Source organism: Zingiber officinale, chromosome 6B, assembly GCF_018446385.1.
Source record: "Zingiber officinale cultivar Zhangliang chromosome 6B, Zo_v1.1, whole genome shotgun sequence".
Lineage (NCBI taxonomy): Eukaryota > Viridiplantae > Streptophyta > Magnoliopsida > Zingiberales > Zingiberaceae > Zingiber > Zingiber officinale.
In genome coordinates, this window is record NC_055996.1 from 11,731,625 (window position 1) to 11,802,165 (window position 70,541).

General features: G+C 42.5%; 5 protein-coding genes across 9 annotated transcripts in view; 1 reads left to right on the forward strand and 4 right to left on the reverse strand.

Annotated features, from left to right (window-relative positions):
* Positions 1-25,784: 25,784 nt before the first annotated feature.
* Positions 25,785-29,127, reverse strand: LOC121991990. Of its 2 annotated transcripts, none has more exons than XM_042546083.1 (7): positions 28,759-29,126; positions 28,589-28,665; positions 28,319-28,453; positions 26,853-26,907; positions 26,594-26,681; positions 26,280-26,378; positions 25,785-26,204 (listed from the first exon to the last, which is right to left on the reverse strand). In XM_042546083.1, exons 1-7 carry the CDS (start codon positions 29,064-29,066, stop codon positions 26,076-26,078), a joined length of 891 nt encoding a protein of 296 aa, XP_042402017.1. In that variant the 5' UTR covers positions 29,067-29,126; the 3' UTR covers positions 25,785-26,075. The 2 variants fall into 2 exon arrangements, with proteins under 2 accessions (XP_042402017.1, XP_042402018.1); XM_042546084.1 differs by having other exon boundaries at positions 26,062-26,204; positions 26,589-26,681; positions 28,759-29,127.
* Positions 29,128-29,243: 116 nt separating this feature from the next.
* Positions 29,244-32,070, reverse strand: LOC121991989 (glucan endo-1,3-beta-glucosidase 8-like). The gene is made up of 2 exons (XM_042546082.1): positions 31,028-32,070; positions 29,244-30,468 (listed from the first exon to the last, which is right to left on the reverse strand). The coding sequence occupies exons 1-2, from the start codon at positions 31,354-31,356 to the stop codon at positions 29,340-29,342; spliced, it is 1,458 nt and encodes a 485-aa protein (XP_042402016.1). The 5' UTR covers positions 31,357-32,070; the 3' UTR covers positions 29,244-29,339.
* A 10,441-nt stretch (positions 32,071-42,511) lies between these two features.
* LOC121989937 (cationic amino acid transporter 3, mitochondrial-like) lies at positions 42,512-48,874 on the reverse strand. Of its 3 annotated transcripts, none has more exons than XM_042544238.1 (15): positions 48,778-48,874; positions 48,426-48,695; positions 47,314-47,515; positions 47,004-47,088; positions 46,424-46,564; positions 46,216-46,334; positions 46,047-46,143; positions 44,597-44,769; positions 44,429-44,495; positions 43,908-44,066; positions 43,515-43,785; positions 43,294-43,402; positions 43,070-43,182; positions 42,913-42,988; positions 42,512-42,785 (listed from the first exon to the last, which is right to left on the reverse strand). In XM_042544238.1, the coding sequence occupies exons 2-15, from the start codon at positions 48,583-48,585 to the stop codon at positions 42,629-42,631; spliced, it is 1,929 nt and encodes a 642-aa protein (XP_042400172.1). In that variant the 5' UTR covers positions 48,586-48,695; positions 48,778-48,874; the 3' UTR covers positions 42,512-42,628. The 3 variants fall into 3 exon arrangements, with proteins under 3 accessions (XP_042400172.1, XP_042400170.1, XP_042400171.1); XM_042544236.1 differs by having other exon boundaries at positions 48,426-48,620; positions 48,722-48,870; XM_042544237.1 differs by having other exon boundaries at positions 48,426-48,853.
* Positions 48,875-51,215: 2,341 nt separating this feature from the next.
* Positions 51,216-54,187, forward strand: LOC121991991 (coenzyme Q-binding protein COQ10 homolog, mitochondrial-like). The gene is made up of 4 exons (XM_042546085.1): positions 51,216-51,780; positions 52,011-52,206; positions 53,043-53,174; positions 53,767-54,187. Exons 1-4 carry the CDS (start codon positions 51,452-51,454, stop codon positions 53,887-53,889), a joined length of 780 nt encoding a protein of 259 aa, XP_042402019.1. The 5' UTR covers positions 51,216-51,451; the 3' UTR covers positions 53,890-54,187.
* A 13,937-nt stretch (positions 54,188-68,124) lies between these two features.
* Positions 68,125-70,541, reverse strand: part of LOC121991992 (probable inactive leucine-rich repeat receptor-like protein kinase At3g03770) — a 4,380-nt gene continuing 1,963 nt past the window's right edge. For both annotated transcript variants that reach the window (XM_042546088.1, XM_042546087.1), the window contains 6 exons: positions 70,204-70,337; positions 69,349-69,589; positions 69,064-69,266; positions 68,933-68,979; positions 68,678-68,789; positions 68,125-68,577 (listed from right to left, as the gene is read on the reverse strand). In XM_042546088.1, the coding sequence (XP_042402022.1) occupies positions 68,302-68,577; positions 68,678-68,789; positions 68,933-68,979; positions 69,064-69,266; positions 69,349-69,589; positions 70,204-70,337 (1,013 nt within the window). In that variant the 3' untranslated portion in view covers positions 68,125-68,301. The remainder of the gene's footprint in view (positions 68,578-68,677; positions 68,790-68,932; positions 68,980-69,063; positions 69,267-69,348; positions 69,590-70,203; positions 70,338-70,541) is intronic.

A 70,541-nucleotide genomic window follows, 5' to 3' on the forward strand; every position in this document is an offset into this window, starting at 1 on the left:
CGATTAACTAGAAGGAAAGGGAGGGGGCGCGAACGACGGTAGTTCGTGATCCGATCGGAAGACATAGGTATGAGCAATTTAACGGAAAAGAAAAAAAGAATAAGCTAACGAAAGGACGGTATATCTTCATTAAAATTCAGGCCATTAAGAGTCGGTCGGAAGGATTACAAAAAACACTACTCAAGAAAATCATAAACGGTCTTCGAGATGGAGGAAAGAAGTGCCACGTAGTCTTCGGCCGGGATGGTTGTGGAGTCGGGAAGCTGACCCTTGGACTTCAGATAGTCCGTCTGGTAGAAATGGCCAGCTCAAAGGCAGTATACATCCGCTCGCAGACCTTCTCAGAAAATTCGTTCGAGCGGATATGCTGCTGCTTCAAGGCGGCTGATCTGGCGGTAAGGACGGGGGACCCCTTTGAGGGGAGTCAATGACACGTAGAGGTCAAAAGTCAAGGGCAATATGAGGTTAGGCCGATCGGGTAAGGATCGGGTCAACCGGCCGAACGGGTCAGAACAGAATCAAAGACAACCCGGCGGGGAGTCGGGTTTCCGATTCTCCTGGTGAACAAGGTGGCCGGGCCGAGCGGGTGGCCCTCTCGGCCGAGGCCAAAAGCAGCAATGCTGTGAAGGAACAGTCTCAGCCGAGCACACGACCGGGAATATCCCGAGCGGACCAGTACCTGCGTCCGGTCGGACGTGACGGGACCGCCGAGCGGCTGGGCGCTCGGCGTGGGGAGAGAAAAGACAAAAGGACAAAGGAACATCTTCTGACAACAAGCATGTTCGAAAACCAAGCCATGCACAGAGTCCTAGGACGGAAGGTTCTACTGTCCCATCAGAGAGGTGCTGGGACTGTAGCAGTATGGTGTCAGGCAAGCTCCTCTGGCAAGCCCATACTGAGGTATGGTAAGAGGACACGTATATGCCTCGGTATGTGTGCATAAGCCTCCTCACAGCTCTATATAAGGGTCCTCATACTTCGCCGGATGTACGCGATCTCTGATATTAGAAACCATTTCACAGTTTCCTCTTGCCTGACTTGAGCGTCAGAGGGTCGTCGCCGGGAACCCCTTCCCAGCCTGACTTCTTTGCAGGTTCACCGGAGCTCCATACGGCCGGTCAACGATCCACGTCATCGATTTGGAGAGCGTCACGTGCCCAGCGTCCATCGATTTAGCGTTCGGACAGGATCAAATTGGTGTCGTTTGTGAGAACGCACCTGCATCTGAGCGGAAGAGATGGACGAAGCTGGACGACCGCACACCGTGATGCTCTCCCAGGAGGAGCTCGACGCTCTAATCGAGGCAAGAGCAACTAAGCTCGTGGGGCAACAGAAACAGAAGGCGCAAGCCGAGCGAATGGAGCAACAAGCGACGTCAGCGTCAGGTAGCCGAGCGGAAGCACCGCCTGCCACGGTTCCATTTCATCGGGCCCTATTCCGTACGCCGCCTGAAGTTACAACAGTTAACCGTGATCGAGGATCTTCATCCGACGAGGCGCCCAGGCGAGACTACAGAAAAGGCAAGGCCCCCCGAACGGACGCCTCCCCCGAGCGGATCAACCGGCAGTTTTCAGAGGCCATCCTACGGGACCCTCTGCCAAAGCATTATGCGCCACCGGCGATCGGAGAATACAACGGAACCACCGACCCGGACGACCATCTGGGTAAGTTCGACAACACAGCTACCCTACATCAATACACAGATGGAGTAAAGTGCCGGGTGTTCCTTACCACCCTCTCGGGATCGGCGCAACGTTGGTTTCGGAGGCTGCCGGACGGATCCATTACTAGCTTCAAGGAGTTCCGCACGGCCTTTCTCCACCATTTCGCAAGCAGTCGGCGTTACCAGAAGACTAGTGTCAGCCTATTCGCCATCAAACAAGAGCCCAGGGAGTCGCTCCGAGCTTACATCCAGCGATTCAACCAGGTGGCCATGGATATTCCAATAGCCACCTCAGAAACAATGATGAATGTGTTCACGCAAGGCCTCGTGGATGGTGATTTCTTCCGTTCACTTATTCGAAAGCCGCCCCGAGACTATGATCATATGTTGCACCGGGCCAATGAGTACATTAATGTGGAGGAAGCCCAGGTGGCCCGAAGAAAAGAAGTTTCTTCTGAGCGGCTAACCCCTGCCGAGCGGAAGCCTGTCACTCGCCAGGAACTGCCCAGAGGACCGCGTGCCGAGGCAATCCGCTCTCACCATGCGAGGTCCATGCCATCCAAGAGGTAGTTGCCGAGCGGCCCAAACCAAAGAAGAAGGTATGTACCCCTATGTTTTGTTCGTTCCACCGAACTAACACGCATAACACACGAGATTGCCGAAGCATTCCCCTGATCGCCCACCCCGCTCCTCGGAGTAGCCATCGCCGATCACCATCATCCGACAGGCGACAGCGACACTCTGAAGCTGATTGGCGAATAGGCGACAGGCGACAACGACAGTCTCCCGAGCGGCATCATCCTCAGAGGCACGAGGACAATCCCCGGATGTCTAAGGAGCGGCCTAGGCCGTCCGCACGGGAGGAAGAAAATAGGAACAACACGTCCTGAGGCGAAATCAATATCATCGCTAGCGGACCGACCGGAGGTGACTCCAACAGAGCAAGGAAGGCGAGTGTAAGGCAGCTCCAGATCCATACAGTCGGCTACAGTCAAGAACGGGCGAGCGGGCCCGAAATCAACTTCGGGCCCAGGGACCTCGAGGGAGTCGAAGTGCCACATGATGACGCCCTCATCATCAAAGCGGTAATAGCTAATTATACTATTCACCGCATTTTCATTGATACAGGCAGTTCGGTCAACATCATATTCAAAAAGGCTTTCGACCAACTGCAAATCGATCGAGCCGAGTTACTGCCCATGACAACCCCCCTCTACGAGTTTACGAGCAATGAAATTCTACCGGTCGGACAAGTCCGACTGGCTATTTCATTGGGAGAAGAGCCGCTCAGAAGGACGCAGACTGCCAACTTTGGCGTGGTCGACTCTCCCTCAACATCAATGTTATCCTGGGGCGACCGGCGCTCAGTGAGTTCCGAGCGGCCGTCTCCACCTTCTACCAGAAAATCAAGTTCTCGGTTGAAGATAAAGTTGGAGAAGTGCAAGGAGACCAGCTGGCGGCTCGGCGATGCTACGTCGAAATGGTCCGAGCGGAAGCTAATTCCGCGCGGAAGACGCCACGGATCAAGGTGAACGTCATAACCGAGAAACCACCTTCTTTGGTTTATGAAGAAAAAGAGGAGGTGCAGATCCACCCGACCCGGTCGGAGGCTACCACATTCATTGCGGCCGATCTGGAGGCAAGCCAGAAAAAGGAGGTGATCAAATGTCTCCAGATAAACTGCGACATCTTCGTTTGGTCGACGCATGAGCTGCCGGGAATTTCGCCGAGTGTAGCACAGCATGAGCTTCACGTTCGACCAGACGCTCGGCTGGTGAAGCAAAGGAAGAGGGACTTCAGCGCTGAACAGAACGCCATAATCCGAGTGGAGGTTGAGAAGCTCTTGGAGGCCGGCCATATAAGGGAGGTCCAGTTCCCGAGCTGGCTTGCAAATGTAGTGCTAGTCTCCAAGCCGGGCAACAAGTGGAGGGTTTACATCGATTTCAGGGATCTTAACAAAGCATGGCCAAAGGATTTCTACCCTCTACCCCGGACTGATCAACTGGTGGACTCCACAGCCGGGTGCGAATTAATATGCATGCTAGATGCCTATCAGGGCTACCATCAGGTGCCGCTCGCCCGAGAAGATCAAGAAAAGGTTAGTTTCGTCACAGCCGACGGCACTTACTGCTACAATGTAATGCCGTTCGGATTGAAGAACGCGGGAGCAACTTACCAGCGCTTGATGAACAAAGTATTCAAGGAGCAGATCGGACGCAATTTAGAGGTGTACGTGGATGATATTCTCATCAAGTCCGTCCGAGTGGCTGATCTTTTTGCGGACATGGAGGAGACCTTCCGAACGCTGAGGAAGTATGGAGTCAAGCTGAATCCTCAGAAATGTCTGTTCGGAGCAAAAGGCGGGTGTTTCTTGGGCTATATAGTGACCGAGCGGGGCATAGAGACAAATCCCAGTAAGGTAAAAGCGTTGCAAGATATGCTGCCTCCGAGAAATCTAAGGGAAGTACAACGCTTGACCGGTCGGATAACTGCGTTGTCAAGATTCATCTCCAAGACTGCCGACCGGAGTCTCCCTTTTTTCAAGATCCTGCGCAAAGCTACCAAGTTTCATTAGGACGAGGAATGCGACCGGGCGTTTGAGGAGCTGAAGACCTACCTGAATTCCTTGCCCGTGCTAGCTAAGCCAGCTGCAGGTGAGCCGCTCTGTATTTATTTATCTTCAACCGAGCGGGCAGTGGGCTCGGCATTAGTGAGGACGAGCGGTGAAGAACAACCCGTGTACTTCTTGAGTCATATTCTAAAAGACGCTGAATCTCGCTACACTAGACTCGAGAAGCTGGCTTTTGCTTTGGTCCTCGCCGCTCGGAGACTTCGTCCTTATTTCCTAGCACATACAATCATCGTCCGGACAAATAGCCCATTGGGAAGAGTGCTGCTGAACCCAGAAGCGTCCGGACGACTCATCAAATGGACAACGGAATTAAGCGAATTTGACATTCAGTATCAACCCCGATCGGCGATAAAGGCATAGTCCTTAGCAGATTTTATTACCGAAGTGCAAAATCCCGAGCCTGAAGCTATGTGGAAAATATTTGTGGATGGATCGTCTACTCGGCTCAGGAGTGGGATTGTTGTGCTATTACTTTCTCCCCAAGAAGAACGGATGCACCTATCTATCCAGCTGGACTACAAAGCCACCAATAATGAAGCAGAGTATGAGGCCCTCATAACCGGCTTGCAGGCAGCCCGACATGTAGGAGCCGGTCGGGTAACAATCCATTCAGATTCTCAGCTGGCCGCCCAGCAGCTCTCAGGCACTTTTGAGATTAACAACGCTCGGCTCAAGCTCTACGTTGAGGCATTCAAAAAGCTCAAGACCCACTTCAGAGAAGTTATTATCCAGAAAATACCCCGAGCGGAGAACCAGGCGGCAGATGAGTTAGCCAAGCTCGCAAGTTCAATATCATCGGTCGTCATCCAGCAGCCAATTGAGCAAGTATCCTTGGTGGCGTACATCGACCGGACGGAAGGCCTCACATTTCCGAGCGATTGGAGGACATCCATCGTGGAGTTTCTCCGCTCGGGTGCTACACCTTCCGATCGGGAGGAAGCCCAGCTATTGAGGAGGAGAGCCGATCGGTTCACACTCGTTGGAGACCAACTTTACAAGAAGGCTTTCTCCCGCCCACTTTTGAAGTGTGTGAGCTCGGAAGACGCGGAGTACATCCTCTAGGAAGTGCACCAAGGATCGTGCGGAGGACATCCGGGTGGACGATCGCTAGCCAGGAAGATCCTGCTGGCCAGATATTTCTGGCCAACACTGCAAGCAGACACCGCTCGGACCGTTGCGACGTGCCTCTCCTGCCAGAAGTACCACAACGTCTCCCACCGACCGGCGGAGGAGATGAAGGCATCTACTGTCTCCTGTCCGTTCGATCAGTGGGGAATGGATATCGTGGGTCCGTTCCCTATGGCAACTGGTCAGCGGAAGTTTCTTCTAGTGGCGGTCGACTACTTTTCCAAATGGGTGGAGGCCGAGCTACTGGCCAAGATCACCGAGCATATGGTCAAAAGGTTTATCTGGCAGCATATAATCTGTCGGTTCGGCATTCCTCGTCGGTTCGTATCTGATAACGAACGACAGTTCGCCAAGAAGCAGCTCGAAGAATGGTGCAAAAGTTATGGCATCGAACAACATTTTACTTCCGTGGCGTATCCCCAGAGCAATGGTCAAGCCGAAGTAGCCAACCGAGAGATTCTTCGCATTTTCGGGCTCGGCTCGACCATATGGGAGGAAGCTGGGTGGATGAGCTGCCGAGCGTCCTATGGGCTATCCGCACGGCCCCAAAGGAGGGAACGGGCGTCACGCCATTCCATTTGGTGTACGACGGCGAAGCAGTTATCCCAGTTGAAGTCGGCATAGAGTCCGTCCAGATCCAGAACTATGATGATGACAACGCCAAGCGGAGGCAGCTGGAATTGGACTTGATTGACGAAGAGTGAGCCAAGGCGTCCGTCCGGCTGATGGCGTACCGACAGAGAATGAAGCAGAACTACAACCGGCGCGTGATCCTTAGAGCGTTCTAGGTCGGCGACCTAGTGTGGAAGAAAGTAAAGCCGGTCAGGGACGTTGGCAAGTTGGAGGCTCCTTGGGCGGGCCCCTTCAAAGTCATCGAAAAACTCCGCTCGGGTGCCTATTATCTGGAGGATGAAGACGGACGGCAACTGGATCGACCATGGAGCGCGAACCACCTCCAGCCTTACCGGGCGGGGTGAAAGGTGCGCCAATGTAATGTATTCTGTATACTTTCTGTTCGGCTGTATATTTGAAATGCTGGAGTAAAAAATCGGAAAATTAGCACAAGTATAGGCCATCGTCAGCCGAATCGGAAGATCGTCAAGCTCCGACGTTAAAAATTGAGAGTCGCGCCGGCGACTATAAACCCTCCGACCGGAAGACCGTCGAGCTCCGACGTTAAAAATCGAGAGTCACGCCGGCGACTATAAACCATCCGGCTGGAAGACCGTCGAGCTCCGACGTTAAAAATCGAGAGTCGCGCCGGCGACTATAAACCCTCCGGCCAGAAGACCGTCGAGCTCCTATGTTAAAAATCGAGAGTCGCGCCGGCGACTATAAACCCTCGGTCGGAGACCGTCGAGCTCGACGTTAAAATCGAGTCGAGGACTATAAACCCTCCGGGGAAGACCGCCGAGCTCCGGACGTTAAAATCGAGAGTCGAACCGGCGACTATAAACCCGCCGGAAGACCGCCGAGCTCCGACGTTAAAATCAAGAGTCGCATATAAACCCCGTGAGCTCAGGCGTTAAAATCGAGTCGCCGGACTATAAACCCTCCGGGAAGACCGTCAAGCTCAGCTAAAAATTGAGAGTCGGCGGCGTATAAACCCTCGGCGGAAGACCGTCGAGCTCAGACATTAAAATCGAGTCGTGGGCGACTATAAACCCCGGCCGAAGACCGTCGAGGCTCAGGCGTTAAAATCGAGTCGTGGCGGACTATAAACCCTCCGTGGGAAGACCGTCGAGCTCGGCGTTAAAATCGAGAGTCGCGCGGGCGACTATAAACCCTCCGTGGGAGACCATCGAGCTCAGGCGTTAAAATCGAGTCGTGGGCGACTATAAACCCTCCGGCCGGAAGACCGTCGAGCTCCGACGTTAAAAATCGAGAGTCGCACCGGCGACTATAAATCCTCCAGCCGGAAGACCGTCGAGCTCGGACGTTAAAAATCGAGAGTCGCGTCGGCGACTATTAACCCTCCGGCCGGAAGACCGTCGAGCTCCGACGTTAAAAATCTAGAGTCGCGCCGGCGACTATAAACCCTCCGGCCGGAAGATCGTCGAGCTCCGACGTTAAAAATCGAGAGTCGGACCGGCGACTATAAACCCTCCGCCCGGATGACCGTCGAGCTCCGACGTTAAATATCGAGAGTCGGACCGGCGACTATAAACCCTCTGGCCGGAACAAAAGACGTTTGTGTTGGTGCAACCTTAGGTCAAGGTTGACCTGGTTGACCCGACTCGAGTTGACCTGACTCGAGTTGTATTTTGATGTTTGACGAGAACAGAATAGTTGTATTTTGATGGGAGATTGTTGGTGCAACCTTAGGTCAAGGTTGACCTGGTTGACCTGACTCGAGTTGACCTGACTCAAGTTGTATCTTGATATTTGACAAGAACAGAAACTTGGGAGGTTGTGGGTGCAACCCTTGGTCAAGGTTGACCTGGTTGACCCGAGGTGAGTTGACTTGGCACGGAAAATTCCAAGCAGGGAGCTTGGCACGGGAAAAGTCCAAGCAGGGAGCTTGGCACGGGAGAAAGTCCAAGTATGGAGGCTTGGCACGGAGAAGTCCAAGTATGGGAACTTGGCAAGTGGAAGTCGGAGAGGGCTCGGTAGCTCGTTCTCCGGACTAGGTCAGAGAGGGCTCGGTAGCTCGTTCTCCGGACTAAAGGACGGAGAGGCTCGGTAGCTCGTTCTCCGGACTAGGTCAGAGAGGGCTCGGTGGCTCGTTCTCTAGATCAGAAGAGGCGGATGGAAAATCTTGGTGAGTGAAGCCGGTGAAAATCACGGTGAGTGAAGCCGGTGAAAGTCCTGGTGAGTGAAGCCGGGCGGATGGAAAGTCCTGGTGAGTGAAGCCAGGCAGATGGAAAAGTCCCGGTGAGTGAAGCCGAGAGTGAATGAAGCTAGGTGAAGCGGTGAAAACCTAGTGAGTGAAGCTAGGTGAAAGTGAAAGTCCCGGTGAGTGAAGCCAGCGTTGGGAAGTCTGGTGAGTGAAACCGGCAGGAAAATCCAGATGGATCAAGGCCGATCGGACATCCGGTGTTGTGAAGGTCAAGAAGGTCAAGGGAGCGGATACTTGGCACGAAGAGAAAAGTCTAAGTGGGTCAAAGGATTGACGGACACTTGGTAGGGAGTCTTAGCAGGTCAAGGAGTGACCGGATGCTAAGCATGAGATACCAATAGGTCAAGGTTGACGGATATTGGCGAAGGCGTGGGACTTGGTTTGGGCAAAACCAAAGCTGGATCGATCGATGGATCGATCTAGTGACATCAGTGGCTAGATCGGTCTGGTGACCGATGAGTAACCAAACAGTATGCTACTGTATGTTATCTGATCAGTCTGCAGACCGATCAGAAAGCGAACAGAAGGCAAAGAGAAAAGGAGGGGATCGGTCTGTGGACTGATCCACATGCACCCTGATCGGTCCACAGACCGATCAGGAGACGATCAAAGAGTTGGGCGAGTTCTCTGCGAAGAGTGCTAATCGGTCTGGGGACCGATCAGCATAGGTCCTGATCGGTCCCCAAGACCGATCAGGGAGGCCTCGGACCGATCAGGGTGGAGCCTGATCGGTCCAGGTATAGCCGTTATGAGTGACAACGGCTATCTCCGTCTTCTTCGCTGTCTTCTTTGCAGTGCAGGTTATAAAAGGAGATCGAGGGCTTCTACAGAAATACTTCTTCTTCTTATTCCTCTCCTCAGCTGCTACCTCTTGCTTCTGTAAGAGCTTGCTGTTGCTGAGCTTTGCTGAGCTCTTCTTAGCTGAAGCTTCGCGTGAGTTTCCTCGGCTGGGGTCTCCAACAGTTGCTGCTGTATTTGGCCCGTGAAGTTGCTGCTTCATCAACAGCCGACGAGAAGGCAAGATTGTTTGTTTTTACATTCATATTGTTGCTTCTTCTTGTGTATTCTTGTACTCCTGTTCTTGCTGGTGCAAGAAAGATTGTGGCGAGGTTTCTCCACCCAGAAGGAGTATATATATTAGCCGGTTCTCCGGGGACTCATCCACCGACGGATTGATAGAGCTCGTCCACCTTACGGACACGCCGAGGAGTAGGAGTTTATCTCCGAACCTCGTTACATCGCTGCGTGTTGAGGTTTGATCTTCTTGTCTTTGTTTCTTTGTTTTATTTTCCGCTGCGCTAACGTCAACTTGTAGAAAGAAACGAAGATTTGGTGTCGGCTATTCACACCCCCCCTCTCTAGCCGCGACCATCGATCCTAACAAGTGGTATCAGAGCAAGGTTGCTCTTCGTCGGATTAACACCCAAGGGAGCACAAGCTAGAGAATGGATGGACTTGGAGAAGACGTCACGATTCCACCCTTCTACGATCACGACGACTTCACATTTTGGAAGGTAAGAATGAAGTACTTTCTTATGACTAACTTAGTTAATTGGAATTGTGTACAAGTAGGTTTTGTTCCTCCAAGGGATGAAGAAGGAGAAATTCTTGAGAAGAAGAGGTGGACGAAGGAACAAATCCACCAATCCGTAATCAACGACGAGGTAATGAAAATTTTTGAATTCTCATTACCTAACGATATCTTGTGTAAGATAGGTGGTTACAATAATGCCAAGGAATTATGGAACAACTTGGCCAAGTTCCATGAGGGAAGCTCCAATTCAAGTCATGAAGAGGAGTCAAGTAGCTCACTTCATGGAGGTAAGGAATTAGAAGTTGAGGGCTACTCAACATCTAAGGAAGAGGAGGAGGAGAGTTCTTCTTCAAGATTGGAGCAAGAAGAAGAAGCCTCTACTTCCGGAAGGGATGAAGAAGAAAGCATACAACCATCTTCAACCCTAGGTAACTCAAGCAATTTACTTTCAAGTAAATTACATATAATGTGCTTTGAGTGTAGGGAATTTGGGCATTACAAGAGTAAATGTCCAAAGAGGATTAGGAAGACTTCACCGGCACCAAAGGTCAAGGAAGTCCCGAAACGCAAGAGCAAGGAGCACGTGGTGTGCTTCCAATGCAAGCGAAGGGGACACTATAGGAGCCAATGTCCGAGGGGGAGGCAATCTCACAAGGACAAGAGACCGAGCATGTCTATAGGGGGAGCTAAGGTAAACCCTAAGGTAATCTCTAAGGCACATTCTTGCAATTCTAGTAGGATGCATGCTAGTAGCCTTATTGCTATTGTCAATAATAATAAGCATGATAACTATAGTAACCGATACACGTGCTTAGGTGCCAAACATGTTAGTCTAGGTAAGGATGATACTAGAAATGCCAACCCTAGAATTAACTCATCTAAGGTTAAGGAGAACCTAGGTAGAAATCCCAAAACAACTAGACATATGCCTAGGAATACCTCAAAGATAAATGACAAATTAAAACTTGAAGTATTAGAAAAGGAAAATCAAGTCTTGAGGTCAAGACTTGACAATTTAGAAAAGGTCCTTAAGAATTTAGAGAAGTCAACTCAAGGGCCTAAGGGTCAAAAGCAAAAGCCCAAGGACATGAGAGGTTTGAGTCACAAACCTAAGTCTCAAGTGGTCAATCCCACTTATCATAATGTTCCATTCGATTATGGAACAAGACCTAGGGCTAGAAAGACCATCACCAAGGTCACAAGGGGAGTCACCCCTAGAGTTGATCTTGATGAGTCCCAAATGACCAAGGCTTTAAAGCCTAGGAGGGTCATTAGGAGGGTTGCTAGGAAAGTCATCCCTAGTGAATATTTAGTGAACCCAATGAGCTCCAATAGGTATTGGATTCCTAAGAGCATGATTCCATCACGCTAGATGGATTAGAATGTGCCAACCTTAATTGAATAGGTAGTTAACCTAATCATGGCAAAAGGTGGCACTTTAGGAATTTTCAAGGTGTGATCAAGCCTTGAAAATGAAATTAAGAATTATTCCTAAGGTGATTAGAATGTGCCAACTACATTTGAGGAGTTCTCTTAGGTCAGTTTAATTGGCACATAGTGATCTAAACATCCTTGGTATATGATTTTAGGTCTATTACTCTTAGGAATATAGAACCTATGGCAAAATGATCAAAATTATCAAAAATGGCAACTAAGGCTAGAATTAGGTATTTCCTATACCTTTACATGTTATTTGCCATATATTGTTTGTCATATGTCATGTCATGACATCATATTTAATTTAGTATCATTTGAAATGTCATGATAATGCTTAGGTTATTTATATGTCATGCCTTAGTTAGAGTTTCACACTTTATGTCATGACATCATGACATTGGCACATGTTCCATTTATGATACTATTTTATGCCATGTCATCATCTCTTGCATTTATAATCAATGAAATTGATTTAAGGACTAAAACACAATTTGATATGGAGATCAAATTGTTGTTTAGAAAATGCATGAGAACCTAATTAAGATGACCTAAATCCATATCTCACATCAAAATTGACTTGGATGTGTTTGATACACCTTAGATGTGTGTGAGATATTAGGATGATGAGTTAGGATCAAGGTGCATAGTTCTTGTACCTAGATGAGCCTAATTCGAAATTGGAGGATCATAGGGGAAACTTGTGTACAAGTCATGTACATATAGTCCTGAGATTATGGTCCTAAATTAAAGGGTTTAAAATCATTTTAAAATTGATTTGAAAAACCTTGATGAAGCTTTTCTAGTGATAGCATTCATCATTGAGCAAGTTGATACAAAGTTGAGTTAAACTTGAACTATTTCAAAGTTTTTCGAACTTTGTATCAAGTTTTGAAAATAGAAGTTATTTTCATCGAAAATTATTTTTCCGTGATAATATATGTTATGAGGAATGTAACCTCAAAATTTTACAATTTTTAAAATTTTATGTGATTTTTGAGAGGTTTCTGAATTTCGGAAGTAGAAAAATCAGAAACTTCTGATATCAGAGTTGGGGACCGATCAGAGGGGATTCTGATCGGTCCAGGGCACTCTGGATCGGTCACTGGACCGATCTAGGGAAGTGTGGATCGGTCTGGTGACCGATCCAGGGAAGGTCTGATCGGTCAGGTGACCGATCAGCGCGTGCCAACTTGCTGATTTTCGACTGTTTTGTCTGAAATTTCAGCTGGGAGTTGGTGTTTTGGATTTCTAAAGGCTTGAAACTCTCCAAGACATTGTTGGTGCAATGGTCAAGGGAGAGTTGACCTTTAGAGGGAGTTTTACCTATTAGTCAAGAAGGAGTTGACTTTTAGGGGGAGTTTTTACTCCTAAAGACTTGAGTGATATGGGATTCTCACTAAGTTAATTGTTGACCTTGATACTGGGAAATTAAGGGTTTCAATGAAAGGTATGAGACCTTCATTAGAAAGAAACTCTTGACCTTGATTCACTCTTTTTGATGTGTGTCAAAAAGGGGGAGAGTGTAGGTTTGGGGAGAATGTTCAAGGAAGAACATTAGAAAACCTAAGTTAGGTTATGGTTTTGTCAAACATCAAAAAGGGGGAGATTGTTGGTGCAACCTTAGGTCAAGGTTGACCTAGTTGACCCGACTCGAGTTGTATTTTGATGTTTGACGAGAACAGAAGAGTTGTATTTTGATGGGAGATTGTTGGTGCAACCTTAGGTCAAGGTTGACCTGGTTGACCTGACTCGAGTTGACCTGACTCAAGTTGTATCTTGATATTTGACAAGAACAGAAACTTGGGAGGTTGTGGGTGCAACCCTTGGTCAAGGTTGACCTGGTTGACCCGAGGTGAGTTGACTTGGCACGGAAAATTCCAAGCAGGGAGCTTGGCACGGGAAAAGTCCAAGCAGGGAGCTTGACATGGGAGAAAGTCCAAGTATGGAGACTTGGCACGGAGAAGTCCAAGTATGGGAACTTGGCAAGTGGAAGTCGGAGAGGGCTCGGTAGCTCGTTCTCTGGACCGGAAGTGAAAGACGGAGAGGGCTCGGTAGCTCGTTCTCCGGACTAGGTCAGAGAGGGCTCGGTAGCTCGTTCTCTAGATCAGGAAGGCGGGATTTAGAGTGAAGCCGGTGAAAATCACGTGAGTGAAGCCGTGAAAGTCTGGTGAGTGAAGCCGGCAGATGGAAAGTCACGTGAGTGAAGCCAGACGCAGGAAAAGTCCCGTGAGTGAAGCCAGGCAGATTGGAAATCCTGGTGAGTGAAGCCAGGTGAAAACCCTAGTGAGTGAAGCTAGGTGAAAGTGAAAGTCCTGGTGAGTGAAGCCAGGCAGTTGGGAAGTCCTGGTGAGTGAAGCCGGGCAAGGAAAAATCCAGATGGATCAAGGCTGATCGGACATCTGCTGTTGTGAAGGTCAAGAAGGTCAAGGGAGTGACCGGATACTTGACACGAAGAGAAAAGTCTAAGTGGGTCAAAGGGATTGACCGGACACTTGGTAGGGAGTCTTAGCAGGTCAAGGGAGTGACCAGATGCAAAGCATGAGATACCAATAGGTTAAGGTTGACCGGATATTGGTTTGGAAGGCGTGGGACTTGGTTTGGGCAAAAACCAAGAGCTGGATCGATCAGTGGATCGATCTAGTGATCAGTCTGGTGACCGATCAGTAACCAAACAGTATGCTACTATATGTTATCTGATCGGTCTGCAGACCGATCAGAAAGCGAACAGAAGGCAAAGATAAAAGGAGGGGATCGGTCTGTGGACCGATCCACATGCACCCTGATCGGTCCACAGACCGATCAGGAGACGATCAGAGAGTTGAGTGAGTACTCTATGAAGAGTGCTGATCGGTCTGGGGACCGATCAGCATAGGTCCTGATCAGTCTGGGGACCGATCAGCATAGGTCCTGATCGGTCCCCAAGACCGATCAGGGAGGCCTCAGACCGATCAGGGTGGAGCCTGATCGGTCCAGGTATAGCCGTTATGAGTGACAACGACTATCTCCGTCTTCTTCGCTGTCTTCTTTGCAGTGCAGGTTATAAAAGGAGATCGAGGGCTTCTACAGCAATACTTCTTCTTCATCCTCTCCTCAGCTGCTACCTCTTGCCTCTGTAAGAGCTTGCTGTTGCTGAGATTTGCTGAGCTCTTCTTAGCTGAAGCTTCGCGTGAGCTTCCTCGGCTGGGGTCTCCAACAGTTGCTGCTGTATTTGGCCCGTGAAGTTGCTGCTTCATCAACAGCCGACGAGAAGGCAAGATTGTTTATTTTTTACATTCATATTGTTGCTTCTTCTTGTGTATTCTTGTACTCCTATTCTTGCTGATGCAAGAAAGATTGTGGCGAAGTTTCTCCACCCAGAAGGAGTATATATATTAGCCGGTTCTCCGGGGACTCATCCACCGACGGATTGATAGGCTTCGTCCACCTTACGGACACGCCAAGGAGTAGGAGTTTATCTCCGAACCTCATTACATCGCTGCATGTTGAGGTTTGATCTTCTTGTCTTTGTTTCTTTGTTTTATTTTCCGCTGTGCTAACGTCAACTTGTAGAAAGAAACGAAGATTTGGGATCGGCTATTCACACCCCCCTCTCTTACCGCGACCATCGATCCTAACAGTTTGAAGATAAGCGGCGAGGGAAAGTAGTGACAAGGCGAATGTCACCTACGCCAGCTCGGGAGGCCTTGTTGGCCAAGTTGTGTGTCATAGGCTCCGATCAATCACCCACAAGCATGCAAAGTAAAGTAAAAATGAAGGCGCACAACGCAGATAAATTTTTCATGGAAAACAAAGGAATTAAGGCCGAGCTGCCGAATTACAAAAAGGGATAGTTTTTGGCCTAGCGGCCGAATTACATATAAACTTCTATTCTAGATAATCTTAAAGATCCTTCGAGATGGTGCTGAGGAGTGTCGCCTGGTCTTGAGCTGGGATGGTGGCGGAATCGGAAAGTTGCCCTTTGGACTTCAGGTAGTTTGTCGTGGCAGCCATGGCAAGTTCAAAGGCAGTGTACATCCGTTCGCAAACTTTCTCTAAAAATTCGGCCGAACGGATGTAATTCTGCCTCAAGGCGGCAACCCGGCCTAGCTCGGCCTCCTGATATTCTTTGAGGGCCGCTCGGGAAGCATCGGCAGCTGCCTGGTGTTCTTGTAAAGCAGTCTCTAGTTTCGTCACCTCAACCGAACGGGCCACCTTCTCGCCGGCCAGCTGGTCCATCAGCTCTTTAACCTTTTGCTCCAAGCCCCGAGCCTCGACGTTTTTTTTCTCCAGATCAGAGATAGCAGTGTTTTTCCGAGTGGTGGCTAGGCTTATTTTTTGGTCGAGCGTCTTGACCTGTCGATTGAGCTCGGCCAAAGTGTGGGCCTGATCGGCCGTCTTCTTCTGCTCGGCTGCCAACAAGTCTTGGGCCTTCTTGAGCTCTTTCTGCAGCTCGGCATATGATGGACCCTAGGAAGGTGCGCCGCCCGAACTCCTTAATCTTTTTAGCTCCTCGTCCACCATTGCTAGACGATTGGAGACAGCGATTTCCTCTATCCATCTCTGCAATTAACAAAATCATTAATAGCTGATCGGAAAGTGCGCATAAAGGACTTGAGAAAACACGCTTACCCCAGTAGCCTGTTGCATATGACTGTTGGCCAGATTGCTGAGAGGGATCAGCGCGACGCGTGCCCGAGCGTCGGCCCACATCTCGGCTAAGGGCCCCTTCATCGTGATTATGTGCTCGGGCATGGTTGGCCGATCGGCTTCGGGCATCAGCTTTTCGGTGGGGAGATGCAAGGAGACCCTGACGGTGCGGCGCCGACCGGGAGTCGTATAGGTGGAAGCGAGGGACGGATCGAAGGCCGGCGCAGAGAACTGGGACAAAATTGTCGAACGTTCGACTCGGCGGGGAGCGGGCGGAAGGGCGCTGATCGGAACGGCCTCGAGGGGGTCCGCGGACGCGTCCAGTTGGGACGGGGTCCGATCGGACGAGATCGCCTCCACCTCTGGGGCTTTGCCGCGAGAATCGGCGGTGGTCTGCTCGGACGGATGGACCGCGGAAGTAGCCGAGCGGAGTGTTGTCTCCATGCGGCGCCTCTTTTGTCGGGGAGGGCGCTCTTCCTCCTGAGCGGAGCCTTCCTCCCGGACGGAAGACTCTCGACTAGCAGTTGTGCCAGCCGCTGGCTCCGGGAGAGAAGCCTGAGCGGCCGACTCTCCCGCATTCGTATCGCTCTCACCTTGTGAGATCTCGGAAAATTTAATTAATAGGGTTATTTGAGAAATAGCCTTATAGAATTTTTCCGGAATTTTTAGAATTTTCTGGGAATTTTTCTGAGCTCGTAAGATGAGTTTTGAGGGGATCAATTTCGGATTCGGATTTAAAGCCTGAAAAGTTTTAATATAAATTCTTTCCTTTTCTTATTTCTTTTCCCTTGAAACGCTGATCCCGAACCCGAGCTTCCCCGATCTCCCCTCTTCCTCTCTCTGTTCTCTCTCGCGGACAGGCGACGGCGACGGGAGCGACCGGCGATCCTTCTCCGCCGGCATCGACGCCTATTGATCTCAGATCTGACCGACACTCTTCCTCTTTGGGTCGTAGACACGGCGTCGCGTCTCCTCTAGCTGATAGCCGACGCCATTAGATCGAGCCAGATCCACTCGATCGCCTGCGTGGAAGGGGCAATTAGGGCTTCGGTGGTAAGTAACCGAACCTTCTTCTTCTATTCCTCCAACTCGTGCCCTAGCACCGACGACCGTTTCTTTCTTTCCCTTTGATGCCGATCCTTCCCTGTTCTTGAGTTTCATGTTCTTCGCGGCTGGATTAGGGTACGGAGTTGGAGGCATTGGGGATCAGTGAGGTAAGATTTAGTTGTTAGATAAGCTGTTGTTGATTCTTGGATTTCAATATTGATTTGATCCATGAATTCCTGCTTGATTCCTGTTGTAATTATTGTAATGCGATTGATGATCTCCTTGTTTGATCTTGGGTCTCCTCTGCCTTGCTGTTGATTAGGGTTACGGGATTGGAGAAGAAGAAGAGTGAGGTTTTTCTCTGTGGGAATTCGATTGAAGAGGCATTTATTGAGCTGTGGTTTGTGCTGATCGGTAGTGTTTCCGTGCCAGCAGCAATCTCATCTAACAGATTGCTTGGTTTCAGCAATCCACAGTAGCTTGATCGAGGTAAGGTGTGTAGGTTTTGTTTTTGTTTTAGATGATTGATCTTAGTGTGGATGAATTAGGGTTTATGTATTGGGATTTGATTATTTGGGTTTGGATTCTAGTAGTGGTTATTTGTGATTAGATCTAATTGCTTAGATTAATCTAATGGAATGATTAGGGTTAAGACAAGTAACCCTAATCGACTATTGGATTTAATTTAGGTATTAGATAACTAATCTAATTGGTGATTAGGGATTAGGTAACTAACCCTAATTGACCGTTAGGTTTAATTATGTAGATTGAGGTTGTGTGATTAGGGTTTTGCCCTAATTTAGTTTTAGGGATTTTATTTAGCTATTCATTTGGATTTAGCTAAATAAAATATAAAACTATTTGTTTGACACAGGACTCTGATTCGAGACGGGCGTCTCGACGTTGGATTTGGCGTGATAGTACCTCCTATTTGAGGCGGGTACCCTTTGACTTATCTCTTGATAGTGTCTTTTGATATGTGCAGTTTATATATACTTGCTAGTGATTGGTAGATTTAACACTTCCCTGGTTATAGGTTATTCGATACTTGTAGACGGTTACTAGTGATTGGTAGTTCAACACTTCCCCTGGATTTAGGGTTAGTTGATACCTATCACATACTTCATCTGCTAGTTGCTTTACTTCAGGATTGGATATTTTATCTCTTTCCATGTGTAAATATGTTCATAGAGGTGCATATATATAGTGCTCTACTCTACTGGATTAGTTGCTTTACATGTGTGATACATGCTCTTGGATTCATGATACTTACATCATTGTATATGTGATGTCTTTGGATTTATGCTGTTTATATCATGTTTATAGTTATATGTGTTTACCTTTTTGACACGCACATATATGGAGGAGGCTTTGTTCAGGTATGTCTGTAGCAGCATGCACCATATCGCATGATTGCATCTTTGGGCGATTGACGACTCCATTATTGTTGAGCTCGTCGGCCGGCTACATAGGCCTGCACACAACGTGTTCACTGCATGGGTAGTGGCACGGCACTGAGGGTGTGTATGGCAGGTAGCTCTGTGTGCTCCGCTGGTCCGCTCATGGGTAGTGTGGCTGCAGCGTGGTAGCAGGATCCCTCCCGTCATCGCGTACCGTGAGTTGAGAGCATGCGCTCCCTCACTATGTTTGAGGTAGGAGGATAGGTGTACTCCGGAATCCCGTCCACTCGGTCACTCTTGAGGCGGTGATGGCAGTGCAGTGTCACGACCCTACCCACTCGGTCTCACCATTGTGTGTGAGATGGCTGACTGGTTGACAGGGGTGACCATGTCATATTGCATCATATGCACGGATTGCATTCGTTATGATTGATGCATTTTGGTGATTGCATATGATTGACATGCATACAGGATACATGCTTTTGCTCTGACTATTTTTATCTCTCTATGTTGACAGTCAGTTGCCCAAGCCTCGCAGGTGAGTACAGTTTATTTCAGTTATGCATTTCTTATTATTCTTGCTATAGACTATACTTTATGCCTATTGCTGGTTATTACAGTTTATTTCAGCTATGCATATCTGTTATACTGTTAGGAGACCGTACCGTAGGTTGTACTGTTAGGAGACTGTACTGTAGGCTCTATGGTTTAGTGTACTGTACCATAGGTTATTACTGGTGGATATATATTGCTGTACATGTCTATTGGTTTACCTGCTGAGTTCTTGAACTCACCCCGTTGTTATTATTTTTCAGGTTGAGGCCGTCAGGAGAGATTCCAGTCGCTAGCCCCTTGGTCGCGAGGATTTCTAGATATCGTTTTCTGTATTCGCTTTTATACGTATACTTGTATTGTGGGTTTGTATTGTGGACTTTATGTCGAACCCTTGGGTTTGCTGCTTTTGTTTTCCGCTGCAGATTTTCACACTACTTCGTGGATTTGTTTTCTTCATTGTAGTGGAGTAGGATGTGTACGTATATCTTCGTTGGTTTTATATCGTTCTTCCTTATTAAACTGCGTGGATTGATCATATGATATCTATGTGGAATATTGATATAAACTGCGTAGTTGTTTCTTATTTGTATTGTATTGTTCCGGCCGAGTGTGGCCGAGGTATAGATATATGTATACTGAGATTCATATTGTCCGCCGTACAGGGGAGATGCTGCCGAAATTTCTTCGGACAGGGACTACCTGGGGAGTGACACACCTTCACGTGAGGCGACCGGCTCAATGCCAAGAGCCTCCATCTCCTTGGCAGCCATGGCCTTGAGCGTCGCCGCCTTCCTCTTCAAAATACCGGCCATCACGGACTCCATGACAATGTCCGCTGCAAAGGAAAAAGGAGGAAATCAGTTAGCAATCAAGGCGAATGTACAAGTAAAATTCTTACCGAAGTCGCTCGGAAGGGGAGTCCTGATCGGACTCAGGCCAAATATGTAAATCACCCCTTCTGGTAGGAACTTGTTGATATTGAGCTTCAGACCGGCTAGCATGTTGGCAGCGTGAAGATATTCCAGTCGGGTCTTGAACCTCTTTAGCTCCGGGGAGATTGGCGGCCCGACCTGCCACTGGGTTCGGAAAGAGTCCCGCTCGAGAAGATGAATATAGAAGTAGAACTCTTTCCAATGTTTATTGGAAGAGGACAGCTTATTAAAGAAAACTAAACTGGGTCGAGCCTGGAACATGTAAGTGCCCAGCTCAGACTGTTTAGGGTAGTAGAAATAGTAGAAGACCTCCGGTCGGAGGGGAATGTTGTGGATTTTGAATAAGACGACAACGCCGCATAGAAGGCGGAAAGTGTTAGGAACTAGGCTTCCGAGCGGAATGCCGAAAAAATTGTAAACTTCAGCGATGAAGGGATGAATTGGAAATCGCAGACTGGCTGTGAACTGGTCGCGGAAAACACAGAAAGCTCCGCGCGACGGTTTGTGTGGCCGAGCAGAGGGTGAGGGTAAGATAATTTCAAGGTCGGAAGGGATATCAAAATTATTTATCAGAATATCGGCGTCGCGTCGATCGAAGCGCGACTCCAGGGTAGTATACCAAGGGTCGGGCTTGGTCTTGAGGCTGAGAGGAACTAGCCATCGTCCGAACGGGCGAAATCACAAAAGGTGAAGAGAGGCGGATGATAGAAGGAAGAAGATGATAGATGAAACAGCGCCCAGATGACCAAAACTCGGGAAAGAAACGCAAAGAAAACACAAGAACTAAAAATAGAAAAGAAGAAGAGCCTTACAGAGAAGGATGAAGGTCGACGAAGAACACGGAATCGCCGGAAACAGAAGAACAGGGTCGCCGGAGTGCTGAGAGAGAAACGCTGCGGAGCACGCGAAGATGCAAATGCGGCGAGGAGGAGGAGAAGGCGAAGGCTTTATAGGATTGAGCCCGAGCGGCCTCCACCGTCGGATGCAGGTCACGGGAACCGAAGCACGCATCGGGTCATCCATTTCAAACCGCCTCGATCCCGTCGGACACCACGCCGCCGTCGTACGCTGATGGCAGCATCGCCACATGGCGTTCGGCTATTGGAGCGCATTTAATGAGCGCGTGCTCAGCCTTAATGTCGAAGATTGACACAAATTTTGAAAAGATCCGAAGAATGTCGACGTTGACTGACGTTACAGCTACCCCCGTGGGGGCCGAGCGGAGGATAGTTTCACAAACACCACTCGGCGTGACTGGCGGTCTAGTCAGTCGGACTAATCGTTTCCTTCGACTAGACTTGGAGGGGGGGGGGGGAAGTGATCCGGCGGTAAGGACGGGGGACCCCTTTGAGGGGAGTCAATGACACGGAGAGGTCAAAAGTCAAAGGCAATATGAGGTTAGGCCGATCGGGTAAGGATCGGGTCAACAGGCCGAACGGGTCAGAACAGAATCAAAGACAACCCGGCGGGGAGTCGGGTTTCCGACGCTCCTGGTGAACAAGGTGGCCGGGCCGAGCAGGTGGCCCTCTCGGCCGAGGCCAAAAGCAGCAATGCTGTGAAGGAACAGTCTCAGCCGAGCACACGACCGGGAATATCCCGAGCGGACCAGTACCTGCGTCCGGTCGGACGTGACGGGACCGCCGAGCGGCTGGGCGCTCGGCGTGGGGAGAGAAAAGACAAAAGGACAAAGGAACATCTTCTGACAACAAGCATGTTCGAAGACCAAGCCATGCACAGAGTCCTAGGACGGAAGGTTCTTCTGTCCCATCAGAGAGGTGCTCGGACTGTAGCAGTATGGTGTCAGGCATGCTCCTCTGGCAAGTCCATACTGAGGTATGGTAAGAGGACACGTATATGCCTCGGTATGTGTGCATAAGCCTCCTCAGAGCTCTATATAAGGGTCCTCATACTTCGCCGGAGGTACACGATCTCTGATATTAGAAATCACTTCACAATTTCCTCTTGCCTGACTTGAGCGTTGGAGGGTCGTCGCCGAGAACCCCTTCCCTGCCCGACTTCTTTGCAGGTTCGCCGGAGCTACATGCGGCCGGTCAGAGATCCACGTCATCGATTCGGAGAGCGCCACGTGCCCAGCGTCCATCGATTCAGCGTTCGGACAGGATCAGCGGCGACCCGGCCTGGCTCGACCTCTTGATATTCCTTGAAGGCAGCTTGGGAAGTTTCAAGAGACTCCTGCAAGGTCTTCAGTTCGTCCTGATGTTTGAGCGCCTCCCCCGAGCGTCCCTCCTTCTCGCCGTCCAACTGCTCCATCAACTCTTTGACTCGTTGTTCCAGGCCCCGCGCCTCGACGTTTTTCTTTTCCAGATCGGCGATGGCCGTTTTCTTCCGATCGGTGGCTAGGCTTATTTTCCGGTCAAGTGTCTTGACCTGTCGTTCGAGTTCGGCCAAAGTATGGGCCTGGTCGGCCGTCTTCTTATGCTCAGCCTTCAACAAATACTGGGTCTTTTTGAGCTCTTTCTACAGCTCGGCATAGGAGGGGCCTTGGGAGGACGGACCGCCCGAACTCTTCAACTTCTTCAGCTCTTCATCCACCATGGCCAGCCGATTGGCGACCGCGATCTCCTCCACCCATCTCTGACATAAACAAGATTATTAATAACCGACCGGAAAGATGGTGTAAAGGACTTCGGAAGAAAATACACTCACCCCAGTGGCCTGCTGCATTTGGCTATTGGGGAGGTTGGCGAGCGGAATCAACGCAACACGAGCCCGAGCATCGGCCCACATCTCGGCGAGGGGCCCCTTCATGGTAAGCATATGCTCGGGCGCGGTCGGCCGATCAGACTCGGGCAAAAGCTCCTCGGTGGGAAGATGCAGAGTAGCCCTGATGGTGCGGCTCCGGCCGGGAGTCGTGTGAGCCGAGGCAGAGGGAGCAGAGGCCGGGGCGGAGAACTTGGACAAAATAGCCGAGCGCTGGACTCGGCGGGGGGCAGGTGGAAGAGCGCTGACTCGCACAGCCTCAATAGGGTTGGCGAGCAGATTTAACTGGGACGGAGTCCGATCGGAGGATAATGCCTCCACCATTGGAGTTTTCCCACGAGAACAAGATCTCGTCCACTCGGATACACGAACAGCAGAAGTAGTTGATCGCAACGGTGTCTCCTTTCGGCGCCTTTTTTGTCTGAGCGGGCGCTCGTCTTCCCGATCGGAGCCCTCCTCTGGGGCGACCGGTTCCTTGTCCGATGTGGCGCCTCCCGTCACCTCCACGGGGGAGGCCTGAGTGACGGACTCCTCCGCGTGTGTCTCGCTCTCACCCTCGTGAGAGCCGACCGGAGTGATGCCCAGTTGCTCCATCTCTTTGGCGGCTACCGCCTCGAGCGCCTCAGCTTTCTTCTTCAAAATCCCGAGCATCACGGACTCCATGACAATATTTGCTGCAAAGGAAAAAGAAGAAAATCAGTTAGCACTCAAAGTACATGTGCAAGTGAAATTCTTACCGAAGCTGCTCGGAAGTGGAGTACGGCTTGGACTCAGGCCGAAGATATACAGCACGCCTTCAGGCAGAAGCTTGTTGATATCGAGCTTCAGACCGGCAAGCATGTTCGCGGCCTCGAGGTAATCTGGTCGGGTCTTAAATCTTTTTAGCTCGGGAGAAGTAGGCGGTCCGACCTGCAATTTGGTTCGGAAGGGAGCCCGCTCGGGGAGACGAAGATAAAAGTAGTACTCCTTCCAGTGTTTATTGGAGGAGGGGAGTTTATCAAAAAAGACTAGGCCGGGCCGAGCCTGGAATAGATAGGTGCCCAGCTCGGACTGCTTAGGATAATAAAAATAGTAAAAAATCTCCGGTCGGAGAGGGATGCGGTGTATCTTGAACAATACCACCACTCCACACAAAAGTCGAAAAGTATTGAGAACTAATTGGGCGAGCGGAAGACCAAAGAAGTTGCAAACGTCGGCGAAGAATGGATGAAGAGGAAATCGCAGACCGGCTGTGAATTGGTCGCAGAAAAAACAAATGGCTCCTCTCGGCGGTTTGTGAGGCCGAGCGATTGGTGAGGGTAGAATAAGTTCAAAGTCAGACGGAATGTCAAAACCGTCAAGCAAAGCCTCGGCGTCACGCCGATCGAAACAAGACTCCATGGTAGTATACCAGGGACCTAAAGTGAGATCTACGGGTCGGGATGAACTGGCCATTATCCGATCGGGCAAGAAAACAAAAGCCAAGAGAATAGAAAAAGACACACGACAAGGAGACGATGAAAGGGACAGCGACTAGAAGACAAGAACTCGACAAAAAGACGAGGAAAACAGAGAGGAAAGGAGGAGGAACCTTACGAAGAGGCTGGGGATCGAAGGAAGACGGCGGGGAATCATCGGAAAATAGTGAAGCGGAGTCGTCGGAACGCTGAAGCGCTGAAGAAAGGCGGCGGGACACGTGAAGGCAGAAGTGTGACGAAGGAGGAAGATGACGACTTTATAAGGTCGGGCCCGATCGGCCTCGACCGTCCGATGCAGGTCACAGGAACCGAGGCCCCCATCGGGCCGCTCATTTCAAACCGTCGATGTCCCATCGGACACATCGCCGAGTCGTACGATGATGCCAGCGGAGTTGCCACGTGGCACCGGGTCATAGGGGCGCATTTAATGAGCGTCATTACGGCGCACAGCGCGCGTGCTCGGTCTTAATGGAGAAGATTTGCAAGAATCCCGAGGAGATCCGAAGGGCATCAGCGAGGACCGTCGACACAGCAGCAAAGCCAGCCCTCGGGATAGGCCGAGCGGCCGTTTGGAGGAATATTCCCGAGTGGCAGGGCAGTATCACTCAGGCCGACCGACTGTCTAGTCAGTCGGACTTAGTGCCTCCTTCGACTAGACTTGAGGGGGAGGCATGTGATCCGGTGGTAAGGGCGGAGAACCCTTGTTGGCAGAAGGACAACGACACGTGGAGGTCAAAGGTCAAGAGATTCGACCCTAAGACCCGGCCGACCGGGTGGAGCAGGCCGACCGACCAGATGAATTGAGCCAACCGGCTGTGAATCCCCCCGAGCCGAATGAAAGACAACCCGACTAGGGGTCGGGTTTCCGATGCTCAAGGTAAAAAGGTTTCAAGGGCTGAGCGGGCTGTCCGTTCGGCCGGTGCACAAGGCAACACAGGCGGGAGCAGTCTCATTCGAGCATACGACCGATGCAGAAGTTATATGCCTGCCGAGCGGCCGACCCGCTCGGCCTTGGAACAGACAGGGAACGCAAGAGGACAAAGGAGACAGGGGATAACATCATCTTCGAGACGCCTGTCGCCGACAAGCAGCAGAGTTGGCGGCCGAGCCGTACACAAGATCATACGGCGGAAGCTTCCACCGTCACATCCGGGATATGCTCGGACGATTGCGGAATGACGCCAGAGGTACTTTTCTGACAGAAGCTTGTTAAGGTATGTTTGGGGAAGCGTGCACGCATAGAGAAGCGTGCCTGCGTCTCCCCGGAGTCCTATATAAGGACCCCCCAGACGTCGACGAAGGTATGCGAAAATCTCTACTGTAGCCACAGTTACGCTGCTTCTCTCGTTGCCTGACTTGAGCGTCGGAGGGCCGTCCCCGGGAAACCCCTCCCGGCTCAACTTCTTTGCAGGTTTGCCGAAGATCTACACCACCAATCGGAAACAACAGAGCGTGCCACGTCCCCAGCGTCCGTCGACTCAGCACTCAGACAGGATCAGAGGCAATTCTCAACGGGTCACGATCGACAGCCTCAAGTGGATCAGGTCGAGTGAGAATGCTCTCATTGATGCCCCACTAATATGCCGTGGTTGAATCAACATCCTAAGCAACCATTTGGTGTTGTATGTGGCGTTTACATGACCTTCATCTCTACTTGACCCGCAAGGTCAATACAACTCGATCGACACTTGTCTTCCTAACGGGTCGAATAGGAGACCCATACATGGTTAACTTATTCCAGGTATTGACTAACAAGGTGCACAAGGAGTCAAAATCGTTCTCTCCATTCACCAGCATGTTAAAACTACAAACGAAGAGCAAGGACGATAATTTCACAAGAATGTCTAAGATACGTATACAGTTCAGAGTAAGTATGCGATTAGCGACATGATTTCTATCAAACACAGCATCAGCATACACTGGTGAGTCTAATGATACGCATCTCAGATGCTACTTGGGCAGGTTAAGACGACAAATTCTTCAACCTTCCTCGTCTCATCCACTCAACTCGTCGAAATCATGTTCAGTTTCCATGACAATGGACCAGCTGCTCACGAGTTTGATCATCTCGCGTTCATTTGCTCTAGCAACAAATAAGTGTTTCTCAAGCTTTTGGCATCTCTAAAGGCCGGGCAGAATTGACTGGGTTATAATCTTTAACGAAAGTGCGGAGGCATCCATTGATCACTCGAGGGGCACAGCCGTCGCAAAAACGCTTGGCAAGATCAACAGCCTTCACGACAACAAGTAAGCAACATTTAGCGAGAACAAAGCATTGATAAAGGTCTACTCGTTCGAAGAAAACTACCTCGTTAATGACAATTTGGTGCCTAGTTCCTGTGGCTGTTATTTCAGCCATGGCAAGGTGCAGAATGCAGAGTTCCAAAATTCTTGCTGCAGGTTCATCCTGCAAGTTTGAATTATCAAGAAACAAACTGGAACGAAATGCTATTAATGCTACTCAAATCGATTACAATCTAAATAAGAATTGAAACAAGATATGGTTGTAAGGGACAGAACGATAGAATGTATCATTGATTCAAAAATTGACATATATTGCCATCTCAAATTAAGTCATAATTAAACAAAAGCGCATCTAAGCCTAAGAGATGCATACCAGACCTTCCAGTTTTGGGGGATTATTTTGTCAATGAACCGAACATGATCATTCCACCGATCAACCACAGCTACCAACATATCCCTTGTGAAGCTGAGAAAGAAACATATGCTGTTTCAAACAAAAGAAAAACGCAAGCAATTCCAATAATTTACGTTACAAAGTAGAAACAGCATCACTACGATACTGGAAGTCTATAATGCATGGTTTTAGAGTTCAATAAAATATAATGGAGTGTGAGAGGATCAAGGAACAGGAAAGCACCGCAAAACAAATCTGTTGTAGACCAACTTTGGAGGGGCTGATAAAACTTCTTCTTCTGAAAAAAATAAATGGAACAAAATATAAAAAAGAAATTAGAACAAAAAAAAAATAAAGAATCAAGAGGAAGTTCACATAGAAAACTTTACTAATATTGTGCCAAAACTGAGTAATAAAAAACAGTTGCTAACAGTGGCAAGTACTGAAAGTAGCTCCCGTGGTTGGAACATTAGATGAATTTTTGGAACAGTTTTAATGGACATTAGTTAAAGGATTGCTTTAGCGTGCAAAAAGATCATTCACGTACTTTTCGTGTCACGGAAAACATTCATTACTTTGTCATGAAACCCTTCTTTTATGGTTATCTTATGAAAATTTACCTAGAATTGGTCAATTTCCATGTTCTTGGACATATTAGAGCAGATGAAACTCTAGAAAGCCGTTGTTCATTTGTCGCACATGGGCATCCAAACTGCTACTTAGCAAAATATTTTTACAGAATTACCAGAAAACATGTGGTAAGCCGAAAGCCTATACTTTTTTGCCAAACAAAATGGTTTGATGTGCATTAAAATTCGCAAACTGCATTTGGCATCACAATCAAGAGTTCACGTGGATTCCGATCCATAAAAGTAAATGAAATTGCTGGAAAAGATAGCATGAACTTTGACAACTTTCACCTAAGACCTTAACAGGCATTAACTTACATAACTGCACAATAAACAGTCAAAAAGATGGACAATAAATGATGTGGAACAACATAATCATTATTTCTCCCAACTCTGTGTGTAGTGATTACACATGCTTGCACCCTTACAGAAGTTTCAGTATGCTTCTATCTCAACCCATGTTATAATAGACGCAGAAACACACTTTTCCATGTCAGTTCTACTCTTAAAAGTAAAAAAATAGTGCATTTCAGGAAAGAGAAGAAATGGCTATTTTTTTCTAGCAATATTGATTAGAAGAGATTAACCTTGGTACCATATATAAGGTAGAACCAAAAGCTTCACAAGGCAGATCAGTAGTCCCGAAGTTTGAGCATATAAATTACATTCAAGTTTTGGCTAGGGAACATGAACAATTTCCTGGCAGCATGATGTCAACAAATGAAAATAACTGATAATTTTCTTACAGTAACCTACTATTGAGAAGAATTTCTATCATCCACATATCAGCACCATGTGAATGTCATAGTCATCAGGTGGAGTTGGAGACACAAAAAATCTCTCATCTCTGGTCACAAACTCACATTTACATTTTATCTTCAACTTACCGAAGGTGTAGATCACAAGCCATAGTTTTCACAATGATCAACCTACTGAAATAACTATGAAAATGATGACCACGGACTACAATTCAAGCATCAATGCAAGTATGCAACAGCCAAATGGTTTTATTAGCTTAAACAGACGCCAACCAAAAATGTTTATATATATATATATTCTAAAACCTATTGAGCTGATTACCGTTTGCAGAATCCTTATCATTTTGTAGCATCAACTCTTCTGCCTCTTCTTCTGTCTCTACCTCAACAGGAGCCCCGCCAAAGCTCATGTGATTGTATTGCAGCAGGACGGCCTTGTCGAAAACATAACCAGGCTCTGAGTGTGCAAAACCAAAAAAATATATATACATAATCAATCTATAAAGCAATTAATAGCCAGCGATAAGCAACCCCAACAAATAAATCAATCTCTGTCCAATTTCCACAATGTAAACTACTGTGCAAGTTATACCTCTTTTCGCGTTCACTCTCTTGTCAAAGAGCCGAACTGGATCAGACCCTTCTAAACAAGCAGCATAAGCAATCATCCTGAACACCGCCAAACCGAACAAGGGCAGCACCGAACCTTAAAGAGTGTTTTAAAAGGCAACTTTTTTAGGTCAAAAATAAGTTGCAACTCACAGAGCGAGCTCGCGAGCAGCTCTCGGGCTACAGAACCTCCCGCTCTTGTCGACCTTCGAGGGCGAAGAGGCTCCTGGCGCACTCGACGTCTCCGCCGCTTGTTCCAAGGCTTCGGCAACTGCACAGGGAGGCGAAAGGGGGAGCGAATTCCGAGCAGATGACGAGAGGACGACGCCTTTATGCGGTACCGGATGGAAGCCCAGCAAGAGAGGAATCCGAAGACGAGAAGAACGAGAAGAATTGGGGAAGAAGTTGGGAGAAAGATTGAGCTTTGGAGAAGAGAAGCGGAGGAGAGAATTCACCTCCATCCTCTTCCACTTCCCCGAACAAGATAAGGCTTTTAGCCCGTACGAAAACAATCGGTAAAATAGAAGGGTTTAAGAGGCCAAAAAATATCTAGAAATATATAAAATAAAGCAAATATTCAGAATTAATTTCTGAATTAGAAAAAAAATAAACGTTGAATTTATTCAAAAAAAAAAAAAGAAGAAAAAGGAAACACTTATTCACATAAATTAATTGTACATATAAATTAAATTGCAGTTTACCATCTATTTAAATTTGAAAAAATATCCATAGAACTACATCAACACAAGGGCAAGCAATGCTTGGATGAATACTGCAAGCAATGGCACAATTGGAGTGGAAGAAGCAGTAGAATAGTAATAAGGCTCGATCTGGATGGTGAAGTTACAAGCCGGAGACGATGTCGACGGATCCTGCGTCGTCTCAGTCGCGAGACCTTGAAAGTCACAGCTCATGTCCTGGTGGTTCTGCACTTGGTAGTACATGTTGAAGGCATAGGAGGCATTGCCATTAGTGTCCAAGCCATTGCAGGAAGAGCCATAGCCAAGAGAGGTGCAGTCGGAATAAGTGCACGCGAACGTGATCTGATCGCCGAGGGTGCTTATGTTTCCACCGCCATTTGGGTCGAACACACACCACTTCCTCGGCAAGTAAGACACCCCGCTCGCGGGCACAAGCATGATGCTTCGCCCTTGCCCTGTGAGATCAATGTTGAATTTTGGTTGCCCGTCGTACTTGAGGATCCCCCAGTGCCGCTCAAAGTTCCCTGGCTGAATGCTCTTGTAATCCTCATCGATCAGGCTGAACAAGTAGACCTCAATGTATTGGCTTGGGCGAAGAGGTGTGCCTCGGTTCGCCGCAAGGCGTGGAAGAAGCCCATTGTAGAACCTCTCAGCATAGGCCGCATTCGCATTTCTATCTCCGTCTGTTGGCCAACCTACCTCTCCGATGATGATCGGCAAATTACCCAAGCCGACCCGCCCAAGAGCTGAGACCAAAGTATCGAAATTGGCATCAAACACATTGGTGTAGAGAATTCCATTGTCATTGACAGGATCGCTTCCGCCATCGAAGAAAGCATAGTTCACCGGGAAATCTGCATTCAAATACAGGCTCAAGAAAGGGTAGATGTTGACGGTGAAGGGTGCCCTAGTCTGGTTCATGAACGTGACGATTTCTATCATGAGATCATTTATGTCGGTTCTAAACCTTCCGGCTGATGGAACTGGGTTGTTCACGGGCGAATTGTAGACATCAGCGTTGAGAGGAATTGTGGCCTTTATGGTATCACCGACACCGGCATCATTGAGGGCATTTTGGATGTTCTTGAAGGCTGGGAAGGTGGCATTCAAGAATGAGCCATTGTAAGATTCAAGGAATGGCTCATTTCCAACTGCCACATACCTGAATCAAAAACAAATCTTTAACCTTTGCAGATCTCACATTAGTCTTAGAACTGAAGCAAGAAACTGAACAAGAACAGAAATTACTGTATAGAAGTGAATATTCTTAAGAGAAAAGTATTCATTGAAATAGTTGAATTCTGTCTTTATTGTCGATCCTAAAATCTTTCAAGCAACACATTCATGACCATTGGTAAGGGATCATGGATCTATTACCAAAAGATGAAAGATTCACAATTGGAAAATTTTCAGATAATTAATAATTGCTTGAAACAAGTTTTTGAACCTTTTGGATGTGGAGAAGAGGATACAGACTAACATATTCATATTTTAGCAACAAGAGCTAAAGTATAATAAGAAGAAGATTGCCTCAAGAACATTCTAACCTCGGAAAAAAATTTCAAGACCATACTGTGCAAAAAAAAAAAAAAAATGATCTATAGATAACAATAAGAAATTGAGTAATGAGCTTCTTACCTCAGAATCTCATATTGGATATGATCGAAAAGAAATGAATAAAAAGTTATAATGTGGAAGATGAAATTCAAACTCAAACTCACTTGATGTTTACTCCTCCTTGGAAATTGTATCGAGTGACGCTCCTCTTCACCCAGTCCCGTGCCGCGCCGTAATCGTTCATGGTCTTCAGCATGTTGTTGGGGATGGCTACCATGACCTCGATGTTGGTGCCGGCGAGGGCGCTCATGGAATCGGAGTTGGCATCGAAGAGCTTGACTCTGGTGATGTTGTTGTCTTTGAGAAGCTGAACCACAGTCTTGGGAGGCAGCGGGTGAGTCGCCATGGTCCCCCAGTTCACCCCCAGGCCTTGAACCAAGCAAGCACAGAGCCCAAGGAGGAGGAAAAGCTGCAAGAATCTGCGAGCCCCCATGCCGAAATCGATCAAAACCCAGACTTTTCCAATGGAAAGAGTTGGAGAAAGGAGGAGGAGGAGATTGGGGGCAATGGTTGGTAGAATTTTGAAACTAATCTGGAATATTTTAGTAGTATTCAATCGATTAGCTGGACGGAGACGGAATCCACAGACAAATAAACTAATACCAAAACCAGAAGAAGAATAAAATATGCAAGATCGGGAGAAAGCCAAGAATCATAAGATTGACGTCGACTTCTCCGATTTGATTAAGCAAAGTTTGAAACTTTTCGTAAACTAGTTATCAGCTAAAAAAATGAGCAAAACAGAAGAAACCGAGCTCCTTTTGTTGACCACTAAAAGCCTAGATCGCTTTCGCCATCGCCTTTCTGATTAATTCAAATGCAATATTCTTGACCAGAAGAGAAGCGAAAACGGAGACGTCGAAAACGAAAAGGACGTCGAAATCGAAGGCGATTCAACCTCCAAGATACGCTTTTTTTGCAGAAGACAGAAAGAAAGTGCACGAAAGGCGGAAAAGCGCCACGATAGGATTTTTATGGATGACGCAGAACAAGAAAACCTAGATTAAGCACAGTAGAAATCAGCGACGAAGAACAAGAAAGAGGAACACGCTTGGGCGCTTCAGATCGAGCGAAAGGCGATGGCCCTCATCCGCGCTGTTCTCGCCGACTTCCCCCCTTCGATTTGAAGACGGCAAAGGAGTGATCGGTGATAAGACGATTATCGGATTATGGCAGGAAATTATATTTTGACCCTGGTAGATACTAAAATTTTCATTTCATCACCCGAGTATGAAAATATCACTTTACCCCTGCAATTTCAAAATTCTCTTTATCTCTCCCTCCTGTCGGATAATATAACAATTTTGAATTAACAATGCATATAATAATTTTAATTAGAACTATTACATAAATATAAGCTGATCGAATATTTGTCAAATATTACATTGTTGTTCTATGGATATACATAATAATTTTAATCAAAATTGTTATATACACCTACATTAATATTAGCATGTAATAATTTTTGCATTATGTTCTTTAATTCCCCACCTAATTAGATTTGCATCATGTAATAAAATTACTATATTATACAGTCACTTTCGATGGATTTATGAATTATTGGATCAGCCAAATAAAGAATGACAATTATTGCATCAGATAAGTTTATTTAATATGAGCAATTTTAATTTTTAATTGAATTATTACATGTGATAGTAATTGTAATCAAATATATTTCAAATAGTTGACCCAAACTGTTTAACACTATTTTAATCAATTAGAATAATTTTGATCGGGAATAAATTTTACCAAGTTAAAAATGAATATTTGATATAATAGTATTAATTTTGCCTAAATTAAAATAATTTTATTTTATATTATAATTCTAATATGAGTTTTTAATATGAAAAATAGGTAAGGGGCCCTTTGAATATATATTTCCTTTTAACGATAAACACTGCATTCTTTTAATTATTTTTTTTTCTGCCAACCAGACAACATTCAATAAGTAGTTAACTAACTACAATTATTAGGGGTAAAATTATGAGTTTAAAATGTTCATAAGTATTTTAGTAATTATAAAGTCTAAAATTTTTTTTAAAAAAAAATAAAATTCAGGGTCAAATTAAAAATACATCTTTGAATTTAGGAGACTCTTACTATATATATATATATATATATATATATATATATATATATATATATATATATATATATATATATATATATATATATATATATATATATATATATATATATATCATGCACAATCATGAATGACAATAAATATGAACGATCTGTTACGACCAAAACTCATTCTCTCTCTTACATGCAAGTCTCTCTCCTACATACAACTATACAAGATGGTGTTAGTCTTGAAAGATTAGCACCAATGCTAATTTGAAACCCGCACCAACCAGTGCTGGTTTCAAACTAACATTGATGCTGGTCTTTAAAGACCAGCACTAACGTAGTGTTGGCTAATGCTAGTTTCAAATCAGTATTGGTACTGTTCTTTATAGACAGAAGAGGAGATTGCGCACGAAGACTGAAACAATTTATACTTTACTTTCGGGAGGATGCCTTGCCTTGGAGGTTTGGAAGGCTTTTTATAGGCAGAAGAGGACATTACTTCTTGAGAAAGGCATGCTTGCTGAGAGATCATAAAAGGGGTCTAGAAAGAGGAGAGCTTTATGTGACAGGTGGGTGCTTAGAAGAGAGCGTCCTGGCAAAAGGAGAGCTTTATGCAATAGGTAGATGCTTAGAAGAGAGGGTCCTGGCAAAAGGAGAGGAGTATATGATAGGTGGAGAAAATAACCGTCATGGATAATGTTTTTATATATGAGTCGATGATAGTACTATAGAAATGTCTATTGCTTGAATGAGGTCAAGGTTTCATTATGTTCTCTAAGTTGTGTTCCCCTGTTGAATCTAGAGAAGTAGTTGGTAGTCGGAGGTGCTATCCTGGTACGGTAGAGTGCCGCTCTATATGCTCTAGCATAAAGGGTTGAACTTGCTAAGTGTTTGTTGCTGAGTTTTTCGATCCTCCGTTGGTAATGATGAAGGAGAGTTAAATGTTGTGTTGTAAAATAAAAAGAAAAGGATTGGGTACCCATATATTTGGGTTAATAATTTTTTTTCCTGTATAGGACTGACCAATTAGGATGGTAGTTTTGTGGATCTTTTAGTCTATCTCAAGGTCAATTCATGCCTTGTACAGAGTTTCGTCAATGTTTTAGTTGATCAGCAAAAGTTGGAGGGCTTCCCAATCTATGTCAAGATCAAATGGATAATCTTCAAGTTCAGCTTGGTACTCACCTACTTCATTAATGTCAATTTTTACCAGGTGTTTGGCTGGCTGTATTTTAGATCCAGTCATTCAAGAGAGGCACTGTCAAATGTACATACAACAAAAGTTTCTTCTTCTTTTAGAGCTAGTGAAATAATAGTCCCTAATGTTTGGGGAAACTCTTTTTAGGAGTCAGGATCATATATCCAGAGTTTGTAAAGAATACCATAGCTCATTAAAGTGAATGGAGTGATTTGTCTGCCTTTATAAGAAGTTATAGTATATACTTCATAGACCAGATTTGCCTTGTGAAAAGAATAAAGGAGCGGGCATTGGTAGCCATACTTCGACAAATCCGCACAGGTTGGGCTAAGTTTTTGGCATTTTTATTTAGGACAAATTCGGCTTCATAGACAATAGTCATTCCTTCAAGTGGGCTTTTGTGAAAAACTTTCAGTGTCATAGATTTTCATAAAATTTTGTAAGGTTGATTTCTCCACTAGACTGCACACATAGGAAGTAACGTCATGTGAGATTAGTATTAAGGAGACCCAAAAGACAGGCCTCAGAAGCTTGTTGGGGTGTTGTGGCGTTTTCCCTTTCTTTTAATTGGGTAAAAGTCAAGTAATTTGGCATGTGAGGAGGTTGTCGAGAATAGCTAGACAAAGATGCAAGTGATGTAGTAGCATCTTCAGTACCAAATATATGAGCATAAGTTTTAGGACTGTTGACAGACGGTGAGACTATCTTAAGTAAAGTACCGATGAAGAAATTAGGACCAATCTGGGTCCTTACAGCATTAAAAGTTTCTTCCAGAGAGTAGAATGCTTTAAAATAAGGATGTTCCAAGCCTTGGATGACTAAATTAGTTTCTTCCCAAGTAAAATATACTCCATCTTGTGGTCCGGAAGACACGTAAGAAAATTTCTTGCCTAATGGTTTTTGTATTGTAGTAAGGAAATAATTGGACAAAGTATTTATTACTGTAATTTTGTAACTAGAACTATCAGGAATTGTTAGGATTTCCAAATATTATTAATGAGGCAGTTTTGAATGTGATTTAATTTGTCTCTAGAAGGAGAGTGAAACTGATCTTCATATTGTATAAATTGTTATAAATCTTGATTACCAAAACATATAGTTTTGGTAACAAATGTAAGTACTTTCTTGGACGATCCATGGTCTATCAAAATAAAGGAGTTGGTGTAATAAATGAGATAATGTATCAAATAAGGAGTTATTTACTCCTTTTATATATTCTCATTGAATATGTAAACATTTATTAATAAGTGTATATGTGAATTTAAGTTATCTTTTAGTATTTAATCCTTTGCATAACCATTTTGTTTATTAGCCAATGATATTTTCACAATCCGTGTATAGTAATTTCTTACTTGTTATAGATAAATAATCTGAAAGCCTCTAAACAGTAAATTATAGCTAATATTTTATAATCAAGTGAAGTTAGATGACTTTTTTTTAGTATTTTCCCGAGGCATATCGACATGAGGCTTTAGATCTTTTAGGGTCATATTTAGAAGTCTTTTTAAATAAGATCCCACCCAAACATTTTCACAGTTTCGATGACCAAGTAATCAGAATCAAGAGTTAATGTTAACATAGGAATAGTTTTAACTAAAGTCTTGATTTATTGTACTAATTCTATTTCATATTGGTTGAAATGTTTTTGACATGTTTTTGACTTATTAAAGATATCTTATTATATAATGGGTTGTTTATTTAACCAATATTTTTTAAATAAGGGTGTGCATAATTTAAGAGATCTAGGAAATTAAGCTCTTAGAATTTTTTTGTCTTCCATTTTATCTGAAAATGTAAGGAATTTAGTAGAAAGATGAGCTTGGAGTGCTATTTTCCCTTGGTCAATTTCAACTCCAAGAAAATTGATATGTGTGATTGCTAATTTTATTTTCTTACGTGAAATAATAAGACCATACTTTTCAAAAAGATTAAAGATAATGTGTAAGTGAGTATAATGTTCTTCCTTGATTTTGGAGAATACTAAAATATCATCAATGTAAATACAAGTGAATATAGAAATATTTCAAAAGATATCATCCATTTTTTATTAAAATATTTGAGGAGTGACTTTAAGGCTAAAGGGAATGACTAGCTACTCAAAATGTCATTGAAGATAAGAGAAAGTTGTCTATTCAATAAAATCATGATACATTTTACTTTATCAAAATTCTGATTTTATATCAAACTTGAAATACCATCTTAAGTTTTAGATTTTTTTTAAAAGTTACTTTTTATCTGATATTTTATAATCATCTTGGGGATAGTTTTCCTATATATGATTTGGTTAAATAAAGTTAATAATGGAGTGTGATATTGTAAAATTCAAACATTATGGGACTGATTTGCTAAATTCCTGTTTTCTTTTTCTTACTTAAAACAACTTGGCCATGAATTTGAAATATAGCGGTTATTAATTAATGTGACAGCGGCATGTGTGGAAAAAACGTGTCTGTCACACGCGCCTTGCCAGAGCTACACGTCCTTTATTTATTATTATATTTAAAGCCAATTAGACATCTTCATTTATTGTTGTAAAAAAGACATTTGGTTTTAGAGGTTGACAGTTTAATTATGTCCAGAGTTTAATTTTTGATAAATATCTGCTAAAATAAAATCCTTTCGCACTTTAAACAATTAGCAGTCGACTATAAGTTATTCTAATAATTTATCATCCTTCGTGTAACTTAGGCATAGACTGTGAAAAATATTTAGGATGAGATAATACGTTTTACTATATAAGGGTAAAAACCATTTTATTTTTTTAAATATAAAAATATTTATTTATTTAATTTAAAATACTTAAATTTCAAAACTATCATAAACTTATTTTAATTTAATTAAAATTATTATAAATAAAATACTATTATATTAAAAAATTTAATCAACTTTATTAATATTATTTTAATAATTACAACCAAATTACTTTACATCAGAGTACACTAATTTATTTTTAAAGTTGAAATTAGAAATCTAATTTACATCGACTAATTTTAAATGATTCTATAAAAATTTCTCATTAGCCAATAGATAAAATCAGAAAGTGCTCATAGTGAACAACTCATGAATCTAATATTTTTAAGTCAAGTGTCTATTAGAGAAAATTCATCTGTTAATTCGTCGAAACTAAGATTCGATCCTTATATGTCGAAATTGAAAAGGTGTCGTGCCACTGTACTATTTCCCGTGGGCTAAAGTACTATATTTTTTTTAGTTAATACTAGATATCCCGTTATTCACCTTACGCCGATTAATCCTCGGATGATCAACCCAGTCCCATGAAAATTTTCCATTAACCACTAGGATAAATCAAGAAGCGCTCACAGCGGGCGGTCCATCAGCCCAGCGTTCTTAGGTCAACTGCTCATTAAGAAAAATTTATTATTATTTCGCTGAAACTGGAACTCAATTTTTAGATACTTAAAAAATTAAGAAAGCACCCTACAACTATACTATTACCGGCTAAGATACTATACTTGAATCCATACAAAAATCAATAGGATAAGTATCATTTACAAAATCATATGGACCCTCTAGTAAAGTCAAATGGGCACCATATTTAACACAAATTATTAAGTACCCTTATATTATCTAATCACTCATCAAAGTAAAAATAGTGACATAGCTTCTATATATATATATATATATGTTAAATTACTTACTCAAATCTCATATATCATGACAATTTATAAGGAAATTATCTCTATGTAAATGATTGAAGTTGTATTTGTTCGAAAAGATTTTAAATGATATTTTTTAAAATTAAAATTATATTTTAATCAAAACTAATTGATTAGAGCTCTAATTGGATTTATTCCATGTGTTATAGGTTTTCGAAGTATTCCAAAATTTATATGGGCCCAGAGATATCAACTTAAAGTGATAATTTTTTTTTAAAATTTATGACTTTCAATTAATTGACACATACATATAATTTATCATAGGAACGTCAGAATCATACATGAACACCATAAGATATCTGCACTATTTTCTTCTATAACATGTCAACTTTTCAAAAATCTAAATATCTTAGGTCCATCAATAGATTTTGATCAAACTTATTGATAAATATAGAGAGTTTAATTAGACTCATTCTAACTCTTATGCATTTTCACAGTGCTTCAGAGTCCAAATATATTCTTATTTATTATCTAAAAAAAAATCAATACTATGTGTTGATTTCTAAAAATCAATATCACGGTAGTGCTCATTTTTAGAAATCAACACCGATGCTAGTTTTTAGAAATCAATACCACCGCAATGCCAGTGTAATTAAGTTATGGTTTTGGTTAAAAATCAATATCACAGTAATTGTTGCACCCATGCAAGAGAGAAAAAAGAAAAGTTTAATTTGAGGGGGAAAAGTGTTGATACTGAAAACGCTTATTAATTAAGTATGTCTTTTGATATTGACAAAGGTTCAAAGTTATTTCAAATCTTGTAAAATTATCAATATAATTTATTTAAGAAAAAGTTGTATTTTCATATCATTGATTGTGTACTTGATCAAATTGATAGTGAATTAGAAAGTGAACTATGTTAACATGCCTTAGAGTAGAAGTCGTCAAAAGCTTCAAACTAAATAAAACTAATCGCGTAAGCATTGTTTCAATTATTGTCTTATTTCCACTACTTTAAGTATAAGTTTTATGAAAAATGTAAAAAATTCAAAGTACTATTCATCCCTTCTAGTATTTTTTTGAGACAGACGATAAAACTAGAAAGAAATACATCTTTTAGATATTTTAAATCTCATAATATCTCTTGGACAATCTCAAACTTTGGGTACCCCATGTTAAAAATCATGACATTTTATTTTTCTTAAATATAAAAATGTCCAATCTGATTTTTTATTTAAAAACATCTTAATTTCTATTAAAAAAATCTAATGTTATTTTTGTTCTTTATTTTAAATCTAATATTATATTTTAAAAATAAATAATTAGAAAAGTCCTTCTCTCCCCAATTGATAATATTTTGGTAAATTTAATAATTTGATATAAAAATTGCTATCAATCCAGCTATATAAAATCCAATAGCTAAGTGTATCTGTCTAACTCCAAGCATTAAATTGTAGAGTCCAAAATAATAATAATTATATATATATATATATATATCAAAGATGTTTACTTTTCTATTTTTTATTTTTAAATCAACATCTCACGCTATATCATGTGAGTATTTAAAATTTATTATCTTAAACAATATAATCTAAAAGAAAAGCTCGAAAAAAAATCTTATTAATTAACTTAAATCCATTATAACTCAATCCCTAAATTTTAAAATCTTAAATTCTAAATATATATAATATACCATATGAATATTTAAACTTTTTAATCTTGAACACTATATTCCAAGAGAGAAGCCTGAACCATAGAGGGAATATCTTATTGACTCAAACTCATTATAACCCAACTTCTAAGTCTTAAAATTTTAAACCTTAAATACATATAATATATATTCAAAAAATAAATAATAAAAAATATTCTGATTGAATCAGGGAGTCTGGATTCAACCTAAGTGCCCTGGGTCTACACAATTGCGCGATAAACTTATATATATATATATATATACTAACAAAAGTTTATTTATTTATTTATTTTATTTACTTACAAATATACCATTTAGGATTTAAAAATTGTGTCATGGTACTAAGTAAAAAAAATCAAACAAAAAAAAATGTAGGTGCTCAAGATGTGTCTAGGGTAAGGGGTGCGGGACAACAAATATATATATTGTTATCTCTCACCCCTTACCCCACACACCTTTTGATCACTTTTTATTTATTTATTTATTTATTTATTTTTGCTCAATACTATAACTCAACGCCTAAAATCTCAAGGAAAAGCATAGCTGGGAGCTCAAAGAAAAAAAAAAAAAATCTAAAGTACACTGCATATCTAAACTCTATTATCTTACACTCCCTGTGCACAACTAAAATTTTTTTCGTTTAACAAAATTGTTGTGCTTAATATGATAACTCAACCCATAAGCTCTAAAGGTAAAAGTTTATTAACATAACCGAGAGCTTAAAAAATAAATAAAAAAATTATTATGCTAGTCGTGCAACGTTGGCACCTAGCATAACATTATCTATATATATATATATATATATATGAGTGTGCGGTGTAAGATGTGCGGGATATTAAAACTCTATATATAGCAATAAGACTTTGATACGTTGTAAACTAGTTATCCCGAACCCTTTCTAAAGAAAGAATCCCTTTAGGAAGCCTTCCTAAGCCTGAAAATTCCTTTCCTTCTAAAATCAGAGTATAGGGATAGGGATAAATCTTCCATAGTTTCTTCCTTGAATCTTATTGCCATTCACGTAAGTTTAATCCATTAATGGCTTTGGGCCATGAACTTTTGGTGCTGGAGAGAGAGTCTGTATTTTATATTTGTTTGTTGTTAAAGAGTGTTGCTTCGAGGAATGACTTTTTTTACACACATGTGCATAGTTAGTGTAATTTTTTTTTTTCAAAACTTAGGATTTAGGGTTTAGGTCTTAGCGTTTAGTTTGCTTCGAGTATAGTATTTTATGTTTAGAAAGTGATAATATAGACACACACCTGCCCGTACACGACATCGTGAGCAACTAAGTGAATTTGGAGCGCTCATAAGTGATCTGGGCATCCGAAAGTGAGTCAGATGCCCTAACTGACTTCCAAATACCCTGAGTTTACTTAGTTGCTCATGGTATCGTGCATGGATGAATATATATATATAGAGAGAGAGAGAGAGAGAAAGAGAGAGAGAGAGAGAATTGATATGCTAAACGACTCTTTGTGCACAACTGTGAGCGAAATCCAATGTGGACTATCTGACACGATCAAAATCTAATTTTTTTAATCTCTCTTTCTCATCTACATGCAACAACTTTTCTCTCTTTCCTCTTAAATTAAAATAAAATTTTATATTCTCTCTCCTATTATTATATGCAACAATTATTGTGGTACTGATGTTATAACGTTATAGCAGTTACTATGCAGTAACTGCTATAATTGTACAATAGCTGCTATAACTGTATAGTAGCTGCTACAACTGTGTAGTAGCTACTACAACTTGTAACAATTACTATATAGTAGCTACTACAACTTGTAGCAATTATTATACAGTAACTGCTACAACTTAGTTGTAGCAGTTACTATGCAGTAGCTGCATAATAGCTGCTACAACTGTGCAGTAGCTGCTGCAACTTGTAGTAATCAATGACTGCTACAAGTTGTAGCAGCTACTGCATAGTAACTACTACAATTGTACAGTAGTTGCTACAACTGTTCAGTAGTTGCTACAACTGTTCAGTAGTTGTTACAATTGTACAATAGTTGTTACAATGGTGCAGTAGCTGCTACAACGGTACAGTACCTGTTACAACGTAGTATCTACATAATAACTGTTGCACATTGTTGCAGCTACAACACAATATATATATATATATATATATATATATATATATATATATATATATATATATATATATATATATATACTTGTTTCAACTCCCTCATGTAAATATTGTTACCTAAATTGCCCTTTAAATTTTTTATGTATAAAAAGTCTAAAAATGAGTATAATTTTAATTAAATTCAGCACTTTACACTAGAATTGATTATATTTTTTTATTAAATTGAGTATGACTTTTTCCTACTTAATATAATTTCTCCTAAATTGAGTATCATTTAAAGAAAATATAATATATTTTCCATCCAATTGAGGTGGAAAAAGAATCGTACTCAATTTGATAGAAAATATACTAAAACGAGTATAATTCTTCTTAAAGTCAACACTTTATACTAGAATCAAATATATTTTCTATCAAAATATCCCTCATATTTTTTAGGTACAAATAATCTAAAAACGAGTATAATTCCTGTTAAATTTAGCACTTTAAAGTAGAATTGAGTATATTTTTTTATTAAATTGAGCATGACTTTTTTCCTGCTTGATATAATTCTTCCTAAATTCAACATCATTTAAAGAAAATCTAGTATATTTTCCATCCAATTGAGTATCATTTAAAAAAAATCTAGTATATTTTTCATCCAATTGAGATGGAAAAAGAATCATACTAAATTTGATAAAAAATATACTATATTCTAATTTAATGTACTGAATTTAAGATGAATTATATTTATTTTTAGATTTTTTATATCTAAAAATTTCATGGACGATTAGATAAATATGTTTGGCTAAGGAGTGGAAACAAAAGTTTTTATCAATGGAGACTGCATGTAAAATTTTATTTGTCAATGGAGATCATGTAAATTTTCCCATAATCTAATATATCATGACAATTTATAAGGAAATTGTCTCTATGTAAATTAATTCAATTATAAATGCATTGATGGGCGACCCGACTGTATCGTGCTGAAAATATGGAAAAAAGAAAATAAAAACACAATACAAAAATTGACTCAATTTACACTGATGAACTCTAAACTACCAAGTGCGAAGAAGCTTCATAGATTTCATCTACATGTGCCGCCGGCACATACACTACATTCGTCAAACCGCTGTGAGTTCGTCCATATAACAAGTACACCAAAACCCCAGCCACAATCCAAATTGAAACTCGGAACCAAGTGCCTGGACTGAATGCCAAAACCAAACTACAGGGTTCAGTGTTGGTTCAGAAATGATCTTTCGTTTTGCAACGAATAAACTTTCGTCGAAAAATCACTTCTATGATCCACAACTTTCAGTAGAAGAAGAACTTACCCGAGATTTACGAGCAGATAAACATTAATGAGGATGGAGCCAACAGGGAGAGCTGGAACAAAGGGGCAAGTGAAGCCTGGAAATATAAAAAGTTTCAATGTTAGTAAGCCTTCAAGTTATCATAAATCCATGCAGCATTGTTGTATCTTATTGGTACCTCCACTGTGACCGAAACTATGACGGCCGTCGTCTTGATTGATCCAGTATAGAACAGCTAGACCTCCCAAAAGAATGAAGGCCCCTAAAGAGCATCCCAAGACGTGTAGGAAGCTGTTAGAGAACACAAGAACAATCAGAACTAGTAGTATTCTAGTAAAAAACTGAAAATACGCAACGAATTTGATGAGTTTTAATATGTGACAGCATCACAGCAAGACTTACAAAGGCAGTAATGTGTAAGTGGCTGATTTTGTGAGGATAAGAACTCCAACGCAAACAGCAGTTATGCTCCAAGATGCCCTCTTTCGGCGAGTTTGTTCACTGAGATTTTCTGAAAAGTTAACAAGTAACAAGATGAATCAAATTGATGACGAAATGCAACCACACCAGCAGCTTATTCAAATTAACTAGTTGTTCAGCAATCACATAGAATCTATCAATACCTTGATTTGTTTTCTTCAGAATGAGAGGTTGCGCAATTGATGCGTTAGTAGTGTCTTGCGAGAGGCCATCGTGTTGGATCTTGTTACTTCCTGAATTTTCAACAGAACGTTGCTTCTTTTCACTCTTCTGTTGAATGCTATAGCGAAGTGAAACTGAATCAATAGATTCCATGAGAGATGCTGGAAGAGGTATCTCATCTGGAGGTAAATATCTCACAACCAAGATTGAGATCGCGACAATGGTGAAAGAAAAGAGTGTGCCAACACTGACCTGCAAAAAAAAACTACTAGTCAAGTGTAGTCAAATATTTGGCTTTGTAGCCGAACAACCTATCCTATTGAAGTTTCTTTTTGTTTGTCCTTCAGAAAAGATTTCTCTATTGAAGTTCATACCATGCCAGCTAGTTGTGAAACATCCATGAAGAATGCTAGTGAAGCTGCAAATATCCCAGTCACAAGTGTGCTATTAACTGGAACTTGGGTACGCTTGTGAACACTTGAGAAGAACGATGGTAACAATCCATCTCTTGCCATTGCCATGAGAATTCTAGGCTGCACAAAGAAAGCAAGGGAGAACATTATTTAGTAGCTGCATTAAGTTCCTTTCTCATCAGAAATTGAGCTTTTCAACCAAAGAAGATAGAGATGAAACAAACACAAGAATGGCAAGTTAACTCCTAATGCAAACTCTAAGCTACAGATTGTGTTTTTGTCTTTTTCTTTTGAAAAAAAAAATCAACTAAGATAAGGATTGTTACTGGAAATTGAACAAAACATTCCTTTTCTCTAGGTTTGAACTGATAGGATAATGCAAGTTGTAATGCGTCGCCCATAGTGTTTTTTCTACTCACATGTGAATCAGGGGAAAAGCTAAAATAAGATAAAATTTGCAGAATTGTTGGCTCACACTGTACCTGTGGGAGAATGGAGCCCATCACAGCTGAGCAAAGTGCAAGAAGGGCTCCTGATGTGATAACATGCCTGTAAGCATCATAGAGAAGATAAGAACTCAGAGATATGGTGACTTTCTAAAGAACAACCGTGCATATAGCAACTTTGATTACAGGTGCCCAGCTACTTACGCTGCCCAACCAATGCCATAATTTGCAAATGCAGATGATATTGGGGTGTCAGGGTCCATTGCAAAGTATGGCACCAAGCCAACGACAACTACGGAAACCAACATATAAAGCAAGCAGCATATAGATAGAGAAATACCAATTCCCAGTGGCAGATCTCTTTGTGGATTCTTAACCTGAAAAAAAAATTGGCATACTTAGCACAAACAACAACGGACATGAATAAATAAGGAAATATATGATAACTAGTTCATGTATGATTATATCAAAAGCAAACTTTTAATTATCGCAATAGGAAGGATTAATTACTAAAATCATAGACTATAGCCCTCATTTCAATTGGTACACAAACTTTTCTTTCATATTAAATTCCTTACATCAGTGGGTAAAGTTTCCAATTAGTTTCTTGATTTATGTAATTATTGATGGAGAAGAATGGAAAAGTACCTTGGATGCCCTAGTGAACATTTTAGGTCAAATTTGAATTTTAGAGTTAATTTTTGGACAACATTTCCTTCTGTCCCCATCTTCTTCTATTGCTTTGCTCTCAAATTTAAATATTGAAGAATTGAAATAGACTTCTCGAAATTGCTTTGAGATGGTTTCGAGCAAACAAAGTTGGACTATTCGTTGTTCACTTGGTGAAATAAATTTAGTTATTTTAATATATTTTGATGACCTCATTCTTGTAGGAAATACAACAATTTCGATCCACCTTTAAGCGATTTTAAATAATTTAAAATTAAAGATATTAGGCCACTGAAATACTTCCTCACAATTAAGGTAGATACAGAGGAATCAATCATTTGCTTATATCAACAAAAGTATATTTTGGATATCCTCTCAGAATATGGAATGTTGAGCTCAAAGCTAGTTGACTTCTCAATGAAGCAACAACACTAGCCAGAACTATGTTACTCGATTCATGTCCTACCTCAATCCATGCAAGCTCTAAGACAAAAACATTTGGATGTTGCAATGAAAGTTTTTTAATGAAGAATCCAATACAAAGAATCTTGCTTCAAAAATCTAACTTCTCTTAACCTTGTCATCTATTGTGACTAAAAGTTATGTTCTTTGTCAAGCCTCCTTATTTTGCTTGTAGGATTCTTATCTCTTGATGATCATCTTAAGATCCTCAGCAAAGGTAGCAAAGGTAGAAGAGGTCAATGGCAGCGACAATAATCTGTGATCGATAAAAAGGTTGTTGGCTTGACTTGGAATAGATCATTCAAAACCAATGTGTTTTATTGTGATAATTTGGTTGCTTGTCATATTTCTGCCAACCTTGTGTTTCATGAATGAGCAAATCACAGAGTGCACATGGAGCTCATGAAACTCATGACTTAATGTAGATAAGTCAGCCGGATTAGTGCTTGATGGGTTAGAGACGCATAAAGATGTGGACTCGAATGTGATAAGAGAAGTAACACCTTGGGAGTACGAAAATTACCTCTTCAGCAGTGCTAGCAACAGCATCAAAACCTATGTAGGAAAAGAAAACAGTTCCTGAACCAGCAAGCACTCCATTTAACCCGTAAGGAAAGAAACTGAAAGTTCAAAAATTAAATTAAGTACAAGAATAAATCAAAATCTAGATGACATCTATAGGTCTACATTACCCGTCAGTGATCTTATATCCAACCCATCCTGTCTGAAACCCAATAAAGCTGCCAACAGAGATAACAAATAACAACACACAGATATTTGCACCTGTGATGACCGCTTGGACAATTGAGCTCTGTATAAGAAACACATGAAGTAAATATTCTGAACATACTAGCTATCAGTATCAACTATAGCCAAGAAGGGACTAACAGTGCATTGTACCTCCTTTATTCCTGAACATAGTAATGCTGTGACAATCAAAACAAGGACTGCAGCACATGGATCAACAACAACATTGATTCCTGGAATTGTTACGCGTGCTAAAAAATAAGGCAGGCTATCTGGACCTCCAAAATATAAAGCCTGGAATCATTTTAAATTTATATGTAAGAATATTAGATAGTTGATATAGTATCTGCATCACGAACAGACTCAATAAAGGAATAACTATTATGATAGGAAAAGAGGAAAGGGGAGAAAATGAGAATCAATTTTACTGCATTACTTCCTGTTGTTACATACAACTCGCAAGTGTATGTGATATTGATGGTAAAAGAATAAAATAATAACATTAGCTTCACAATAACTATTATCACACACATTTGAAAACATTTTAGTTCTATGGAACATGTATTTGAGCCAAAAGCCTTTCAAGATGAGAGCATAAAAAAAATTTAAAAAAAAAACTCAGGTGCAATGTTACACAGTGTTGATAGATGTACCTATGCTTAAAAGTGAAAACACAAGTGCTGATTGAAGGCAAGAACTGGACAATAGATGTTGAAGACCAGAATGTAATTACCAAATTTGGGGATATGCCGCGTGCAACAGCTGAACTACCAATTGAGTATTCCAAGATTAGAGCCCAGCCAACCAACCAAGCAACACTGGTAATCAAGCAAACAACATAGGATGGTAAGAGACTAACTTGAGTGGATGAATCAATCAAATAGTTACATTGATGCTATGTTATTTTCTTAACGAGCATATTTACTCTGAGTTTCTGAATGTAAGATGTTGTCGAATTCCCTTTAGATTACTTTTGACACAATTAATCATAGAGTGACTAAACTGATATGCTAAGGCAAGCTGGTTTTTTGTGCAAAAATTACCCTTCTCCAACACAGACATAAGAATAGTGGTAGGCACTCCCTGCAGATGGGCAACGACTTGCAAGCTCCGCATAGCAGAAAGCAGAGAGAGCAGATGCTATCCCAGCTATTAAAAAAGATATACTTAGAGCAGGTCCTGCTTCTTCTCTGGCAACTGTTCCAACAAGAACATAGACTCCAGCACCGATGGTTGCACCAACACCTAATTAAAATTATAGGAATCAAAACAATCAAGGAACAATGGCCAAGAATCACCACGAAAAAGAAAGTAACTTTAAGAGAAATTAATATTGCTAAAAACTATTGAAGTATCTGAAGTAAAAGAAGAGTTCAGAAACATAAGAGATTCAAAAAAGGATAAAATAGTCATGAATTTCCTCAAGAAAAAAAATGCAAAGACAAGTCCTGGATTATAAGCATCAAATTGGTACACCCAGAATGCTAATATGAGCATAAACATTTCATGTCATGCAATAGTGCAATCAAAACCAACTACTGTTAACATGAGCTCAAAACCTTGTTTAGTTTTACTATTTCAAGATGGTAAAAAGGTTCATCTTCTCCAAATATGAGAAGAAAAATGTCTTCCTTAATGAACACGGAGCTAGTAATTTATGAAGGGATCGCAAAACAACAGACACAAATATCTACTATCTAGCAATATAAACAAATCATATAAATAATGATCATACTGTAATATGCACCCTCCCAACTGAACATGAGAAAATACAAATGAATGCTTAAATATACTCTGTACAAAAGTCTGTGGCAGCCACACTAGTCTGTCATAAAAATGAGCTCGTTTACTCCTTTCAGTGAGATAGTGAAATCCCACGTTTTTTTGAGGAATTTGAATTCGCATTCCTCAATCAAAACAAAGAATCAATGCAAAAATCAACTCTGTAACTTTTGCACCGAACATGCAGTAAAACAAACAATATATTTCGAAGATGGGAAAGGAAATATAAAAGCACCTATTACAGTTCATAGTGACATCAAAATCAAGAGTCAAGACGTCGGAAACCATAAGAAACACACGGAACGCCACAAAAACAAAAGCAAAAAATAAAAACAAAAGCAAATGTATGAAGTGTAAGACAAGAGGACAATACCATTCGCAATGACCTCCGGAACTGACAACGCCCGGGCGAGCCGATGGCGCGGACTCTTGGCCTTGACCCGCGGCGAATTCACCTGTTTGCGCCTCGAAATGAACCGGAACCCCGACGCTTCTCCTCCCACCTGCTTCCAACTCCCCTCGTCGTATTCCATCACCAAGATAGCACGAGATAAAGGTAAAACACAAACTTCGCTCGCCGATAAGGCGCAGGACCAAATCAAACTCCCATTCCTCAAAAAAGAATACGTATATAACCGAAATCCTAAAAATGGACGGTAAAGGAGAAACCTTTTGTTAATCTTCCCGAAAATAGAGAAGAAAGAAGACGAAGGATCTCCATTTACCCTCCTTCCTACACCGTCATCGTCGTCGTCGTCATCGTCGCCGCCGCCGCCTTCCGCGCAAATGAAGAAGCAGAGTTCTCTCTCGCTCTGCTGCGTCGTCTAAAGGAAGACCTTTTTCAAGACTAAAGAGAACCAAAACACGGAGGATGCGCTGCATGTATGCTTTTAAATATAAGATTCTACTTCGAGATTTCAGCTGTTCATTAGGAAAATCAACCTCCCATATAAAACATCAACCGTTCATAAGGTCAGTTCCCATACTGATATTGGAGCGGATTCTTCAATTATTTGTGAAAATAACCTGAGACTCTGCAACGTCATACACACGGTTGCCTTGGAATCTGACGTGGCGAGGACACGTGCCCTTGATGGCAAGGTTTACGATTTGACGTTTTTTGCCTTAATCAACGTCAACGCCCTCCTAATTCTCTATTAGATGTCGAGATTACGATGCCGCGGTAGGGATATGTAGGTTGGCATTTATATATTTATGATATATTTATAGAATTTTTTTTTTTTTTTTTTTTTTTTTTTTTTTTTTTTTTTTTTTTTTTGGTGAAGGAGCGCAATTAAAATATATCAGATTTTTGGATTGACTATTATGTGTTGTTTTAGATTTATCCTGATAATCAATGGGAAGCTTCTCTAGGATTGGGCTAGTCACCAGGGATAATCAATAAGGCTAATTAGGTGTATCATTTTAGTCCCCGGGGCTATGGTGTTGTGATAGGATATCCAGGTTGTCATCCAGGTACTTGCAGTTCGATCCCCAACTATGACGTATTTATAGGAATGTATCCTCCAAATAGGGGACGCAACCAAAGGATACTGAGCTTCTAGGTTGACTGTCGTGTGCGCTTCCCAATTTACTCTGGTGTCCGGTGGAAAACTTCTGTGGGACCAACCCGGTCACCCCAGGGATCGTCAATTAGGCTATATGGGTTTATCATTTTAGTCCCCAAGGCTATGGTGTCGTAGTAGGACATTCAGGTTGTCACCTAAACACCCACAGTTCGATCCCTAGCTATGACGTATTTGTAGGAATTTTCCCTCCAAATAAGGGGCATAACCAAATGATACGGGGCTTCTGGGTTGATCGTCGTGTACACTTTTTAATTTATCCTGGTGATTGGTAGGAAACTTCGGAACGGTCACCTTATGGATAATTAATGAGATTAACTAGGATTATCATTTTTTTTTGTTCCTGGGGCTATGGTGCCACCGTAAGACATTTAGGTTGTCACCTAGGCACCCGCAGTTCAATCCCCAGTTATGACGTATTTGTAAGAATTTTTTCTCCAAATGGGCGTGACGGGTTATTCTCGTGGCCGATGGAAAACTTCTGTAGGGCCGGAACGGTCATCATAAGGATAGTCAATAAGGGTAACTGGAATTATTATTTTTTTATTACGATTTGACCTTTCAGCAAAAGATGTTGAGCAGTTGTCTACTGTGCGTACTTCCTAATTTATTCTGATGATCAATAGAAAATTTTCATAGGACTGGACCGATCACCTCTAGGGATAGTCAATAACACCAACTAAATTTATCAAATTTTTTTCTATTAAAAGCTGTTTTATTCCGACCCTTGGCGATGCGATGGTTGAAACATTCAGTATTCTACATGTGGTCTTGGCAAATCTAGAGGTGTAAATGAGCCAAGCCGCTCGTGAGCTATTCGAAGCTCGATTCAATAAAATCTCGTTTGAGCTCGTTTAATGAGGCTCGTTAAGATAAACAAATCAAGTTCAAGCTTCACAATATTCGGCTCGTTAGCTCGTGAACATGTTCGTTAAGCTCATAAATCAACTTTTAAATAGAAATAATAATAAATTTGAAATTGAATTTATAGATTTTACACTCTACTTATGAAAAATATAGATAAATATATTAAATTATTTATCAGAATAAAATTATAAATTTTAACCAGAATATTATAATTTTTTAAAAAATATATAATTTAATTTTTAATAAATATTTAAATTTATAATTTATATTTATTAAACTCGTTTAGGCTCGATAAAAACTTGAATAAACTCGTGAGCATGAATATATTCATTAAATAAAACTCGAGCTCGACTCAATTATAAACTAGTCAAACTCAAACATTCAAGAGTTCGACTCGACTCGACTCGATTACACCCCTAGATAAATCGCCTTTGCCACACTATTCAAAGGCCTTTGCCACACTATTAAAAGGCTGTTTTATTCTCTTTTCTTCTGTTTTATCTAGAGCGATTACTCAGATACCTAGTATTTGATCCCAACTACGACATACTAATTCATCAGTTTTTTTTGTAAGTATTTTTTTTTTTCAAACTATTTGATATGGTGTTGTTGTTTGCAAAAAGGTGCATTAAGTGAACCAGGCCCGGCCCATAGAGAACGGACCGGTGAAATCAGCTGAACCGGTCCAATTGAACGCAACGTGTGTCCTGCTTTGGTCGCTCGCTGTTTCCTTCCCAATTCCAACTCGTCGAGGGAATGCCGAAGCTTCGCCGAGAACCCTAGAATACCTCTCCCCCGTTTCCGTCACCATTTCCTGCTCAAGTCATCTTCCGCGCCATCGATTCTACTAGGGTTCCATCAAATTGCAGTTTGTTTCGGATCTTCTTCTAGAAAAGTTGCGGTTTTGTTGGAGGGGGGATTGCTGTCGTCGCCACTGTTCTATAGAATGCCGCCGTTTCTTTCATCCTCCAGGGCGCTTGCCTTGATTTTGTCAACCAGAAATCGATCTCTGGATCTGGGTGCAGGAATGAGAAGGCTGGGAAAGCATCCTGTGGCCAGGAGGAGGTCGGAGAGATTTGCTCAGACTCGAAGTTTGGCTAATATCGCTCCTTGTGGGAAACCGTGCATCGGGAAATTCTTTCGTTCCGGCAAAGAGCTTGATCCCTCCGTTGGAAACTTGCATCGTTACGATCAGGGGAGGTGGTTTTTGGGTTGCGGGGATGGCGAAGAGGGATCGGTTCTGTCGAAGATCTACGAGGAACGGCGTGTGATTGGGTTACTATTTCCCTTGATTTTACTTTTTAGAGCAACTGATGTTATGCTTTTATTTTCCACTCTGTAAATTCTTGAGCTTTGTTTGGTTTCGGTTGGAAACATGCATATTTGTGCTTCCAGTAACCATCAAGATTCCTATTAGCTTGTTCATTTGTATGTTCATTGACTGATTTACTTCATCGTTCATGTCATGGTATTTCTGGCAGTCTAAAGGTTGATCATAATTGCAGGTATTCGCCAGAACAGTTATTTGCTGTGGTTGCAGCGGTTGATCTGTATGAGGGATTTGTGCCATGGTGCCAACGGTCTAGGGTTATTAAGAGAAATAGTGATGGATCATTTGATGCTGAGCTAGAGATTGGCTTCAAGTTCCTAGTTGAAAGTTATGTATCTCATGTAGAATTGGAGAAACCAAAGCGTATAAAGGTACATAATGTTTTTGTTCATCTTATGACATACACCAAATTGCTAGTCATGTGATTTTCATCTGTAGTCAGAATTTGACTATACCTAGTTAATTAATTCTATCATCTGTTTTCACTTGATATATCATACAACACTTCATCAACCGAAACAGTGGATTTCTGGAAGCAAAATAGAAAAAAGAAATATGACACGAAAAGAAGTGGGTGGAGAGTGGATGTGAGGGGAGCACAATTGTGTGTATCTGAATTTGTTCAATTCCATGAACGAGCATGCCCTCTACAGCATACTAGTTCATTCCTGTCACCACCACCATGCTTCGAAGCACAACTGTAGCACATTCCTGTCATCATCGCCATTCCTAGAGACACAACTGTTGCAAGATGGAGGCATTTCTCACTTATTGAGCACATCATGGATGTATCTCTAAGGAGCGATTATGCTCTCACTTATTATCCATATAATAAAAACTAAATAATAATGGAAATTACATATTTTTTGTGTTATTTTTTGCATAGTAACTCACCTAAGCAATTTACAATTTTGGAAATAATTGACCCTTTCACTCCAACTCCGCAGCCCTAGCATCCCACACAGTTTTTCTGCATCATTAAAGCAATTCAGAGTAGATAGATTGTGATTGTGAGTATTCACATGTATTCAGAGGAGATGGAACCACTATCATTCACGAACTTGATATCTTGTGTGATCGAAGTTAGATTTTTTGTACTACTTTTCTGCAAAATCGTTCCAGAATTCCCATATGTTAGTTCATTAGTATCTTATTTAGAACTTGTAAAAAGTCATATGGACTGATGTAGAGCATTTGTTGCTCGCAGACCACTGCTTCAGAAAGTGCACTTTTTGACCATTTGATTAACATTTGGGAGTTCAATCCTGGTCCGGTCCCTGGAACTTGTGACATTTATTTCTTGGTGGACTTCAAATTCAACTCACCACTTTATCGCCAGGTAAACTTTCTCAGGGTTTTTCTCCCCTTATTTTCTTTTCTCCATTGAACTTTATGTAAGTTTATATGTTATATCACTATAATCTCCATATGTTTTAGGTAACTTTTAATTGTATTATGTAGAACTTTCCTTTGGTTGCCTTCCACCGATTGCACCTTCCATCTAATTTTAGAAACTCTTTATAGTACCTTGAACATGGATAACCATCTTAATCTATTAGGAAGCATTTCATCTCTACAGTAAGCTTTTCATTTGTTTTGCTTCCTAATTGCTAATACGCAAACCCCTAAAGTGTATTATGATTGATCACATTTCAGCGTTATAAAATCTTCTTCGAACTGTCGCCATCAAAGTATTAAAACTTGTTTTAGGTTATTTACCTTTATGCTTTCTAATGTGTTTCATCTTCCCTCAAGAATATGATTAGTTATAGTCTCATGAACATATTACACACAAATTGAAATGGTGAATGATTTGGCACAAATAGAATTTTTTTTTTTCTGCATTACTACCGAACAATTGTATCTGCAACCTCGAGTGTTTGATTGGTGTATTTCTTCTCGAATTGAGTTGGATTCTTGTGTCATGGCAGGTGGCATCAATGTTTTTCAAAGAGGTAGTTTCCAGGCTAGTCACTTCTTTCACAGATCGATGCCGTCAAATATATGGTCCTGCCGTCCAAGTGTTCGAAGATTCTTATCAACAAAGCCGATGAACCAGACATCTATAGATAACTGCTTTCGACCTTTGGCACGGTCAATTTCTCTATCATTTCCCCCATTCTTTCCTCGGCCGGTGAAAATTTCTCGAGCGAGGTGTATTTTATCGTCGGAGCGGCCTTCAAAGATTTTACCAGCATAAATTGTCATTTGGATCAGAAATTCAGCATGAAATTTGATTTTGAGAAGAATGAATTGTAACAGAGGACGTTGGAGCACCTCATGAAGTTTCTTACAAATTGTCGAGCAAATATTCATTTAAATAACTGAAGTTTGATTTGTTTAGCCTAGATATTTTCTGATTGAAGAGTTGTTTCCTTTAAATATTTTGAAGTGATTTATATGTTTCCAAATGCCATTTTAATGTGAGAAAACAATTAAATGAAGTAAGATACAAAGTTTTGGGAAAATCACCTACGTAAGTTTGAAAATTATCAAATTATAAAATGCTCATTTTACCCTTATGCATTTACTCAATAGATTTTTGAATTGATTTAGGCACCGAAGCAATTGATTTGGCAATGATGAACAATTTTCCAATTGATTGTGTTATTGTAACAATCGATATGAAAACAAATTTACCAATCAATAAAGTATGAGAAACAATATCGGAAGTTTATTTAAATGATAATAATTGACCGACATTATAAATGAGATTTTTAGAGTTTTTTTTTTTGAGCATATAAAATTTTTGATTTTTGAAATGACTAAAGTTCATGAGTCTATTTTGTTCAATAGTGACGAGATGAATCTAGAAATCTCGAAATGATTCAAAATTAAATTATATATGCTCGGATAGTGATCCTAAATGTATTCATGCTCTCAAACTCATTGCAATATACTGATTTGAGTGCAACGATATTTTTCAACTCGATTTAGATATGAGAAATGATGTCAAAAACTCATTTTAAATAATACAACGATGATAATCATTGTCTGATATCACAAATGAGAGCTTTGGACTTCCTCCTTTTTGAACATATAAAATTTTTCAAACAATTCCTTTTCTCAAACAAATCTTGGATAGTCGATTTTGTCTAATTACAATGTCTCAGATAGTGATGTCTTTCAAGCAACTCACAGTCTCGGACAAACGTCTTTTCTTTAAGATCTGACTTGAATGTCAGAAAGGCCATGTAGAGCCTTGACTCGACGGCCTCCTAACATCTTCCCTATGTCTTTTCAAACCTTCGTCCGAAGATTCCTATGATGCTCGCAGTTGGAAGGCTAATCTCTTGAAGAGTCTTCCCAACAACAAAGGTCGACCTTGTTGACTAAGTATGAATGGAGAAGAGGATGAAGAGAAGAAGTTTCATTGTGAATGAGGACTTTAGTCCCACATTGGAAGTTTCAAGTGGTTTTTGTTGATTTATATTGATTTACATACTTTGAGGATGTGAACAAGTGCATGGGGAGAGGCTCTCTCTCACGCGTGGGTGCGCAGGGGGGTGTAAATCCAGGGCCCGGATTGCATTGAACCAAGTTGACTCGAGCGCGACCTGTGCACATGAATGTCGGACCGGTCGAGGCAAAAATTTGCCCAAGCAGAACAACCAACATTTTGCCACGTTAAACTTTTGTTACTGTAAAACAGATACATTAATTCGAGATTAATGCAGAATAAAACCGGCCGAATAATAATGAGTGAAACGGTGCCCGTTTCGCTGTTCGGCTAATAATGACCATTAAGGTCATTAACACTGCCGTTGATCTGAGCTCTTATATAAGGAGGCTGTGATCACAGGCAGAAGAGAAGAGAGAGCAACAAAAGCAAAGGTCCTCCTCCTCGTTCCCCTCTGTCGTGCAACTCCTGCTCGGCAGAGCGCCCGTGATAGTGATCGGGTGCCACTCAGTTCGCCGTGACCACCAGTGCTTGGTGGAGTCCACGGTCAGATCATTGTATCCTGGGAAACAGACCTCCCGAGTAGGCCTCGAAGCACAGCCGGAGGTGGGGGCGAATCTGTTTCAAGGAAACTGCAAACTCGCAGGCCTCGATCAATCATCCTGACCCGCTGTTCGGCTGAGCTACTGAGCTGTCGACCTGACCTGCTGTTCGGCTGAGCTGCTGACCCGCCGAGCCGAGCTGCCGACCCGCCGAGCTGGTCTGCTGAGCCGAGATGCCGACCCGCCGAGCTGAGCTGCCGACCCGCCGAGCTGGTCTGCCGACCCGAGCTGCCGACCTGACTTGCTGCTCGGACGATTTGCTCAAAACCAGCCCCTGCTGGCAGCCTGAGATTAGCAGCTCAGGTCATCTCAATTGTAAGTTGAATTTGAATTCGGTGTAATTTTAAATTCAGCTAAATACCCTATATATCTCCGGCTACAGATTGGTTGGTGTCCAACAATCTTGAAACAGACTCGATTCTGTTGAGATGCCCACGGAACTAACTGTTGAGGTGCAACAGACTCAACACATTCAAGCCCCCTCCGCCCCGATTGGAACTGTGCCAATCAGTCATGGGGAAAGGCCAGAGAAGTTCAGTGGACTGAACTTCAAGAGGTGGCAGCAGAAGATGCTCTTCTACCTGACCACACTCAATCTGGCTCGGTTCTTGACCGAGGACCCTCCCAAGCGCACTGAGGATGCTGATGCGCAAACCATCAGTACAGTGGAGGCATGGACTCATTCCGAGTTCCTTTGCTGAAACTACATCCTCAACTGCCTTGCCGACTCGCTGTACGCTGTGTATAGCATGAAGAGTACGGCTAAGGAACTGTGGGAGTCCCTAGACAAGAAATACAAGACGGAGGACGCAGGGGCAAAGAAGTTCATCGTGGGTAGATTCCTGGACTACAAGATGGTTGACTCCAAGACGGTGATCAGTCAAGTCCAGGAGCTTCATGTGATCTTGCATGAGATCGACTCAGAAGGGATGGTTCTGAGTGAAACCTTCCAAGTGACTGCTATCATCGAGAAGCTGTCTCCCAGCTGGAAGGACTTCAAGAACTACCTGAAGCACAAGCGGAAGGAGATGAATGTGGAAGAACTCATCGTTCGACTTCGCATCGAAGAAGACAACAAGAGTTCAGAGAGAAAGTTGTTCTCTCCGGCTACTGTCAAAGCCAACGTGGTCGAGCACGGACAAAGCTCGAAACGGAAGAACCCCAAGTCTTCCAAGATGGGACCCAAAGGAGGCATCAGCAAGAAGAAATTCTCTGGGAAGTGCTTCAACTGTGACAAAGTGGGTCACAAATCTTCGGAGTGCAGAAAGCCGAAGAAGAAGCAGGAGGCCAACCTGAACGAGGGACCAGAAATGGACGACCTCTGCACTGTGGTCTCTGAGCTGAACCTAATCGGTTCAAACCCGCAGCAATGGTGGATCGATACTGGAGCCACTCGACATGTCTGCTGCAACAAGGAGCTGCTCCACAACTTCGAAGAAGTCATTGGAGACAAACTGTTCATGGGGAACTCAGCAACCTCGGACATCACGGGCCAAGGAAAGGTGGTGCTGAAGATGACCTCGGGCAAGGATCTCACTCTGAACAATGTGCTGTATGTTCCGGAGATTCGGAAGAATCTAGTGTCCGGATCACTTCTGAGCAAGCATGGCTTTCGCATTGTTTTTGAGTCGGACAGAGTTGTATTGTCCAAAAATGGGATGTTTGTAGGAAGAGGCTATGTATTTGATGGGCTGTTTAAGCTCAATGTAATGGCCATTAGGCCCAAGATAAATAAAACTGAAAGCTCTTCCACTTATATGCTTGAGTCTTCGTGTTTGTGGCATGGTAGACTAGGGCATGTTAACTACGATGTATTGCGTAGATTAATAAACATGCAAAGCATACCTACATTCCACCTTGACCCAAAACACAAGTGTGAGATTTGTGTTGAAGCGAAAATGACAAGGTCATTCTTTCAACATATTGAAAGAAGTAACGAACCACTTGACCTAATCCACACTGACGTGTGCGATCTAAAAGGTACGCCAACGCGTGGTGTAAATAAATACTTCATCACTTTTGTAGATGATAACACAAAATACTGTTATGTGTATCTTCTTAAAAGTAAGGATGAAGCTATAGAGAAATTTGCTCTCTATAAGAACGAGGTTGAAAACCAGCTTAATAGAAAGATTAAGGTGGTTCGAAGTGATCGAGGCGGTGAATATGTGTCACCGTTCGCTGAGTTGTGTGCTGAACATGAGATCAAACATGAAACAACAGCTCCTTATACTCCTCAGCAAAACGGGGTTGCTGAGCGAAAGAATCGAACTCTTAAGGAGATGATGAACGCTCTTCTATTAAGCTCTGGATTGCCAGAGTCCATGTGGGGGGAAGCTGTGTTAACAGCTAATTACCTTTTAAATAAGGTGCTCCGGAAGAAAATAGATAAGAGCCCTTATGAGTTGTGGAATGGAAGACAACCGTCCTACAAATATTTATGAATGTGGGGGTGTCTTGCCAAAGTGTTGGTGCATGATCCAAAAAGAATTAAGATAGGACCAAAGACTGTTGATTGCATATTTATTGGATATGCACATAACAACAGTGCTTATCGATTTTGTGTGTATGAGTCACACATACCGGAGATACATAAGAACTCGATAATCGAATCGAGAAATGCCTCTTTCTTCGAGCATGTGTTTCCATATAAGACCCGTGAGGATGCTAGCTCCTCAAAACGGGCGAATGAAACACAAGGCGAAGAAGAAAATGATGACAATGAGGAACCAGTGGAGGTTGAGCCTAGACGGAGCAAAAGAGCTCGGGTAGAAAAATCTTATGGATCGGATTTTATCACTTTCATATTGGAGAGTGAGCCCCGTAGTTACTCAGAAGCTGTAGGCTCTTCTGATGGACCTCACTGGAAAGAGGCAAGTGCATCTGAGATAGAATCTATCTTGCAAAATTACACTTGGGAACTTGTGGATTTTCCTCCGGGAAGTAAACCACTAGGTTGCAAGTGGATTTTCAAGAAGAAAATAAAGTCAGATGGCACGATCGATAAATACAAGGCCAGATTGGTAATCAAAGGATACCGACAACGAGAAGGCCTTGATTACTTCGATACATACTCTCCGGTATCGAGAATAACTTCCATTAGAGTATTGTCGGCTATAGCCGCTCTATGAAATCTCAAAATACATCAAATGGATGTAAAGACAGCTTTTCTAAACGGGGATTTAGAAGAGGAAATCTACATGGACCAACCTGAGGGGTTTTCTGTGCCAGGACAGAAAAACAAGGTATGTAGATTGGTGAAGTCATTATATGGCTTGAAACAAGCGCCAAAGCAGTGACATGAGAAATTCGATAATGCTATGAAGGAATGTGGATTCAAGATCGATGAATGTGATAAATGTGTCTACATGAGAGCCACAGAGAGTGACTATGTCATCTTGTGCCTCTATATAGATGACATACTTATCATTGGGAGTAATGATAAGATAATCAAATCCACAAAAGATATGTTGAACTCAAGATTTGACATGAAAGACATGGGTCTAGCTGATGTGATTCTGGGAATCAAAATTCTTAGAACGACAGAAGGACTTGTTCTGAGTCAGTCCCATTACGTGGACAAAATTCTTGAAAAATTCACCAAGGGTGATACTGCTTTGGCACGAACGCCGATAGATACGAGTCAACATCTATCGAAAAATCGAGGTGAAAGTATCTCGCAGATAGAGTAGCTGATGTGATTCTGGGAATCAAAATTCTTAGAACGACAGAAGGACTTGTTCTTAGTCAGTCCCATTACGTGGACAAAATTCTTGAAAAATTAACCAAGGGTGATACTGCTTTGGCACGAACGTCGATAGATACGAGTCAACATCTATCGAAAAATCGAGGTGAAAGTATTTCGCAGATAGAGTACTCTCGAGTGATTGGAAGTCTGATGTACTTGATGAGTTGTACTCGACCAGACTTGGCCTACACAGTAAGCAAACTGAGTAGATACACGAGTAATCCCGGTGTTGAGCACTGGAAAGGGATAACAAGAGTACTGAGGTACTTGAGGTATACTCGTGAATATAGACTGCACTATACGAGATATCCTGCTGTAATCGAAGGATACAGCGATGCAAGTTGGATATCCGATATAAAAGACTCTAAGTCTACGAGTGGGTATGTCTTCACTCTAGCAGGTGCAGCCATTTCCTAGAAATCTTCTAAGCAAACCGTAATAACCAGATCCATGATGGAATCTGAGTTTGTAGCTCTTGACAAGTGCGGTGAAGAGGCTGAATGGCTACGGCAATTCATAGAAGATATTCCACGATGGGCGAAACCGGTGCCGGCGATTTGCATACATTGCGATAGTCAATCAGCAATCGGTCGGGCACAGAGCCATCTGTATAATGGTAAGTCTAGACATATACGTCGTAGACATAATACCATTAGACAACTACTCTCAACTGGAGTTATCACTGTTGACTATGTGAAGTCAAAGGATAACCTAGCGGATCCGCTAACCAAAGGGTTCAATCGAGAGTTAGTTGCAAGCTCATCACAGGGAATGATCTTGATGCTGTTGTCAGCGATCAGTGCAGAGGACACCCAACCTATGATGACTGGAGATCCCAAAAACTAGGTTCAAAGGGACAACTAATCTGCACTGACTAGACACACTGTGGGGGGTAGCCCATTGAAACAGTGACTAGAGCAGGATAAGCTAATGAGCTTTTAATGATAAAAAAGAGTAGATGGTAACTCTTGAAGGATCACCTATGTGAGAAAGAAGTGGGGCCGCTTCGAAGAGAATTGGAGGCACAATTCTTAGAGCTTCTCACAGAACCAGGCGTGTTCATGGCCAAGAATGAACACACTCATGAGAACTGAGTTGTATCAGGGAGAGTCTTGGGTGAGATTTGTCACTGCTTACACAGACGACAGTATAGTTCAAGGACATCATGTCTACTATCAGCCAGTAAGCAACCAGATCTTCACAAGGGAAGGTTCAAAGGGTAAAACCTACTTATCCTATACTTGACTCAACTGTTGAATGCTATCACATTCCCTATCTCCATTCATGTGGGGGATTTTTGATTAAGTGTGAATGGAGAAGAGGAGGAAGAGAAGAAGCTTCATTGTGAATGGGGACTTTAGTCCCACATTGGAAGTTTCAAGTGGTTTTTGTTGGTTTATATTGATTCACATACTTTGAGGATGTGAACAAGTGCATGGGGAGAGGCTCTCTCTCACGTGTGGGTGCGCAGGGGGGGTGCAAATCCAGGGCCCGGATTGCATTGAACCAAGTTGACTCGTGCGCGAGCGCGACCTGCGCACACGAATGTCGGACCGGTCGGGGCAAAAATTTGCCCAAGCAGAACAACCAACATGTTGCCACGTTGAACTTTTGTTGCTGTAAAACGGATACATTAATTCGAGATTAATGCAGAATAAAACCGGTCGAATAATAATGAGTGAAACGGTGGCTGTTTCGCTGTTCGGCTAATAATGACCATTAAGGTTGATCCGGCGATAAGAACAGGGGACCCTCGTTGTAAGGGGTCAACGCCATGTGGAAGTCAAAGAGCCGGGCGGTCCATCGAAGAAGGTCGGACCAGCTAGGCCGACCGGAGAAAGGGGGCTGACCCACCGGGCGACCTCCCGGTGTTTAGCCGAGGGCAAAAGGCACCCCTATGGAAGTCGGGGTTCCGGCGCTCATGGGGCAAGATCGTAGGGCCGAGCGGACAGCACGCTCGGCCGAAGACATGAAGCATACTGCTAACAGTCGTCACAAAACACATTACCGATAATTTCCCAAGTGTACCATCATACATGTCCGGTCGGACGGAAGGCGGACGTGGGCCGGTCGGACGCACGGCAGGAGTTCGGGGAAAAAGACAAGGGACATCTTCTGACAGCTGGCATGCTTCGTGATATGGTCATACTCCAAATCACGCGACGTGGGGTTCCGTTGTCCCATCAAGGACGTGCTTTGACTGTAGCAGTATGGGTCAGGTAAGCTTTCTGACAGCCACATACCGGGGTATGGGTTGCGGACACGTATGCGCCTCGGAGGGCGTGCAAGAGCTCTTTCACCGCCCTATATAAAGAGCCTCATACTTCGCCGGAGGTACGCGTTTTTACACCTTTGGAGCCACCTTTTTCATCTGCTTGCCTGACTTGAGCGTCGGAGGGTCGCCGCCGGGAACCCCTTCCCAGCCCGACTTTTGTGCAGGTTCGCCGGAGTTTCTGGCGACCAGTTGAAGATCCACGTCAGCATCCGAGGAGCGCCCCGTGCCCAGCATCCGTTGATTCAGCATTCGGACATGATCAAAGGTCATTAACACTGCCGTTGATCTGAGCTCCTATATAAGGAGGCTGTGATCACAGGCAGAAGAGAAGAGAGAGCAACAAAAGCAAAGGTCCTCCTCCTCGTTCCCCTCTGTCGTGCAACTCCTGCTCGGCAGAGCGCCCGTGATAGTGATCGGGTGCCACTCAGTTCGCCGTAACCACCAGTGCTTGGTGGAGTCCACGGTCAGATCGTTGTATCCTGGGAAACAAATCTCCCGAATAGGCCTCGAAGCACAGCCGGAGGTGGGGGCGAATCTGTTTCAAGGAAACTGCGAACTCGCAGGCCTCGATCAATCATCCTGACCCGCTGTTCGGCTGAACTACTGAGCTGCCGACCTGACCTGCTGTTCGGTTGAGCTGCTGACCCGCCGAGCCGAGCTGCCGACCCGCCGAGCTGGTCTGCCGAGCCGAGTTGCTGACCCGCCGAGCTGGTCTACCGACCCGAGCTGCCGACCCGCCGAGCTGGTCTGCCGACCCGAGCTGCTGACCTGACTTGCTGCTCGGATGATTTGCTCAAAACTAGCCCCTGCTGACAGCCTGAGATTATCAGCTCAGGTTATCTCAATTATAAGTTGAATTTGAATTCGGTGTAATTTTAAATTAAGCTAAATACCATATATATATCTCCGACTACATATTATTTGATGTCCAACATACCTCCAAGTCTTTTCAACAAATACTGAACTCTTGAAGAGTTTTCCTAGCAAATGTCAACCTCCTGATCGGAAGTCTTCCCAATAATGATTGATCTCCTGAGAAGTTTTCCAAATAGAGGTTGACCTTCTAATGGGTCTTCACAATAGAAGACTGACTTCCTGAGAAGCCTTCCCAATAAAGGTTAATCTTTTGAGAAGTCATCCCAACAAAGGCCGACCTATTGAGAAGTCTTCCTAATAAAGATTGATCTTTTGAGAAGTCATCCCAACAAAGGTCAACCTCCTAAAAGTCGACCTCCTAAAAGCTAACCTAAAGTCTGACCCAAAGGATACTGACCTCAAGGAAGCCTGACCTGACAAAAGTTGAAGCCCGACCCGATCTAAAGAAAGCTAGACCTGAAGAAAGCAGGCCTGATTATATCTAGTCAATCAAAAATATTCGACCATGGTTATTTTGTTAAATCATTTCATCCCTTGATCTCGAACCAGATCAATGATTATTGTTGCATTGTTAATCCAACCAATTAAATAATGTTTACAACATTGTTCTCTTTCATCCCTTGATCTCGAACCAGATCAATGATTATTGTTGCATTGTTAATCCAACCAATTAAATAATGTTTATAACATTGTTCTCTGTAGAATATATTATCAAAGGCCCCTCAATTAGATTCACCATCTTACATGGAGCTTTACATCTTCCTCTATTGATTTGGTATGAAATCGAAGAAAATACATGTTAGGTAAATAGCTTGGATGTTGATTGTGAGAATACTTTAAGCTGGAGAAAGATGATGGCTCCAATGATCCTGCGTGTCAAAAAAAAACGTAGAGAGTGTTGGTGCAGGGAGTACCAGACGATCGAGTATAAGTTTTGATTATGACAAAGGGTCTAAAGTTAAGGTTACTTGTTGTCTAACAAGGTTAAATGAGCTTGCAGGAAAGTCCTAAGTGTTCTTAGGTAAAAGTCATAATGGATTCTAGGTAGGTAGAAAATCCTAGGGGGAGATAACCCTAGGTGGTGTAAAGTTCTAATTGCGGTTAGGTAAGACGAAGTTTTGGCGGGTAGAGCACTTTGGGCGAAATCCTAGAGTCGGGGACTCTAGGTGAAAACCTAGGTGGTTGCGGACTAGGTGAAAGTCTGGACGGGAAGTGGAGCCGACGTTCAGCATGAAGACCTGAAGTCTCGGACGCTGAGCAAAAGTCCAGACGGTCTGAAGGATCTGTCTGGAAAAAAGTACACTCTCCTAAGAGAAGTATATGAGGGCGCGTTCCCTCGAGGAGGGAACAGTAGGCGTCGGTTTAACCTAGAGTTTCAGCGAAACTAAAAGTCAAAATCGGACAGTTAGAGACTCTCAAATTCATGTTTTACATATATTTTATACTGCCTGAACTAACTTTATTTTACAGGAAAATAAGTTGTTGAAAAAGTCAGTTCGAGAGCCCGGATCACCCGGAGCTGGTTTGAGCGCTCGGATCTGGTCTGGGCGTCCGAAATGCCAAAGCTGATCTCATCACCAGGTTGGAGCACGATGATTGGACGGGCTGACGTCACGGTCTAGGCTCCCTAAAGGGATCCACGTGCTCGGAATAGCCTATATAAGCAGTATTCCACCAAGAGACAAGTATATAACTCTGATTTGCGATTGCTTTCTTGTGCGTTGCTCCAAAGACGTTCCTGCGACTCCAAAGACTGAGTGACGCTGCTCCGATGACCGAGCAATACAATTCCGGCGATAGAGTGACGCAACTCCAACAACTGAAAGCACAACCTTCCAGATCCCCATAAGTTGTTGGTATACTTTTAATTTCTGCACTTAAATTATAAATCTATTGTATTCGTCTTTGTAAAGATTTGTCGAACTGATAGTGAATTGTCCAACGAAAGAGGTCAACGATCGCAGGCCTTTGAGTATGAGTCGTCATAGACTTTGAACCAAGTAAAAACCAAACTGTGTTAGCTATGTTTGTTTTTTTCCTTCTGTCTTTCTTTTTGCTGCATTATATCTTTGATTGTGTTTTTCGAAATGAATTAGCTACAAGCGCTATTCATATCCTCTAGCTCAACGATCCTACAGAGAGAAGAAAACGTCAACAACCGGGCTAGGGACAGATCCCTAGCGCAAGCACTCCGACACTTAAGTCAAACAAATGGTCAAGGGGAAATGAAATGCAGTTAACAGTAGAACCGAATAGTGGGCTCTGAGTGCGTAATGTTGCGTACCTACGTTTTTAAGAGAAAACCCCTTATATAGTGTTACTTTTCCTCTAAGCACGAATATCAATGTATTTCCAAAAAATGATCCATCATTCTAACATTCTGAAACTTTTCCTAAAATAGACCCACCATTTCTGTACTTTGTAGGGTAGAAGCTTCCATCGTAAATATTGCACAGAGTATATTCCCTTGATTCTCTGATAACCGTTATACAAAATACCAAAAAGGAATATTAGACTATTGGGTTGATAGGCCATTAATATACTTTGATGCTAGGCCGACTGAGTTCCCTCTATCGTCCGATCAGACCTCATTTGCCAAGGAGTTCGGTCGAGCCGTACACCTGGCATATCCAATCAGATCCAGAGGTTCAATCGACTAGACTACTCGGCCAAGACATGTGACCATATTAGCTCTGAGTGTTGACTCCTCCTAAAGAGATGGATCTCCATTCACTCATTTGAATACCTAAAGCCGACTCGTGCAACTCTTAAACACTACTTTTTTTTTCTACATCTAAGCGAGGCGGTGAGCTACTCCTTGAAAGCTTTCGGTCGATGAACAATGAACAAATGAGAATAACTTTACAATTTAACATGATCATATCCTAAATAAGAAGGCTATGATCATCCTCTATGTGACAGCCTTTTGTAGAATATTAACAAGTCACGAAAACAGGCGACTCGTGCAGGAACGTTTGAAGTCGTGCTCACACGCACGACGCCGAGAATGGATTGCCTAGGTTAATTAATCTATATTTCAGGAGTGACAATTCGGATCGGATTTTATTTAACGAGTTTGGGTTGACGGGTTAAATCTAAATCCAACCTAATTAATATTTCGGATCAAATTATTCGACCTAAATGTGATCCATTTATCTATATTGATCCTGTCCGAACCCGGAGTCAACGGACACTGGGCACGCGGCGCTCCCTGCTGGATCCTCGAGTGCTCTGGCGAACCTGCAGCAAAAACCGAGCCAGGAGGGGTGTCCCGGCGACGGCCCTCCGACGCTCAAGTCAGGCGAGGAATAACAAAAAGGTGGCCTCAAGATGAAGACTTGCGTACCTCCGGTGAAGAAATGGAGACCTTATATAGACCTCTCGAAGGAGCCTGGGCGCGCCAATCAAAGCAATCACCTGCTTTCGACCATGCCCAAGTAAGGGTCTGTCAGAAGGATCATGTTCAGGTATGGGTCTGTCAGAAAGACGCCCATAAGGCCATACCGCCACTGTATCAACCTCTCCACGATGTGACGGCGAGATCCTCCATCGTACACTCTCGTGTATGGCGTAATCATCAAACATACCCTTGCTGACACCCCATATCCTGAGCCGAACGAATAGGCCGCTCGGCTAACCTTCATACCCTCGCCCTTAGCCTGGCCGAACGGACCACCCACTCGGACCTTCGGTCCCAGCCGGGCAGACGCCTCGATCGGCCATTTGGTTCTCCTGCCTTGGCGTCGGAAACCCCGGTCCATGACTGAGTTATCTTTGGTTCCGCTCGGACCCACTCAGCTGCTCGGCGCGGCCATTAACCGCTTAGTCAGCCCTCCATCTGTCCTCAAGCTGAGACCCTTCAGGAAGTGGATCCCCCATTCTTACCGCCGGATCATATATTTAATCCAAAACCGACCTTAAATGACCCACAACTAGAATCAAATCCGAACCCGACCTAAAATGATATATTTATAAAAACATATTTATCTTAACTCAAACTTAACTCGAACCTAATCCAAAAAGACCTATTTTACGATTACGTTTGGTTGGGTGTAATGTAATCTATCTTGTAATATAATCAAATTTATAATGTAATATAATATAATCTTGATTACATTACTATGTTTGGTAATGCAATGTAATGTATGTAATCTTTGATTACAAAAATGATTACATTCTTTTGTTTGATGTCCATTATTTTTTATAATTAATGTAATTCGTATTATTATAAAATAATAAAAATATCCTACGACCTCTACCACCGTATTTTATTTGATTGCCGGAGCTTGCGACAATCAGCGGTCGTCGTCATTGGCCTCCTCCGCCGGCCGCCGTCGGTTGTCGACAACCGACGACAACAATAATCGCCGAAGAAGTGTTGAACAGAGCCAAAGAAGTTGCGAGCTCGGGAGGCGGAGGAGATGGCAAAACTGTCGGATTTACAAACGGATTTGGTGCAATTAGGGGCGGCGCTGAACGGCGACCATGCCCTTGCCGACGAGTACCCGGTGAGGCTGGCGGAGAGGATGACGATGGCCGACGGTACTCGGTACGTGCGAAACGCCTTCAAGGCGTTCTTGGAGGAGTGCGAGAGGTGCCAGAAGGAAGGCGTGGACGGGTCGATAGGGCGGTGGCGAAGAGGAAGAGGCCGGCGACGACCTTCTTCGGGAAAGTGCTCTCTTGCTTGGCTTGCAACACGTCACATGATTGATGAATCCATGAATTGAATTAATTCAAGTGCCTCGAAAATTAAATCATGTCTAAGTGATGGCAATAAAATCTAATATAACTAAAAGTATCAACTCAGCTACATCTATGTACGTAGTCAATACAGTGGATCCCACAATCATTCTTAGAAGATACTTTCTCTCGATATAATACTTCAACATTCATGCTTTTAATTTTTAATTATTGTTTCTTTTGTATTTATGATTTATATATTATTTTACTTATTAAAAAAAAGGGTAGAATATCAGTTAAACAAAATCTATAAAAAAAACTTGAAACCTAAGATGATCGGTCTAGTTTATGAAAATTTTTCACATGTCATTGAGATAAATTGAAAAATCTAACATTCTATGATTGTGTATCATATTTGAAGAAAAAAAATCTTTACAGATATATCATAATTAGAGATCAAATTGCAAGTGCTTGAGTGACACCTTGACCCTACATTGTAGTCCCGAGGGCTATAAAATAAAATATAAAGTTTCTAAAGATTGTTGTTCATTCAATTTATTGTTAAAAATTAATATTTTGTCAAAGACGATTCGCTCTCCCCAAACCTTCATATATGATTACCTAATTTGGGCCTTAGTTGATCCGTGCTCGTGTTTGTTTAGGTCCGAAAGCTTTATTTTTAAATAAATTAAACAATTAAGCATCTACTTTAATAAACTATCACACATGTACTTAACTAACACTGAACTGAAGGTCCCTTATAGTCATACATTGATAGATAGATATATTGACAACATAAGTAACTTTAACCACCTTAATCGAAATATTCTGCCAGTTCACAATAAACAGATTGTGAGGAATGGCATCTCCTATCGCGAAACCGACTCAGAGTGCAATAGGCGATCGAGAAGGCCAAGAAGGCGAACGAGATGATTCTTCGCAACTTTGAGATTCTCCTCCCAAAGACTCTTGTACTTGAGCAGCAAACTGCAAGTTCCACAACACATCTTCCGCGGAAGGTCTCTGCGTTGGTTCCTCCCTGAGGCACCTAAAGCAAATCTCCATGACAATCTTCAGTGCTTCGTCGCTGCATTGCCGGCTTATGACCGGATCCACAATGCTTCTCCTAGCAGTTTCGTCGGCTAAAATACTTTCGCGCAACTGCAATAAGGAAAATGCTCACATCTTAACAGCTCCAAAAGAATGCCACCTTTTTTTGTTCTACCATCACAAACATAATAGAAATAATCATATTCCTCACCTCATCTTTCGTTATATCAACTTCTGATGTCGATTCAATTGGCTGTCCAGTTATAATTTCCAATAAGATGACACCAAAATCATAGATGTCGACCTTATCCGTATGCTTTGACCTGCAACAACAGATCATGACAAGATTCTATATGATATACAATGGATGAAAACTCACAAGATTTTGATGTGCGCTAGAAAAATGTAACTATAATTTTCTAGACATTGTAAGTACAGAGTGCAATTCCAGAAACTCTCCACAAACCTTTCCCCATGCTCATTCGATCCACTCGAAGAACTTGTAGGCAATCCCTGCATCGGGACGACAAAAAGGATGTTAGACAATATTTACTGACCGATCAACATGAACCAAAGGGCCAGAACATATTATAATACCGATGTTTTCCTGTTCTCTGCCAGTAGTGGAATATTATAGCTGCTTATTTTTGCAACAAGATTCTGATCTAACAGTATGTTAGTAATTTTCAGATGGTTATCGAATAAGCCGGGTATTATACCCCCGTGCAAAAACTGGATACCCTTTACTATGCTGATGGCAGCTGAAATCCTTTGCATCCATGTAAGCCTCGGTCCTCCAGCTGAAAGAAAAGAATTTGCAAAAAAATCAATAAGAATGCCTAATAAGCTATAGAGATTCCATTAACTGAATTGCTTTCATACCTGATATGCTGGTTCTTAATGTCCCATTTGTCACGTATTCGAAAATGAGAAATAATCTGCTGATACTTGAATCATCGAGGTAATAATCAAAGCAATGACCAAGGGCACTGACTAAGTGGCGATGCCTAAGCTTCGAAATTAGTTCAATATGGTGATTGAACGTTTGAGAACTCTGACCCTTCTTAAACTTAAAGCACTTTATCACCACTGAAGAACCGTCTCTGAGGTTGCCTTTGTATATCTGATGTCACAGAAAAAAGAAGAATGGTGAAATAAACTATGAGAAAAGCTTGGAAATTTGTAGGGGAATCCATAGACACTCCCATGCATTTCCAATTTCGAAATCAAATTAATCAGCTCATAAATATACCATGTATCTAGTACACCTGTTAGGCCGTACAGAAACACAACAACTAAAGAAATATGCGAAGAATAACTTTGTGTCATTACTGACCAAACACACAATAAAATAAAAACAGTGTAGCAAAGATGAGAATGTTAATATAAACATGCAGAGTTACTAAAAGGATAAAATAAATAACTATTGATATTCGAGTGCAATTATGCATAGCTCCAATAGATCAATCAAATAAATAACTATGAGAGTGGAAGGTGTAAGTGGTAAAGAGAGATTAATGAAAACATTAGTCGATGTAATAAAAAATGATTTAGTTGATTCAATTGTTATTAGTCTTCAAACCTAGCGTTAGAGTTGATGAAGGAAAAAGATTCATATAGTTTATCCTAAAGAGTTGGGAAAGCACAATCTGATGATAATGAAGACGGCTAAACAGACAAAGAAGCACAATCAAGAAAGCATAACAAACTTGAGTTGTGTATGAGATAACAATCTACCTGACCATGGCCACTTTCCCCCATTAAGCTTGAAGTTTCAAAGTAATTTGTAGCAGCTTCAAGTTCCTCCAATGAAAATGATTTGTATGTCGGAATGCCAAGTGCCGCCAGCTTCATTGTTTGAGATATGTACCCTTTTAAATGAAAAGGGAACAAATAACCAAAAATGCATAATTTATATGTAAGATCAGGTATGTAGCATGCATAAAATATCACAAATGCTTGAAGGTGAATGACAAAGAGAAAATCACATGCCTGAGTTAACAAGTCAGACTTGTCAACTGCCCTCTTCTTATTAAATGTGTATATTGAAGAATCAGTTTAGCAAAATAACTGGG

Excerpts from the sequence above, each read along its gene's own strand:
- LOC121991989 (XM_042546082.1), bottom strand. The coding sequence starts at position 31,356 with ATGGGGGCTCGCAGATTCTTGCAGCTTTTCCTCCTCCTTGGGCTCTGT. Across the intron at positions 30,469-31,027 it reads CAAGGAGGAGTAAACATCAA|GTATGTGGCAGTTGGAAATG; the intron begins GTGAGTTTGAGT and ends TTTTTGATTCAG.
- LOC121991990 (XM_042546083.1), bottom strand. The coding sequence starts at position 29,066 with ATGGAGGTGAATTCTCTCCTCCGCTTCTCTTCTCCAAAGCTCAATCTT. Across the intron at positions 28,666-28,758 it reads GCTGCTCGCGAGCTCGCTCT|GATGATTGCTTATGCTGCTT; the intron begins GTGAGTTGCAAC and ends GGCGGTGTTCAG. Across the intron at positions 26,379-26,593 it reads TAATCCCCCAAAACTGGAAG|GATGAACCTGCAGCAAGAAT; the intron begins GTCTGGTATGCA and ends TCAAACTTGCAG.
- LOC121991991 (XM_042546085.1), top strand. The coding sequence starts at position 51,452 with ATGCCGCCGTTTCTTTCATCCTCCAGGGCGCTTGCCTTGATTTTGTCA. Across the intron at positions 51,781-52,010 it reads GAGGAACGGCGTGTGATTGG|GTATTCGCCAGAACAGTTAT; the intron begins GTTACTATTTCC and ends TCATAATTGCAG. Across the intron at positions 52,207-53,042 it reads AGAAACCAAAGCGTATAAAG|ACCACTGCTTCAGAAAGTGC; the intron begins GTACATAATGTT and ends TGTTGCTCGCAG.
- LOC121989937 (XM_042544236.1), bottom strand. The coding sequence starts at position 48,773 with ATGGAGATCCTTCGTCTTCTTTCTTCTCTATTTTCGGGAAGATTAACA. Across the intron at positions 48,621-48,721 it reads TTCGGGAAGATTAACAAAAG|TTTGTGTTTTACCTTTATCT; the intron begins GTTTCTCCTTTA and ends CGGCGAGCGAAG. Across the intron at positions 43,786-43,907 it reads TTTCACAACTAGCTGGCATG|GTCAGTGTTGGCACACTCTT; the intron begins GTATGAACTTCA and ends TTTTTTTTGCAG.